The sequence below is a fragment of the Drosophila miranda genome, assembly GCF_003369915.1.
Source record: "Drosophila miranda strain MSH22 chromosome Y unlocalized genomic scaffold, D.miranda_PacBio2.1 Contig_Y2_pilon, whole genome shotgun sequence".
Lineage (NCBI taxonomy): Eukaryota > Metazoa > Arthropoda > Insecta > Diptera > Drosophilidae > Drosophila > Drosophila miranda.
The window spans coordinates 6605-78693 of record NW_022881614.1 but is presented as its reverse complement, the minus strand read 5'-3'; the positions used below and the strand labels follow the sequence as shown (position 1 = coordinate 78693).

At 45.1% G+C, this 72089-nt stretch overlaps 2 protein-coding genes across 2 annotated transcripts; both read left to right on the top strand.

Moving 5' to 3' along the window:
* Window positions 1–30096: 30096 nt before the first annotated feature.
* LOC117192847 lies at window positions 30097–30636 on the top strand (the record flags this gene model as incomplete). Its single annotated transcript, XM_033397602.1, has 3 exons — window positions 30097–30129; window positions 30193–30510; window positions 30565–30636. Coding segments are annotated over exons 1-3 (423 nt in total), but the record flags the coding sequence as incomplete, so codon positions are not given.
* Window positions 30637–38062: 7426 nt separating this feature from the next.
* LOC117192846 lies at window positions 38063–38602 on the top strand (the record flags this gene model as incomplete). The annotated part of the gene is made up of 3 exons (XM_033397601.1): window positions 38063–38095; window positions 38159–38476; window positions 38531–38602. Coding segments are annotated over exons 1-3 (423 nt in total), but the record flags the coding sequence as incomplete, so codon positions are not given.
* Window positions 38603–72089: the final 33487 nt, after the last annotated feature.

Below are 72089 nucleotides of genomic sequence, written 5' to 3'. Positions count from 1 at the left end.
TACCTGCGGCAATATATAACGAATCATTCAAAGAAATCCCTCTTTGAAAGGGGCTCTTCGACAAAAAAAGAAGCAAAGCAGAGAATCTCGGAAAAATTCCAGCTCTTCTTTTGGGTGCAGTTTTCATTAATAATTGAAAAGGACACGTAAGCGTCCACACACGTAAGTGTGTGTGTGTTTGTGTGTGATAACATAGTCCTGATTCTGGTCCTTTTCCTCCTGCTCCACCTTGTGGGTCACTTGGAAATTATGACAACCTGGAGCTGGACCTGGACTGGAAACGGAATAGAATAGAAGTGGAATGGCGTTGCACACAGTGGCGTGGCGTTGCAAGGAGTGGAGTGGAGTGAAGTGGCATGCCAGGGGCTGGCATGGCATGGCATTGCATGTGTCCTTGTGGTGTTGGTCTTCTTCTCCTTTCTGGGGAATTCATGTGCTCTTGGCAGGCAGCCCAGCAGATTCGGGCAGATGCAACTAAAATGGCAGCGGAGGAGGCAGGACCTGAGGCAGAAGCCTACGCCAATTGGCAGAAAACAAAACACGGCAGGAGGCAGTGCCGGAGGAGATAGGCTGCCACTCATTGCCAAAAATGCTTTCCACCTTTCTGCATCGAAGGGCTAGGTAGGCGTGGCACAGGTTTTGCCTCCTGGCCAAGGACTATTTCTCCCTCCTTTCCACTGCCCTTAACTGCTGGCCATTCCTTGTCCCACTCCTGGCCCCATTTTTGGCAATCAGCTTCATCTTGCTGCCACTCGGCTCGGCTCGTTCTTGCTCCTTTCCTTTCATGTTTGCCAAACGCAACTTTGCCTCGTTAACATTTTTGCACAGCGGGCGTAAAAAGGATTCCTCTCCCTGCCACTGCCACTGTTTGTTGCCACAATGAGCCTCTATGGGTGTATGCGTGGGTATGTGTGCAACATACAAACAAAATCAAAAAGTTCGAGACAAACGGCCCAAGCGATGGAAACAAGTTTTATAAATCTGCATAAACTAGAAAGAGAGGCGCCTCCAGAACGACTTGCACCACCACTCCCCCTCCTGCCAATCCCTTTGAAAATTATTTGCAATATTATTTTCCAAACAGCAAGCAGCCGGGCTTCATAAATTTTGTGACTGGGCCTTTTGTCAGTTAACAAAAAACGAATGTGGCACATGAAAAATGCATTTGACGACGCTCGAAAGTAGGCAACACAAAACAAATACACACAAAATATTAGCACGGCACGAAAAGTGTCGAGTACTGGAGATCCCCCCCAACTCAAGGGGGCTCCAAAAGGGAAAGAGGGAGAGAAAGGGAGAGAGTCAGGATTAGTATAGACTTACAAAATAAAATTGCGCATAAAATTTGAATGCATATCCAATTATTTAATTTGAGGCCACATAAAAATGGACACCGCAGCCCGGAAAAGTGCCCCGGGAAACTGTTTGAACAGCCAAGAGGCCAGGACGTGGTAACGTGGACGTGGGCGTGGTTTTCCATGCGCGTGTGGCTTGTCAGGGAGAAGGGGTTTGGGGAAAACAGCGAAAAATACAACGAAAGCAATGCCAGGCAAAAGTCCCGTAATTACTTTGATGAAAAATGGCAGTTCCAGTGATTAAGGAAAGCCAGCAAAAAGGGACTAGAAGAGTGGGGGGAAGAGAGCCATGTGCCAGTGTTTGGCATGTTGCACCATTCACTTGATTACACATACGCCACGCTGTACGAAGAGCGAGAGCAGGAAATTAAGACTGGTCTAACCGGAAGTAGCCAAAGCCAAGACCCACATGTGTAAGAGTGTATGTGTGTACATGAGCCTAATGATGTCAGAAGCAGCAGCAGCAGAGAGCAACTTCAACACGCAGTTGCCGCATTAGTTGTAATTTCCGCGGCATGTTCTTCAAGGAGGCAGCGTCCCCCCTCCACCCTCTCACTCCCTCTTATATCCGTCGGATTGCTCATAACTCAACAGGAGTCGAGTTCTCAGTGGGTTTTTAAGTAAATATCGACAAAATATGCCCGGCCACACTCATTCCCTCGTTTACTTACTGCAATCCGCGTCCTGCTGCCTGCACCCAACTCTCCCCACTCCACTCTTACACTAACTGAAAAACAAGCGAGACCAAAGATCCGTGATGACATGAAAGATTTTGCGCGAAAAACATCTTGCCATAAAGAATGCGATAGAAAAAATGAAATGACGATAGGACCATCAGAAACGGCAAGCAACAGAAGAACTGCAACAGCAAAAATGACAATAAATTGCTGGAAAAATGAGCAATGAGTAATTCATATGCTCAGACAGAAACTGAAGGCAGTCAGGGGAATAGATGGGGCAGCAGCAGCAGGGGTAGCGGCAGCGGCAGCAGGGCGAGCAATTCAACGGGCCATCAATCTTGACTGGCTCCTGCTCCTGCTCCTCCTCTGATGCTCCTTCTGTTCCTTGACTCTCGTTGGCGCCGCAGAGTCGCCGCATCAATTTGGTGGGACCAGCAGAAGCATAAGCAGCAGCAGCCACCAGAAGAGCGGAATCTGTGGACAGACAAGGAACGGACATGACGCGCTTTTATGTGGCTGCTGGGAATTGAAGATCCAGTAGCAGCAAAGAGACGAGGAGAAGGGGACAAGCTGTACGTGAGATTCGAGCGTTTGTAATATGCTTGTAAAATGCAATAAATTTTGCTAGCTATCCGGACAAAGTCGGGGCCCAAACAGCAGCCGAGGAGTGAGGCAGTGTGGCAGCAACAGCAGCAACATTGACGATGGCAAGCCATAAAACGCGTTTTTGATTTGCCCCAAAATTTATGGGGGCACATTAAAAGCGAGGCAGCCAAAGACAGAGCCAGTGGCAGGGACTGGTGCAGTGGCAGTGGCTGAGAGGAAGCTGAAAGGACCCACGGCCGCTAAGCAACAGATTGTTGAGCGCCATAATCTCGGCGTGTTATCAGTCTCTGACGCCGAGTGGCAACAACAGCCACGAGCGACAGGTGTTGTCGTTATGAGCCATAATCTGCCTGACAGCCCACTGCATATTAAAGCCATGCCGCCCCCGGCACATCTGCGTACGCTGTCTACTATCTGCTGTCCGATGCGTTGACGTAATACGCATGGAAATAGCTGACAATTATTCAGGCTCAAACATTTCCAACTCTTTGTTTATGGCCAGAGCAGGTTGGGCTCTAACTCCCAGTGGACTTGACAGGGAAGGGTACCAAGGCGAATAGTGGAGTGAAGGGGGATTGAGTGGAGCTGATCTAAGGCCTTTTGGCTTGATTAAAAGAGGGATCGAGAGGGATCGTAAACTTGACAAAAGCAGAGTTGAGCTCTGAATGAGCTAATGATTTCCTTGCTCCAGATTGACTGCTAGTCCATTCAGTTCATCCTTAGAGCATCCTTGATGTCAATTTAGTTCTTGCACTTCAACTGCACGAATTGCAATCACATTCTGTTGAAAAATCTAAAAAAATTGAACTCCACAAAAGCACCAGAAGAAGCCATGGATTGACATGGATCGCTGCCGAATGGATGGGATTGCAATGGAATTGTATATTTATTCAGTTCGCCCAAAAACTTGAACCAAAAATCATGCAAATTGTTATATATTTCAATATTTTATTAGCTCAGAGAAACGAAAGCCAAATCCGAACTTGGGGCATGGTCATAAATTGCAGCAGTTGTTCCGATTGGACCGAGGTTGGTGGAAGGAAGGACTTGTTGGCCATAAATATCGCAGCCATTACACAAAATAAAACTGCACTGAATGGCACAATAAATAAATCGGGAAGCGACTTTTTAAAATAAATAGAAAGAAAATATTTACAAATAAAACAAAAAACAGAAAAACAAAACAATGCCAAATGCATAACAGCGGGGGCAGGGGAAGGGCCACGAGTGGGAAAGCCAGAGTGCCAGAGGGGAGAGTGGAGCAGTCGCGGCCAAAGAGTGAAGTGAAATTTGCATATTTTGCGCTTAAAGTCTCGTATCAGCAAAAACAACGAAACGAATCAAATACAGTCACTACGCTCCGGAGATGTGTAGCATACAACGTACAGGTTATAGGAGCTGATGATAACTAAACGGGAGTAGGAAGTACGCGCTGGCTTCGGCTTTTGTCTCTGGTCGGCGGGGTGTGGGCATGGAGGATATTTTACTACCCATTTAGAGCTCTGGCAAATAGTCGAGATAAGAATTTATATAAAAAAAAATCGCGTACGAGTAGGGAAAGGATACTAGGAAACGGGATACAGGGGGTCAAAAGGACAGATCAGCATGGAAACGTAAACGAAGAAGATCACCGGTCAGATCTTTGTCGGCTGCGGTATCGCCCATTGGCGAGCACGCCCACCCTACCATGATCCTTCAGGGCCACCTATTAACAGTCAGGATCCCTCCAACAAAGACTGCGGTGGGTCACATCTCCGTCAGACGAGGTTGCATGGTTCCGATATAAGATATTTTGCCTTGGTTCATTTCCAAACTAACTTTATTTAAGCAATCCATAGTTCTTCATTTAAATTCATATAAAACCTAACGCTAATAGAATCTAGTCCCTAATATAAGCCTGCTATTCGATATTGTCTTACATTTATAGGGTATTATTATACAGCATATACTGGGGAAAGAATATCATAGGGGCGAGGTAGGGTATAATGATCTTAAATCTATAAAAATGATTAGTAGTAGGTATATATAAATGCACGAGCTTGGTTATGTGTTCATCATAGGAACAAGAAAACTTCAAACTTCATTACGTTAACTTGGTCAGTGCCAAAACCAGACAAAAATCGGGTATATGGAAAATCGCTTAAAGGCATGAGTAATACGTGTATAAAACCGTGATCATGGTTGAAGACCAACGAATAGTTACCGCACATTCATTCTTTTCAGATGGCTTACTTGGTTCAGGATAATCACTTACGATACGATTAATAGCTTTGACTCCCACGCAGAAAGATCTTTCGTTGTGTGTTGGATGAGGTGATTTGATGGTGGGATGAGTATGATGATGTGTGTGATTGTGATGAGTATCTGCATAGATGATGAGATGAATGCGTGGCAACCAAAATCAAAAACTGTAGAAATAATAGGTATTAATACACTACTCATTTGTTCAAGTTCGACTTAGCCCAAGGACAGGAATTCCCTTTTTGTTTATACCGGATTTAATTGGCTGTTGCAAATTTTTTCCGATGCCAATGGTCAATGACCGCGGTCCATCTGCGGCGTGAGGTTAGGTACACCCGCACACTTGATTGCTCGTGAAGCGACTGGTGTATTTGAAGAGTCAGTCTGATCATCCCCATGGGTCGAACGGGTCCAGGCGACGCTTGCAGAGCCCACCGATCGCGTTTACTGGAGGAGAAAGTCCATGCCCTCGGCTACCGCCTCATCCGAATGTCAAACGGTGGGGGTTTAAGCGGTGGTACGGGCACGTGGCCTATAGAGGTCTCCGGGAATAACCAATCCGTAACTTCTAGACCTGCGTTTCAATACGTAGATACTAGTGGTGCTAATCCTACGCGGAAAGAACAGAACATTTTTCAACGGGTCGCTGTAGCTGGGTGGATAATTACCCCAACAGAATTGCACCACTGTTTCGAAAAATTTTAGTAAACTGTGGGCGCTCGTTTTCCAAATGGTCGAACGGCTGCCTTAGTATTGGCAATATATAACTGGAGCGTCCACTCAAATTAAATGATCACTTTGAGCCGCACTTGGCACTTGAACTAGGCTTTGACTTTGGGTTGACCTTGGTTTAGAGAACTGGGTCAGCTCTACAAGACTTCTTTTTCCACTGCCGGTCACTCTGACGGTCACGAGGAGAAAAAGAAAGAGGCTGGGACTACTAAGTACAGCAACCCACGTTTTTTCCACACTTTCTATGGTCTTCTTCTGTTATACAGAATCCAGACACAGCAATATTTAATAAAATATAGTGCACGGCAGAAAAATTGCATATCAAAGCGTTGCCGCTTGGTCGCAAAACAGCTGTTGATAAACTTTATCAAAGCTCGAAAGATCTTCAACTCGAATTTTTTTACGGCCTCTTTTTAGGCTGAAATTTTGGGAGTTAGCCGAGGATAATTAAAATACAAGAAGGCACGACAAGCGTCGAATATTACAGATGTGCAAAGTCAAAGTCAGCAGAAGCTAGCAGCAGAAGCAGGCATCAGCAGGCAGCAGCATGAGAAACAGAATCTATCTACCTATATAGACAGAAGCTATAGTACGGTTATGTTATCGGCTATTGAACAAGTATCCCTCCTCTGATGGGAGGGCGGTAAGCGGATGCTGATGAAGATTCTTTTTATGTGCATATTCCGCTGTTGCTAGGCTCCGAAATCCACCGGTCCCCGGTCCCCAGGTCCCAGGTCTTATTTATAAATAAACGTCTCATCTTTATGTATTGTATTTCTGTTACCTGAAATCGGATGATGAGGATGATGATTTTAAAGGTGCGGCGCCTGTTTTGCTCTTCCTTTGATAGAGTTTCTCTATCGGCTTTTAAGTAGAGACTAGACCCATCCGAGTACAAAGAGAACTTTCATTCCCTCAAACTGACCCATCCCACTCTCTCTCTTTCCACCCAGTCTGTCGCTCTCTGTTTACAGTGTCCTCTGTCCTTTGTCATCAGGAATCACTTGAAGTCCTATTCGGACTCAAAAACTTTGGCAAATCGAAACATTTTTCAACACATTTGATTAAACCGGGTCCTAGACTGATCCTCTCTCTGTGTCTCTGCTATTACATCCTTTCCTCGCCACTGCCCCTTTTTAGTCACTCCTCATTGTTGATGATGGCCCTGCCATACAACGTTTATCTTCCACACTTTTCTCTCCGCATCTGCATCCGCTTCTCCCTATCCACCTTCTACTCTTATCACAGTATCAATATATTAATTTGAAAACTTTGTCGCTTCCATTTGATTCTGGTTCTCGGTCTCTTTATCTCTTTTTATACCCCTCCTTCTTTCGGTCTTTTTTTGCCTTTTAATTTTTTGTGTGCAAATTTTCGTCCGTTTCAAATTTAGTTTCATCGTCGGGGTAGGGGTATCTTGTAGAGCGATGCTCTCGTTTCCGTTCCGTTTGGTTCGGTTCGGTTCAGCTCTGTTCAGTCGGTGGCTGGCTTAATGTAATTTGGTTTTCTCTTCTTTAGCCCTCAGCTCCTCCCCCCACAGGCCACACATCTTTTGCCTCCCTGCCACTCTGGCACTCTCCTCCTTCCGTTGCGATACTTGTTTTTGGCCAATTCGAACTAGTACTGGAACATCAGCGGCTACAACTAGGACAACTTTTGGTTCCAGTGCGATGGCAGTTTGCTCGACAGACAGTTAACATGCTCCGGCATTGCCTTCATCTCTTACCCCATTCCCCCCAACCGTGTGTGTGTGTGTGCATGCGCGAGTTTTTTGGTTTTGGCTATTGAATTGGTTTCATGCTCATGCATTTTATATGAAATTGTCTGCACGTCTATCTGACTTTTTGCCCATCGTGTCACGCCCCCAATCGCACCGTAAATAGTCCCCCGCTCCGCCCACAGCTCCCAATACTCCCTGCCCTTTGAAGAATCGTTGCACCATTTAGAGCCCAAAAATTTACATCGCTTAATTCGTTGCCCGAGAAAATGTTTTTCGCCTGCAATTAGTGCAGAACATTTGTTAGCCAAACTCTTTGCCAACAGAGAGAGATAGAGATAGAAAGAGATTGAGAGAGAGAGGCAGTGCAGGGGAGGAGGTTGCAAATGAGGAAGAGAGGAGTAGGGGTGGAGGGGGTGGATGTCTTCTTTCCCTGGCAATAGGCAAGGCAGGTGGCTGCTCCAACTAGAGCTCTTATCTTTATTACAACAAAAACACACAAAAAAGAGACGAAACGGAAAAAAAATGCTAAAAAGAGCCGGCAAGAAGAAAAATGTGGGCACGGAACACAAAAAAAGAAAAAGAATAAAACTTAAACCGAAATAAGAAGGAATAAGAGAGGGGAAGGGGGAGGTGGAGTTGGAAGGACGGGCGGAGGAGTAGAAAAAATGGCAAAATGGATGGGAAAATTTGTTCCTCCCGTACGAGTGTATACTCGACTTTTATTTGAAGTAGAATTTTAATCCATGGTTTTTTAATGCGGGCGATAAACTTTTACGGCAATTGTCGACGGCATTAGCCAGAGGAAAGGGGAAAGTGGAAAGGGGACAATCAGTAGGGTGTCGGTTGAATGAAGTGGAGGAGCTTTTTAAAATTTCTTTAGTTATTTGGCAGCCATCTAGCTGATCGGGCGGTTCCGTTAACTCTGGCAACTGTTCAGGTGTTTATACACCTTTTAGATACCACATACACATACAAACAGACACACAGACAGAAGAGCCGTTTCATTATGTTCCCTCGTTGTCGCTTTTGATGTTTAATACTTTAATTAAATGTTTCATTAGCACGCTCATGGGAGGCTGTCCCCAGCCGCACTCACAGCCCCTCCACCCACCTCAACTATAACTGTAACTAGAATTAACGGAACACTCAAAGGAATAACAGCTGCAATGTGGCAAAGTGGCAGGGATTTGGGCTTAAGTGTAATTCTTAAGATTGAATGATATCTGGAGAAGGTGTTGCTTTGCAATTTGAAAGTTTTCTTGATAGATGCTGCAGGTTGTGGATTGAATTACAGTCGAACTACATGTCAGAATTCAACACTATATATACTTAAAATACTTAAACATCAATATCAAATGCCAAATCCGTCTGTATATGATTTCTCTCAGCTAACTTTGAACAATATTTCGGTAGATGATCGTTCAGCAATTAAGGATTACCTTCCCAATTACCGTCTCAATCGTTATGTGATGTGCTTACAGCTATTTTGGATATGGCTTACCCGATTCTCTATCTTTCAGATCTATTGAGTTTCTCTTCAATTTTTGTTTCCGAAACGAACCCCACAGATCATTCACAATTTCGGTTTCTCCTCGTTTTGTGATCTTCAGTTGCGGCTTTTGAGTGCTTTTGATTCTGTTGTTGTTTATTCGGGGCCGTAAAAAATCCATTTTGGCCAGGCCAACACGCCAAACCAGTCAGTCGGTCCACTCGGGGCGGAGGGTAGCTGAGTGGAGTCTAGCATTTTTTATAAAATTACTTCACTCTCTCGCTCTCTCTCTTTCTTTAGGTTACTTTGTGTATGCCTCACTCTGTTTCTGCTGTAGCTCGATGGGAGGGCAGGAGCGACCTTAGCCAAGGCTGAGATTCGAAGGATGACAAAGATGGCTGCTCGTGCCTGTGCCTTTGCCTCTGCTTGTGCTGGGGTCCAGAGTGTGTGCAACATCCGGTTAGCCGTGGCTGCCTCTGATTCTCTCGTCTGTGTGTGTGTGTGCATATGTGAAATACAAATTCCAGACAGCGCCAGGCGACGGCAGTGTAGCGCCGGCAGCGGCATCTGAGTCTCGGTCTGGGGCTCCCATTATGATAGCTGTAGTCTGCAGCCAGCCTCTGCCTCTGCCGTCTGCTATCTCTGCGTGTGTATGTGAGGTGAGATGTCTGGCCAGCCGGTCGTACGCACTTTGTAATTGTAGCTGTTCAACTGCATGCGTGTTTCTGGTTGTGTGGGTGAGTGTCTGCTGCGATAGCACCGCTTTTATTTCAAGATTGAGTGAATGAGCGAATGACGCATTGTCTGGCTGTGCGGCGATTTTTATACCCGATACTCAAAATGAGTATTGGGGTATATTAGATTTGTGGTAAAAGTGGATGTGTGTAACGTCCAGAAGGAATCGTTTCCGACCCCATAAAGTATATATATTCTTGATCAGCATCAATAGCCGAGTCGATTGAGCCCTGTCTGTCTGTCCGTCCGTCTGTCTGTCCGTCCCCTTCAGCGCCTAGTGCTCAAAGACTATAAGAGCTAGAGCAACGATGTTTTGGATCCAGACTTCTGTGATATGTCACTGCTACAAAAATATTTCAAAACTTCGCCCCGCCCACTTCCGCCCCCACAAAGGACGAAAGTCTGTGGCATCCACAATTTTAAAGATATAAGAAAACCAAAAACGTAGAGTTGTAGAGAATGACCATATCTTTAAGACTGCGGAATCTGAATTGGATCGTATTATTATTATAGCCAGCATCAAGAAAACAATTTCATTTTTTCTCGCCGTCTCTCTCTAACAAACAGAGTAAAACATTAGCGCCTAGATCTCAGAGACTACAAAAGCTAGAGCAACCAAATTTGGTATCCACACTCCTAATATATCGGACCGAGACGAGTTTGTTTCAAAATTTCGCCACACCCCCTTCCGCCCCCGCAAAGGACGAAAATCTGGGGATATTCAAAAATCTCAGAGACTATTAATGCTAGAGTAACCAAATTTGGTATCCGCACTCCTGTTAGATCTTACTATAAAACGTGTATCTCAATATTTCGCCCCACCCCCTTCCGCCCACACAAAAGACGAAAATCTGTTGCATCCACAATATTGCACATTCGAGAAAACTAAAAACGCAGAATCATAGATAATGACCATATCTATCAGATTGCTGAATCTGGATAAGATAAGATCATTTTTATAGCCAATAGGAACAAATCAATTTGCAGTGGCTACGCAGCGCCCGACGTCACGCTCAGACTGATTTTCTGTCTCTCTCGCACGCACTCTTTGTCGTGTCGTTTAATATTAGCGGCGTCTGCCGGAGGAGAGCCATACTGACTTAGTATCGGGTATAACCGTAGAGTTGCGGTGTCCGCAGCAACTCACAACGTTCCCCTCGTTTGTTTTCTTTTCGACTCGACGTAATGTTCACTTTTCGCACTTTTCTTTTGCACTGTTACTGTTACTGTTTTTTTTTTTTTTTCGTTTTGTGTATGGCTTTGTTTAACATTTGCACTGACTGGCGGCTGTTCCGTCTGTGTGTCCGCTATGGGTGTGTGCGAGTAGAGTAGAGAGTGGAGAAGAGCGGCAGCGGAAGTGGTAGTGGCAGTCCAGGTTGAAGATGGAGCGGCCATGAAGAGCCAACCGGCACAGACAAGAATGAATAAACGAATGAATGAAGTTGGCAGCTCTGGACAGCAGCAGAGCGTTGAAACGACAAACGCCGACTACGACTGCAGTCCGACGACACGACGGCGAAGCATACACGAAGTCAAAGCAGCGTTGCCGTTTTCGCTCTCTCTCTCTCTCGCTCTCTGCCGCTACTGCTCAGGCGTGTAGGTCGTCTAGAGGCCGTTGTCGCGCTCTTCTGTTTGGGGCCGACTCTCTTCGCTGGCTGGCACAACATTCTTTGGCCCGCTGCTTGGCTAAAAGCTGCAAATCAAAGTCGAGGTCGTTGTACGAATGAAAGAATGTCGGCATGTGATTGTTGTTTCTGCTGCTAACGACTCTGTCGGCGTCGCAGTTGCTGCTGCGGCTGCTCCTAGTTGTACTCCCTCCGCCGCCGTCGCTGCTGCTGAATGATGTTTAATGCTTGGGCCCGATCTGCCTGCTGCCGCCACCCAACTCCCACTTTGCACTCCCCTTCCCTCTCTCTGCTACTGGTGCTGCTGCTGCATTATGCTGCCATGTATCTGTCGCTCCATGCACAGTTTTGTGTGTGTGTGTGTGTTCCTCTCTCCCTGTCTATTTCTCTCTCTTTTGGTGGCATGCCTTAACTTGGCTTTCTTTTGAATAATGTTGCTTCATGCTTTCGCAGTCTTGGTCGTCATCTGTCGGCCTCTCTCCCTTCTCTCGCTCTGTCTCTCTCTCCTCTCTCTCCCTCCCTCTCTGTCATCGTCTGCCTAGTCAAAAATGCTGTTACTTTTTATGCGCAGCCCCTTGGCCACCGCTCCCTTCATGCTCATTTCTAAGAAGGAATTCAGTTAGCCCGCTCGCTTTGCCCATTTTTACTTATCTTTACTACGTATTTTTCCACTTTTTCCCCCTTTTTTTAATACATTTTCGGCAGCTTTTCGGGAGTCTCTCCGCTTTCGCGCGTTTGTAATAAAAACTCGTTATAAGTAGAAATTCTTTCTACTTTCCTGCACTACCCCCTCCGTTCCGCCATGCCATTCCTATACCTGGCCCCTATCCATCTCTAACCCCCATCGCTCCACCTTCTAAAGTTAGCACTCATCTATTTCCATTCTTTAAGCACTCTTCTCGGCCACTTTTCTTTATTATGATTTCTCTGTCTTTATCTGCTCTCCTCGGCCACTGCTCGGTGGCCTGTTGTGGCCATAACAGAGCAAACAATTATAGCACCGTTTGGAGGCTAATTTGCTTATCAGCGCGTAGAGCAGACGCAGATAGGGGCGGGATAGATGTACCAAGTGCCCGCCAAATGAAATTGTCACCTTCGAGCAGCTGATAAGAGCGGCACGGGTCCACTCCCGCTGATAACATACCCCCATAAGATAGAGTTGTTCCCCTAACCATACCGCCACGCCGCACACGTGTGGAGCTGAATCGGGGCGAAATTAGTTTCTTCTGACCTCCTCGCAAACTGCAAATTCATCTCGGCCACGGAGTATTTAACATCATTTATCGTGAGCCGTACACAAAGCACTTCTCTCGCGCAATAGGAGGTAGTGGGGTGGGGTGGGGGGATGCTGAGACGCATGATTGGGCAAAAAGCTATTGGCAGAAGGCTATTGACCGTCATCGGGCCTTTGTGCAATCGGGTTGTGGAAAGAGCGAAACGGAATTTGCATTGGGCCAAAAATATGTATTTCTATTGGCTGGGAGGAGCTGAAAGGAATCTGCTGATGAATCGGTTGGGTTGGATGGATGGATGATGACATGCCCAAAATTACTTGAGTAATGCTTTTGGGATAGGCTTAAGGCGGAATAAAGGATCCTAAGTAAGGGAGTAGTAGCATCCATAGTAACTCTTCAATCTCTAAACGGATGCAAATCGTGGGATCTCTGAGCTGCACTGCACTTCAATCTCTCCCTGAGAGATTGTTCAGTCTTTGTTCAGCACTTTTATCACTTAATTATAGGCAAATGTTGCATCTGTATTTGTTCACTCACCTGTCATTCCATGGATCGGGGAATTTTCAGCATTTGTATGTAATATTTAATTTTTCATTCTCTCTCTATCTCTCTGTCTCTTTTTAAATTCTCTCTGTCTCTCTGTTCACGGTGCAGTGTGTGTGTTTGCTTGTTGGGTGTCTCGTTGTCGTTTATTGTAGGCGACGCGACGTGAAATGTAAATGGATTACTGCGAATTGATTATGGCGTCGGTTCGAATGGAGTCGAGTTACGCGATTACCATATGAGTACTACACACACTCATACCCCACACACTGATCGCAGTATAGTTGGGGGCAGGGTCTTAGGTTGCTGCAGCAACTTTCTGCTATCATTCCGCGGACTGGCTGATCACTTAATCGACGACTTTCGTTTGGCTTTTGCTCACTAAGACTGCGGGCACAGTCAGTTTTTGTCTGGCAAACACAGCGTATGCGCAACATGCAACATGCATCCAGATGGGGCACCGCATGGGTCGACTGTCTTGCCCTAGCGTCGGAGCTCGTCTGTCGAGGCTCTTCTCGACGATGCACTGGGAACCTGTCGGAACTCCTTGACAAATCTCTGCACGAGAACGCAATGCTCTGTATGAAAATCTGGACAGTCGATAGTGAACAGTGGATCACCGCCGCTGGCCAACCTCCACTGGCGGAAGTGCCATTTCAACTGAATGCCAGCTTCACGGGGACTTACCCAACGAGAACTGCTGTGTGCAATGCCGGCGTCTCTGCTGAAACTCCGCCGCAGTCAGCACGGGCAGTGGCTTTAACGAAGGTGAAGGTGGGGGCCTCCCAATAAATGTAAGCAAGAGAGAGAGAGAGAGACAGAGAGAGATAGCCCGATGCTACCGCTTCTGCTGCTGCTGCTTCTGCTGGCGTCGGTGCACTGCTGCAGTGGCGTGAAGCGGGGGCTTCGGGGCCCGACTGCGCCAGACAACGAGTGCATTGGCATAGTAAACTCTTGCGCGAGGCGCCAACGTCGCACTGCCTCTCTCTTTCCCTCTCTCTTCCTCTCTCTCTCTCTCTCTCTCTCTCTCTGTCTCTTTGTAGCTCGCTGTGGCGTGACGTGGCCCGGCCCGAGCAGAGCGCCCATCGGCTGTCTGTCTAGTGTGGTGGCGCTTGGGTGTTCGGTTCGCATCCCTTCGGTTCGGATCGGATCGGCTCGGTTCGTTTCGCTTCGCACAAAGCAGGCACAAAGGGCGAACCGAACATGCAGCGTCGACGTCAGCGAAGTTTTCCTCTGAGAGTCGCTCGCGAAGCTTCCTTTAGAAAGTCAGTTCCATCGGAAAAGTGGAAACCAGACTGAAATGAGATAGGATATGGATTAGTCACAGATTAGGGCACAGGATAAACCACTCAAAATTGAGAGACTCCATTCGAAGAGACCACAAAACAGTGCAGTGAAGTTGCCCCTCTGTAATCCAGCCAAGTAGAGATTACAATAGAAGACTTGGTTGCGGAAGCGGAACGGGGCAGGCGGCGGGCGTGGAAAAGGGAGCAGTGGCAGAGACGCCAGCAGCGGAAGCACACGGAAAGCTTCAATTTAGCCGGCATTTTGCAGTGCATCCGCTCGGCAATCGGTGGTTGATCAGCTCGGCTTTTGTTTGAGCCTTTGACTCTGAAACTGCCGCTGCCACTGCCAGTGCCGCTGTTGCTGTCGCTGCCTCTGCTGCTCTGCCTTGTGGGGTTGATTGAGAGCCAGCGCCAAGGAAAGAGAGCGGAGGCGGAAGAGCGCAGGACTTAAGAGAAAGTGCTACCCGCTCTTCATTTGCGGCTTGGGGCAGGTCAGTCCGCAGGGAGAGAGTGAGAGAGAGAGCCAGCTGGCGGACGTAGGGAGCTCTGAATGCGGCGCTCAGAACTTGAGCCCTTTTTAGATTTATCTTGTTTATCGATTAAGCAGCTGGAGTACTCCCCTGGAGAGGGCCTGGGTCTGGGTCTGGTCCTGTGTCGGAATGTGGTTCGGGGGATTCCCCAACTGACCATAAACTCCTCTTGCCGGCTTCCATGCTTTATGGCCGCATACTCGACCTCTGCTTCCCTCCACTCGGCCACTTTGCTCATCATTATGCCACTAGGATTTTTATGCTCGGCATCTGCAACGTTTCATTAAAATGATTATTAGCACATCTTCAGCCGAAGATGGAGATGGAGCTGGTCCTGGAGTGCACTGGGAGCTGGGAGCATTCCTCTGGCTCGGAATTTTGTTGGTTTTTGTGGCAAGCTCAAGCTGAAGCCTGATTAGGCCGAGAGTCCTTCAGTTCAAGCCCATCCAATTTGCATTGTCCTACCGTTGGCCTTTAATTCAATTCAACTCCTGGCCACACGCGAGACGAAAGCAATTAAATTATCAAACAATTTCTTAACTGCAGAATTATTATTACATTTTCCACCGCTCTCGAATATCCCTCCGCCCACATTCTGTGGAGGACATTCTGCACACATGTCGCCTATTAACCGCTTACAATTTTCATATCCAAAATTGGCAAAATTCTCGATATGACCAAAAATATGCAACGAAATACTAGTCACAGTGGGCCCTGTCCCCGAGGGATTACAGGAGGAAGATATGGTGGTGATATGGAGGTGTTAAAGTACAACCATATGGCAGGTGGAAGCCTCTACTCTTGATTTCCCAAGCATTTCGGTTAAAATGATCTGTTTCGAACAGCTTTTAAAGATTATCCTGTGACACTGTGGTCCCTTAAGGACCCAATTATCTGATAGACTTGATAGACTTACTCCCTTCAGTCCCATTTTGGGGATGTCTAAGATACCACATCCATCATTAGTAACACTCACTGTATAATTGGTATCTGTATGCGGGTGTTTGTGGACATTCCGCATTCTGCCACCACAGCCTGCCCCCCCCCCCCCCACGCAATGTTTGAAACTGCATTTTAGGCTTTTTTTCGCTAAATTGAGTTCCGGTTTTAGATGGCTTTTGTGTGGGTTTTCCAACAGCCCAGCCTCTAATCCAATGCCACGGAATTCCGCTGCATGTTTCCGTAATTTTTTTTTGTTTTTGCGTGTGTTTATTTTATGGCCGTCGCTGTTTGTTTTACAAATATTTTTATCCCGGCAAAATAAATTCGAATAAAACGCCGCGCTGAGTGTCGTCGGCCGAAAATTGGGTTGCAATTAAGACCGAAATAATGCTGCCAGAAATAGCAGTTCCAGACCCCAATCCATTGCCAGTAACAAGAAGTTGGCAGCAATTAGCGATGGACACAAATAAATTATTTAAAATTGTTTTTGCATGCGCGCCACAAACAATCCATAACGAATGGCCAGGCAGATGCACTGCCACACTGCCACTGCCACTGTACGAGTATTTTTATATTCAAATGATATTTAATTGGAAAAAGAAAAGCGGAAAAGTGGAAAATTATGGCAGAGGCCACGAGAGCTTTAATTAAACATTAAAACGATGCTAATCAGGCGATCCCAGGGCAATTCCAATTCAAAACTGAAAGCCTGCATTAAAGCCGGCCTAAAGGGCTGTATCGGTGGGAGGGAAGCGGAGTGGTGTGGCACAGCCATTAGATGTTGCACAAAAAAAGAAAGCGTATATATATATGCGCAAAATATTCAAATGCATCTAAATAAATATGAATCTGAGCCACCCCCTCTGGTTCGATGATAGTGAAAAGGATTAACGTTGATCAGAAATGTTGGGCCCTGGACAGTGGCACAAATTAAGCTAATTGCGCGCCAGATATGCAAACGGGGGAGGGGAGAGGAGGAGGGAGAGACTGTACTCAGGCAGAAGTTGGTGAACCACTGGACTGGGCAGGGTGGCCCATCAGACGCACACTAATAGCCGTGTTTGCATAAAGTGCACCAGACGCACACACACTCGGACAAGCACAAACATAGACACAGCCACAGAGTCACTCTCTCTCTCTCTCTCTCTCCCTCTCTCTCTCTCTATCTATCTCTGTCTCCGCCTCTGGGGCGGCGACCCGTTGATGAAATGTCCTGTCAAACTGACAGCAGACCACCAAAGAGTAGACCAATACCCTTCCAGATCCAATGAAGCATATAGTGGCACACTTCAGGTCAGTTTTCCTCCCAAAGGATGACCGCAAACATATACTGAAAGTCAAAATACCCTCGGCAAGGGTATAAAATCCATCTCCGTCCGACTCTGAGTGAGAAGTGCCTAAAGCTCTACACCAGACTATATAATGCCTGATTGACAGGACAAGTCAGTCGTTATTGTGACACGAATTGACTTTGAATTATGCAAAAACGCCGGAAACAGAGGGAGCAATCGAATGCGCCGTGGAGTCAGCAGATATCTGATGGCTGCGGCAGACTGGATCTGGCAGTAAACTATCCCCAAATCTCCAGCGAGAATCCGCGAGGATGCAATAAACTCCCAGTTTAAAGCTGCCTGATTCCGCCTAATTGATTTGATTTTCTTGATCCACAGTCAAACTGAGAAAAACTCTTAGAAAAACTCCGCTCTTTGTGGCAGAGCTCAATTAGTTCAAGGTGGCAGCAGCAGAGTGAAAACTTTTAAGCTGCCGAATTAAATGAACTGTGGCCGTGCCTCACTCCCATAGACACTGTCAAACGCAAATTCCGCAAAAAGACTGATTCCTAGAAAGCCAACTCTCACGGAGAACAGAGGTAACTAACTGAAAAGCCAAATTCCGCGTGCAACTTGACGTATACTTAATCTTTCTGGCATACACAATGGATGCGGGGGATAAGTCTTGTGTACTCCGGTGTCAGAGGACATCTCAAATGGGTTAACAGGACCCTCTCAGAACTCTTGAGCAGAGCAGAGCAGAGCACAGCAGAGCTTGGGGAAGATTCAATGCAAATATAAACAAATCAGCGAACAACGAGAGGAGTCAGCGAAAATGACAAGCCAACGAACGGCGGACCGGCAGACCGGCGGAAAGGATAACGATAGATGGGATGGGGTTGGAAATGGGGGAGGGGGGGTGGTTAATTTAAAAACTTGCACATCATCAGAAACCTGCAGCAGCTGCCACAACCCCCTACACACACACACACGGAGACAAGGATTCATGGGCTCGTGGAAAACATATGGAAATTAAATTTCTTCTACACACACAACAAAAAGAACGAAGGAAACGGAAGCCGAACAAAAAATGTAAAATTTTTGTTGCAGCATTTTTGGCGCAGCCTGGCGCAAATATCCTCGTGTATGTATGCACAAACATATTGAAGGCAGTTTTCCATCTTGATTTTTAGAATATGAAACTTTCCATAGTGGCATCGTGATCTTCTCTTCTAAGCGGGAGAGCTCGGAGAGCACCGAGCACCGCTGAGAACTGGAGAGCTGGAAAGCGCTGCCCACACAACTGCGGCTGCAAAAGCACTTAATCATCTTAAACCGTTGTTTGCATGGCTTGCCGCAGACGTGTTTCCCTACACCCCCACCCACACCCAAGCACACACACACATGGCAATACACACTTTGCTGGTCCTACATGTGTTTTTCATATGCTACGTAGCACGCAAATCAAACACGAATATGTAAAAATAGGAAACACAGAAAAAAGCGAAGACTAGATTCCCTAACTCTCCGTTCAACACCGCGAAGTGCTGCCACAACTAATATGATACTATTCTTAATCGTTACAACCTTAATGTCCCAGGAAGGGCATTCTCAGTTGTCACCAGGTAAAAACCGAAAAACAGTCAAGCGAACAAAAAGGGGATACTATATAGCATCCAGCTTCAGCACCAGCTCCGTTCTCACTCCCTCTTCCTCTTCCAGACTTGTGCCCACATTGACCAGTTGCGCAGCAAACTAAACACGTGACAGCACCTGTCCAACCGTGCCTCTCGCCTCCCGCCTCCCCCTCCCCTACACCCCTGTGGCAACCACCAACATACAGTTTCCAAAGCTGAACCGCATTTAGCGCGCGTTTAGTGGTCGCCATTCTGTTTGCCGTGCCGTGCCGTTCCGTTCCGTGCCCCGTGTTGTAGCCCAGATTTATGGAATGGAAATATGCCGCTGTCCAAAGTTTCAAGTGCCACTCAGGCACTTCGTCTGGAACCGCCCCACCCCCCCCCCCCCTTTGGTGCTCCCCTTCAGGACAATCCTTGGATCAGCGCCCACACATGGCAGAGCAAACACAGAATGTGACCCAAAGGGGTAGAAGGTAGAACTTTGCCTGGGTTTTTGGTAATTACAAAAATATCTTACTTATATGCAAATCAATTAGTATGAACCCCGCCCAGTCCCACCCCCTCTGCACACAGCACAAGGAGGAGGGGCCGTAAGCAATATATGCCAGTGAATTTTTGTTGTGCCGCTTGCGGCCTTCGTCTAATTTGCATCTGTGGCAACATTCGTCGGTGGCTGGTGGCTTCCAGAAAAGGATGGAAATGAAAAGGAAACGATCATCCGAATTATGAGCCTGATTTGCCCTGCCTCTCCTAAAACATGAGTATAACACTCTATGCAGATCCCTGACAGGGAATCGACAGGTACTCGTAGTCGAAGTCGTAGTCGTACAGGGCTTTTTTGATGACTCGGAGGCAGCAACAGTTTGCTTTGCACTGCGGCCGTGTCCCTTGGCCAGGGTGAGGGTGTCTCTGCCAGGATGCTTTGCATATTGTCTACTTAACTTGTTTGACTGCCACCCTGCCCTGGCCTGGGTAACGATAAGAGAGGGAGAAGCAGCAACAAGCGGCAAACGACGGAAAGTTCCTCTCGCAGCGCCGCACGACACACACAACTCTTCGAAGCCAAAGGACAGAAACTTGCCATCTCTGTGGCAGTTTCTACTGCTGCTCCTGCTGCTCCTTGGGACCCGGCGTGGCATCTCGCATTTCAACAGCAAGAAAACAACTAAAAGTCAAATAAACAATTCAACTCTGCGCTGTCAAAGGGAGAATGCAGCAGCAGACGGGGCAGAGAGCAAGGCGCAAGAGTGTGGCAGGAGCAGGCAATAGGCATGACAAATGCCCGATCCTGATTAGATCAGCATTCAAAGACGACCAGTCATCATCAGCGATCCACGTATAGTGCGTACACGCTTAGATATTTGAAGATTCCGAGACTCAGAGATGACACAAATAGTGACACTTAGCACGCTGAAAAGGAGGAAAATCCGTCGGCTCTGACAGCAGGTGCGAGATGCAAAAAGATCAACAGTTGCTGCTGCGACCGCAACTCTACATTTATACCCGATACCCAATGCGTGCGGGAGAGACAGAAAACGTGTCTGAACATGTCGTCGGACGCTGCGTAGCCACTGTAAATTGATTTTTTACTTTTGGCTATAAAAATTATCCGATCTGATTCAGATTCAGCAAACTGGTAGATATGGTCATTCTTTATGATTGTGCGTTTTTAGTTTTCTCGTATCTTCAATATTGTGGATGCCACAGATTTTCGTTCTTTGTGGGGGCAGAAGGGGGTTACAGAGAGACAGAGCGAGAAAGAACGAAATTGTTTTCATCATTCTGGCTATAATAATTATACGATTTGGTTCAGATACATATAGTCATTATCTACGATTCTCCGTTTCCTGTTTTCTCGTATCTTTGAAATTATGGATGCCACAGATTTCGCTCATTTTAAGTATCGGGTATAACAATTAATAGTTTTTGTGCTTTTCGGGAGAAAGGGGAGAATGGGAAAGAACGACAGAAGAAAAAGCGAATGAATCATGAATAGACGGAGCAGGAAGGGGGGGTGGAGAGAAGAAGATAGGAGTGAAGAGAAGAGAATGCAAATTGAAGTGGCAAATTAGAAGCTGGCCAATTGAGCTCTAACTGGCTGCTGCTCGAGAAAAAACGTCTCAGCAATCGAACAGAAAGTCAGAGCCAGAACATTTGAAATTCAATGAATTTTGTACCCAGGTAAGAGGATGAATTGCTGTCAAGAGTGCCCCCCAGGGGGACGGGGACGGGGTGGCTTTGCAATGTCGATTGGTTGCCACTTGAGCAGAGGAAGAAGCTAGTGGCAGCTCTTGGAGGTGCTGCAACATTCTGCATTATGGATGACTCTGGTCAGCAAATGGCGCACTGCTGCCACTTCCCTTCTCGGATTCAATTTGCGACAACCCAACCCCGAGTTGAGGAATGTCCTCTCAAAGTGTCATAAATTGTGCAAGGACTCTGCTCCATCCCGGACAGCTGCTTGCTAATTATCAAGAGTGCTCGACGAAATGCATTAAAAATGCCTCGACTTGGCATCGTAACTCATCTACCCCTCTTGTTTATGGCCAAAAAGGGGATTATTCAGGACAATTAAAGCACTGATGATGCCTGATGCCTGCTGTCTGTTTTTCTGCTTTCTGCTTAAAATTGCAAATCCGATTTAAATTTTAACACCAATCGCATCAAAATTGCAAGATTATTAGCCCCAGTTCAGAAGCCAATAAACAAAATGGCCCCAGGGTCTCGGCCATCATGCCCAGCATGGACTACGCAATAACAATTACAAAAGAGCCGCAAAGCCAATTTGCAACAGAAGCAGCAAAGAGAAACATCAACTGAAGCTGCAACAACAAGCTCCAGTTTTGGGGCGTGGAAATTCCTTGAGGATCAGGACAACAAGCAGCAACAAATTGAATTTAATTTGATTCTCCTGTTGTCTCCTGCCAGGGACTTTTGGCCTAGCCATGCCAAGCGAAACATGATATCCCCCTAGACAGGCTGGTCAGAGCTAGTGCATTGGACAAGGAAAAGTTGTCAAGTTGCTCAATTAATAAATCAATTGGTTTCCTCTTACTTAATTTTGCATTTATTTGCTGTCATTTATCGTTGGGGCTGCAGCTCCCAGACACACTTCGACGTCAAAAGATCAACAGCTAGGGGACTCTCTCTGCCTCCTCTCCTTCCTCGAGTGGAGAAGTCAGACCAAGTCAGTCCGACCAGAGACACAGCCAATTCAATTTTGGAAAATCAAAGTGAGAAAAGCGTTCATTCTGTGGGGGAAAAAGAAACAGGCCTGTGAAGAGGGTTGTGGTAATCATGCAAGACACGCTCAGCTCGTAGGGGAGAAGCGGCGAAAATACACATAAATAACGAGGCTATTTTAAGAACACGAAAAAAGAGGCAGCTTTAAAAAGGCACACACACGTTCTATACCCTTGCAGATATTATAGATTGTTGATAAAATGCGAGATACATCTACTAAACATATACTACATATAGTAGTACAGCCAGAAGACTGGCATCTGCCAGGGTATACCCTACCAAGCAGATGATGAACAGTTAGACTAGTCCGGCTCTGACTCCGGATCCGCATGTCGTCAGGTAAATAACCTAAAAGTACGGCGCGTGCAGAGACAGCAACAGTAACAAAGTAAACGATCGGCGAGCGAAATGGGATTGCCACACTTTCGGCTCGAAACGGATCAATCCAGAACATGCGGGAACGATGGGGGGTTGGGGCAATACAGCAGAGATGTAGAAAGATAGGTAGATATACAGGTAGGTAAGTGGGGGCGGGGGGCTTATCACCACATTTGAATGAACAGCGTCGACGCTGGCGCAAGTTCATTCATACGACACTCGAATAAGCAAACAATCAAAGAAACAAACGAAAAACGACGAGGGGGAACGTTGTGAGTTGCTGCGGACACCGCAACTCTACAGTTATACCCGATACTAAGTCAGTATGGCTCTCCTGCGGCAGCCGCCGCTAATATTGAACCACACGACAAAGAGTGCGTGCGAGAGAGACAGAAAATCAGTCTGAGCGTGACGTCGGGCGCTGCGTAGCCACTGAAAATTGATTTCTTGCTTTTGGCTACAAAAATTATCTGATCTGATCCAGATTCAGCAATCTGATAGATATGGTCATTATCTATGATTCTGCGTTTTTAGTTTTCTCGAATGTGCAATATTGTGGATGCAACAGATTTTCGTCTTTTGTGGGGGCGGAAGGGGGTGGGCCGAAATTCTGATATATACGTTTTATAGTGAGATCTAACAGAAGTGCGGATACCAAATTTGGTTACTCTAGCCTTAATAGTCTCTGAGATTTGTGGATGCCCCAGATTTTCGTCCTTTGCGGGGGCGGAAGGGGGTGTGGCGAAAATTGGACACAAAACGGTCAAGGTCCGATATCACAGGAGTGTGGATACCAAATTTGGTTGCTCTTGCTCTTATAGGTTCTGAGATCCTTGAACTCATATTTTGCAATTGACAAAACCGACCATGAAACCTGTGTGTTATAGAGAGACAGAGCGAGAAAGAATGAAATTGTTTTCTTGATTCTGGCTATAATCATTATACGATCTGGTTCAGATTTTGCACTGTAGAAGATATGGTCATCCTCACCGATTCTGCGTTTTTGGTTTTATCGTATCTTTAAAAATGTGGATGCCACAGATTTTCGTTCTTTGTGGGGGCGGAAGTGGGCGGGGCGAAGTTTTGAAATATTTTTGTAGCAGTGACATATCACAGAAGTCTGGATCCAAAACATCGTTGCTCTAGCTCTTATAGTCTTTGAGCACTAGGCGCTGAAGGGGACGGACGGACGGACGGACAGACGGACAGACAGACAGGGCTCAATCGACTCGGCTATTGATGCTGATCAAGAATATATATACTTTATGGGGTCGGAAACGATTCCTTCTGGACGTTACACACATCCACTTTTACCACAAATCTAATATACCCCAATACTCATTTTGAGTATCGGGTATAAAAAAGCGTTAAACAGCTGACAGCAGTCGACGCTGCTGGCGATGCCGGCGTCTGCGGTACGCCGCTGCTGACGGCGACTGTGATTATGCAATGCTTTAAAACTGTAAACGGTAAAAATACTCTGCCCAAAGGCCAGCGGCGGCAGCAGCGGCAGAAGCCGCAGCACCAACAGCAGCAGCTAATGGCGGGCTCCTCAAGCGTGGCCTGAGTCTCGACGGGACAGGGGGGAATGGTGGCATGCCTCGGTCGCCCCAGCTGAGAACTTGCGGTAGTTTTCTACTACACTGGGAGAAAATGTTCGATCCCCTTCTCTCACCTATCTCTCCTGTCTCCGAGCCTCGGTTTGTGGCGCTGCAACCTTTGCTTCCTCAATGGCTCCGTTTTCTGGTTTGTCTAGTTTTGCCGGCAACACAGCTCTTCGCGCTTCTCCCATCCCTTTCCTCTGGTGGTGCGGTGCGGTGCTCGAGCTGCCGCGCTGGCTGCTCAACTTGGCCATCGCCGTCGGAATGTGGAGAAAGTAGGCCACGATCGTTGAGCCACAGCCAGAGCCAGAGCTTAAGTCCAGAGTCTAGGTACTGCCTCCGTCTGGCTGGTCTGGCGGGTCTCAGGCATTCTGAGAGCGCGACTCAGCTTGTCGCGTGCATGCAACATTCCATGCCACAGCAAGAGCAGAAGCAGAAGCTGATGCTGTGGCTGGGGCTGCGGGTTGGGGCACAGCGGCAGACTAACAGTTAGCCACCCGTTGCAGTTCCGTTTGCTGCAAGCGGATTTCTGAGCCACACTAATTGGTCTCAATCTGTCTGAGGCGGTGCGATGGCAGCGATAGAGAGGCTCTAGCCAGCGACTATGACGCGGCAAGGTTGTTGCACGTCTGAGTTATTAGCGCAACATTGTTGCAGCCAATCGTGTCGTATTATGATTTTAGCCAGAATCAAGAAAACAATTTCATTCTTTCTCGCTCTGTCTCTCTCTAACACACAGGTTTCATGGTCGGCTTTGCCAATTGCAAAATATGAGTTCAAGGATCTCAGAACCTATAAGATCCAGAGCAACCAAATTTGGTATCCACACTCCTGTGATATCGGACCTTGACCGTTTCGTGTCCAAATTTCGCCACACCCCCTTCCGCCCCCGCAAAGGACGAAAATCTGGGGCATCCACAAATCTCAGAGACTATTAAGGCTAGAGTAACCAAATTTGGTATCCGCACTTCTGTTAGATCTCACTATAAAACGTATATCTCAGAATTTCGCCCCACCCCCTTCCGCCCCCACAAAGAACGAAAATCTGTTGCATCCACAATATTGCGCATTCGAGAAAACTAAAAACGCAGAATCATAGATAATGACCATATCTATCAGATTGCTGAATCTGGATCAGATCGGATCATTTTTGTAGCCAAAAGCAAGAAATCAATTTTCAGTGGCTACGCAGCGCCCGACGTCACGCTCAGACTGATTTTCTGTCTCTCTCGCACGCACTCTTTGTCGTGTGGTTCAATATTAGCGGCGTCTGCCGCAGGAGAGCCATACTGACTTAGTATCGGGTATAACTGTGGAGTTGCGGTGTCCGCAGCAACTCACAACGTTCCACCTCGTTAGACTTAGTAACTTGTAGCCCTGTTTGCGGTCTCACACGAAGGCGATATACCCTTGTTTTCTGCAATTATCGGGAATAAAAGGGAGAAAGTATAGAGCAATGTCCCTCCATCACTCAGAGACACAGAGAGAGAGAGAGAGAGAGAGAGACAGATGGAGTTGATCTCGTCTATAATTTATAGTTTTTAATGACAACATTTACCACAGCCTGCCTCACTGTGATGGCACAGGGCCACACACACACACACAAAAGGAAGTGCGTGCCGTGCCAGAGTTCAGGCACTCTTGCAACTCCCTCGCTGTTGCCTGTTCCGCGGGCAGCAGTGAGCACATTGTTGTGTTAATTAAATGTCATACGTGAGAAAATTGGCGCCATATTGGATTTTATCTGTGGCTAGGACTGACCAGCAGGAGCAGCGGGAGCATGGGGGAGTGGAATCAGAGAGGAGCAACTTTTGCATGCTGCAAGTGGAACAACAGCAGTAGCGCCATCAGCAGTCCCCGTGCTTATCTGGCTTTGGCTTTTGGCAAATTAATGAGCCACCTTCTGGACGGGACACACAGTGCCCTTTGGCTGCACTTGCCTCCCCCAATCACCCATCTCCTCCCCCAAGTCTCCTCCTGCTCCTGCTGGTTCTGTTGGCTTGTTTCGTCCTGCGCCTTGTGGCCGGGCCAACCAACTTATAAGTAAAACATGTAATTTCCATTTTGTGGCTCTTGTTCTTTCCTTTTGTGGTTGTTGCCCCAGTGGTTGTTGTTGTTGTCGCTGTTGTTGCAGCACATCACGTATGCAGCGCAGGTTTTTCCGCCGCTTGTTGTTGTTGTTGTGGTTTCCACTTTTTGCGGCAGCAACCGAACAACGTACTTCGACAACAAAATTGAAGTTGATAATAATGCAGTGCGATTTCTTTTGCGGCTCCCGCTCATGATGTAAGCAAACAGCAGGAGAGGAACCAGTGGCGGCAGCGGCAGCGGGGCAGAGCACGGTCGGGCAAGGTGGGAGGCGTGGGAGCGTTGGCGGCTGCAGTTCATATGTCAAATTTTTGGCACATGTCCAACAGAGAAAAACAACAATAACGAGGGGGAACGTTGTGAGTTGCTGCGGACACCGCAACTCTACAGTTATACCCGATACTAAGTCAGTATGGCTCTCCTCCGGCAGACGCCGCTAATATTAAACGACACGACAAGGAGTGCGTGCGAGAGAGACAGAAAATCAGTCTGAGCGTGACGTCGGGGGCTGCGTAGCCAGTGCAAATTGATTTGTTCCTTTTGGCTATAAAAATGATCTGATCTGATCCAGATTCAGCAATCTGATAGATATGGTCATTATCTATGATTCTGCGTTTTTAGTTTTCTCGAATGTGCAATATTGTGGATGCAACAGATTTTCGTTCTTTGAGGGGGCGGAAAAGGGTGGGGCGAAATTTTGAGATATACGTTTTATAGTGAAATCTAACAGAAGTGCGGATACCAAATTTGGTTACTCTAGCCTTAATAGTCTCTGAGATTTGTGGATGCCCCAGATTTTCGTCCTTTGCGGGGGCGGAAGGGGGTGTGGCGAAATTTGGACACGAAACGGTCAAGGTCCGATATCACAGGAGTGTGGATACCAAATTTGGTTGCTCTGGCTCTTATAGGTTCTGAGATCCTTGAACTCATATTTTGCAACTGACAAAACCGACATTGAAACCTGTGTGTTAGAGAGAGACAGAGCGAGAAAGAATGAAATTGTTTTCTTGATTCTGGCTATAATCATTATTCGATCTGGTTCAGATTTTACACTGTAGAAGATATGGTCATCCTCACCGATTCTGCGTTTTTGGTTTTATCGTATCTTTAAAAATGTGGATGCCACAGATTTTCGTTCTTTGTGGGGGCGGAAGTGGGCGGGGCGAAGTTGTGAAATATTTTTGTAGCAGTGACATATCACAGATGTCTGGATCCAAAACATCGTTGCTCTAGCTCTTATAGTCTTTGAGCACTAGGCGCTGAAGGGGACGGACGGACGGACGGACGGACGGACGGACGGACGGACGGACAGACGGACAGACAGACAGGGCTCAATCGACTCGGCTATTGATGCTGATCAAGAATATATATACTTTATGGGGTCGGAAACGATTCCTTCTGGACGTTACACACATCCACTTTTACCACAAATCTAATATACCCCAATACTCATTTTGAGTATCGGGTATAAAAATGGAAGGAAGAAGGGTTACGGGCGGACGGGCGAGAGAGGGTAGTGCCACAAAAACTGGGTGGCAGACTCGTAAAAATCAACGAGGAGCCGTATAAAGGGCAAGGGGCGGGAATGCCTCCGAGTTCTTGGTGAGTGTTGGAAAACGGCAACACTTAGACAGAGCTAAAAGGGGTGGGCGGCATAACAGGCCAAAACAAATGGACAAAATAGTTGCCACCCGCAACATCGCCCCCCTCCTTAGTCTATCGGCACTTTCAATCTTGGTCTTTTCCCCTCTCCAGTTTGGCTTTGGCTGTGGGTCGGTCTTTGGTGATGCAACGGAAGCGGATGTTCGTATTTGCACTTTTGCATTTTCGCTAAATGCGCAATTTTGTTATGCGCCACTGGCTAACGGGCCAGACCAGGCCACGCCCACCTGAACGGCCACAGCCTTTCTTTCCCACCAGTAGCTCTCTTATTTTTTTTGGGACTGCTCAGCATAAGGCGTAAGTATAATATATTTTTGGTCGCTTTCCCCGTCGCTTTCTTGTGGATTTCAAATATTTTTCTAATTAGTTAAAAGCCGAACACAAGACCGACTGACTGACGAACTGACTGACTGATTGACAAACGAGTGTTGTCGGATTGTCATAAGTTTTTATCGCTCGAAGAGAAGACTACGACGCTGGAGATGAGGAAAGTCTTTAGGCTAATGAACGGGTTTGATGAATAGAGCAGAATGGCAGAGCAGAGAAACGAAGGGAGAAAGAAACATAGAGATGGAGATGGAAAAAATTAAACTTAGACAAACGGCAAAAGTTTTCCCTTCTCCCATAATCAAATTGCATTTTGTGCAATCAACGCATAGATATATATATATATAGTTAAATATGCGACACTTCAGTTTAAGTTTTAAAAAAGGTTTTATTCTTTCACTTAAGCTTAGCGTACATTGGTTAGTTATTTCCCCGACGATGACTGAGGTCTGATGTCGTGAACGGAATTAACTTTGGTTGAATTCTCCGACGGTGTCGCGATTGACGTTTGTCTTGAACAGAACTGAGCTGGCTTCTTAGATGTAGACTATTTATATTATGATGCTCGGTTTGGAATTCGGATTTGGATTCGGAGGCGTTGGCTTCGACTTTGGCTTCGGAGATGGAGTACGTGACTCGATCGATATGTGGGAAAGGCGGCTTTTGATGAAAGGCTTCCGCTGCGTATGAGCGGTGTTGCATTACTTGGTGGTGGCTGAGAATAGGGCCTCTGATTGGTCAGCTAGGATGGTGTGATTCTTGAGAATCGATTAGTAATTGATCTCTGAAGAGTGGCGTGATTCTGGTGCGGCTGGATTCTAGTGCGGCATCTATTGTTTTATGTTCAACTTCCAGTTTAGGGTGTTTGTTTACATTGCCTGCAATCGGCTACGCGTGGTCCATTTCGAGCGTGAGATTGTTTATGAGGGTTCGAAGCTGAGGGTGTCGTATTGTTTATAGTATTGTGGGTGCAGGGTAATAGACATAGACAAGGGTATGCGGAGCATGGACTATAGATATGTCACTCCCCCATTGTTAGATTTAAGCCTGTCCTCAGGCGATTATCCTTGGATATAGTTCAGGTGCGTCTAAAACTGTGCCTGCTGGGGATTCCTCGTCTTCGTCTAAGGGTGTTTCTATGTGCGGGTCGGTTTTAGGCTTATTGCTTTTACTTTGATTAAACAATTTGTAGCTTAATCCTATTATGATTATGACAAATAGTAGTATTAAGCTTACATGTAATACATTATTTAATCGCGTATTTTCTATTACGATTTCTTTGGTTTGCAAAGAAGACAATGGTTTAATTTTTTGTTACGTTATTGTTGATGTAGATGCTTTGTGCAAATTCTGGTATGGAGTTGGATATTAAGAATTCGTTTAACTGTACACTGCAATTATGTATTTTTATACCCGATACTCAAAATGAGTATTGGGGTATATTAGATTTGTGGTAAAAGTGGATGTGTGTAACGTCCAGAAGGAATCGTTTCCGACCCCATAAAGTATATATATTCTTGATCAGCATCAATAGCCGAGTCGATTGGGCCCTGTCTGTCTGTCTGTCTGTCCGTCTGTCCGTCTGTCCGTCCGTCTATTTCAAAACTTCGCCCCGCCCACTTCCGCCCCCACAAAGGACGAAAATCTGTGGCATCCACAATTTTAAAGATATGAGAAAACCAAAAACGTAGAATTGTAGAGAATAACCATATCTTTAAGACTGCGGAATCTGAATTGGATCGTATTATTATTATAGCCAGCATCAAGAAAACAATTTCATTTTTTCTCGCCCTGTCTCTTTCTAACACACACGTAGCATAGGCGGCTTTGCTTAGAGTAAAACATTAGCGCCTAGATCTCAGAGACTATAAAAGCTAGAGCAACCAAATTTGGTATCCACACTCCTAATATATCGGACCGAGACGAGTTTGTTTCAAAATTTCGCCATACCCCCTTCCGCCCCAACAAAGTTTAATTGGCCAGGTTAATTAGGTAGCAGATCGATTACCATATAACAGATAGTTTCGCTCGATTTCCTCTTATAATTTTTTGCATATTAATCTGTATCCAACCATCAACATCGAAGTTCTTCTATCGGTAGTCGTAAGCAGCAGCTCGGACCGGAAGCAATGAACTATAAACTGCTCAAGTTGCTGAACTCTCTTTTGGAATGGTTTTTTTTGCCATCTTTCTCATTGGCAGTGTAAGGTTCTATACTCGTATCTAATCGGAAATAATCTTCAAGCTAATAAGCAACGTGTTTCAGGAAGCACCCTTCGTTAAAATGACTAATGCCAAGTGTCCGTCGTACAACAAATCGTGGGTGGAGGTCCACTATTGTCGCCTGAAGGCCTACTCCCGGAACAAGACCAGTTTGAATGTGAATGCCACCTTCCTACACCCCGCAAACAATATCTTTCTCCGATTTAAAGTGATGAAGAGGGCCAATGGCTATATGCCATTTCTTTGGGACTTCACCTTTGACGCCTGCGAATTCATGAGGAAACGGAATCAGCCGGTGGCCAAGATTGTCTGGAATCTAATCAAGGATGTTTCCACAGTGAATCACACCTGTCCTTATGTTGTATGTGTTGAGTGTTTGTTCTTAATCTTCAGTCTCTGATGCATTAATCTAAAGGGTTTGCAGACCGTTAGTGATTTCCACCGAATTGAAGTACCCCTCCCAATGCCAACTGGGGTTTTAGGCTTATTGCTTTTACTTAGATTAAACAATTTGTAGCTTAATCCTATTATGATTATGACAAATAGTAGTATTAAGCTTACATGTAATACATTATTTAATCGCGTATTTTTTATTACGATTTCTTTGGTTTGCAAATAAGACAATGGTTTAATTTTTGTTACGTTATTGTTGATGTAGATTCTTTGTGCAAATTCTGGTATGGAGTTGGATATTAAGAATTCATTTAACTGTATACTGCAATTATGTATTTTTATTAATGCGTTACCTTCTACTTTTATTTCATGGTTTAGGCAATCTTGGTTTAATATGGTTTTTGGTCATTTCCAAGTTAACAATATATTGGGTTCTATGAAACTTATTTGAAAGTTTTGGTGTGCTTTGGTGTATGGACATTTTGTTTCTACTTGTTTGACTATTCCTGAAATACATTCGTCATTTATTTTTCGTTTTGATTCTTTTTCATATACCTCGTTTTCTAGAACGTAATAATTGTTTTGCGTTAGGTCAGTGAGGATGTTATTATCTTCATCTGGATATGGGACAATTTTAAGTATAGGAATATTTCTGATCTCTCGTGGGATGTTGGAAATTATTAGTATTTCGTTAGTGTCTGATTTCAACCAGGTAGATGTTTTGATATTTAATAATTTCTCTGAATCGATGTGTTTCAGGTAATCCTGCCTCAATAATTTTGGATTAAAGATCCCTAATCTTGTTAGCTGCATGCCTAATTCAATATCCTCTATGTACTCTGTAAAATGTTGAAGGTTAAATATTAATATCTCTAGTTGCTTATTTCTATCATTATCCTTGTTTAATTTATTGACAACTTCTATGCCAGAATTTACTGCTTGAATTACTAAGTTTAATTCGTTAGCTTAAACACTGTGGCTAGCCAGATTGTTTATTTTCCCTTCTAATTCGACTTTATCATCTTGATCTAATGTTCCAAATAGATATTTATATACTGTGCCTACTGCATTTATAAGGCCTCTTTTGTTTCTTTTGGCTATTTTGATGCCGTTGAATTCACGTTGCAATTTCTCGATTAAATATTGAACTTGGATTACGTTATTAAATTGGGTTGCCTGTTCTAGTAAACTCTGATATGTTTCATCTGTTCTTGTTATATTAATTGTTAGATAATGGTATTCATAATTAATGGGTATGTTTTGAATATGAGATATCCATTCCTTGAGTTGATGGGATCTATCTCTATATTCTGTCCGGAAGACTGTAGGACGGTGAACATTAGTAAGATTATAATCTTAATCATGTTGTAGCTCCGGATTCCCAGTACTCTCTTCGGGTACTCTGGAATTATCGTATTTACTTTTATTAGATTTTTTCTTTCTTTTGAATTTCGTTTTATAGTGGGTGATTTTCCTCCCTCTATTTTCTCTTCAATGTGCTTTTCGTCTACCTGCCTAATTTCCCCTGTTCTTTTGAACGGGTTGGTTGTTTTTGTTTTAACTAGGGGTGCATTCTTGTAGCGTGTGTCTACTTCAAAGTCGATTCTATCGTTATTCAAATGATTGATCTTCCTAACTTTATTCAGTTGGGTGTTATAATCTGGTAGTCCGGATTATACAGAAAATTATCAGCTGGGGATCTTTTTGTAGTATTATGAACCGTTTTATGGTTATAAGTGTATAGAATTAACTCGAATTTTGTGAGCTTGTTTTCTATGTTATCCTCACTTGAAATGATTCTTAATTTTTCATTGATCGTTTTATGTAGTCGTTCTACATCAGAAACTCCGTTTTTACTGGTAGTGATTTCGATTTTCACATTTTCCGCATTCAACCATGCTTGCAATGCTGCGCACATAAAGGCTGAATCTTTGTCGGCTTTAATTCCCTGTGGCTTGCCCATTTCGTTAAAGACTTTTATGATGGCTCTCTTGGTTTCTAACCAGTCACGACTCTTAACTTCTATAAGGGTAGCGAATTTAGAATATACATCAATGCATGTTAGGAATTGTTGATTGCCTACCAAATAGAAATCCATGACATACTTTTCTCTGATATTTTGTATTTCAGGGGTGATTTCGAAGGTTAAATTGGTGCTCCGATGCTCTGTTTTAGCAACGTTGTACGTAGGACATTCATTGATAATATTTTGGATTAACTTTTGATAATCGGGGTAGTAGAATTTTCCTTTAAACCAATTAGTGGTCTTTTCGATACCTGGGTGAAGTAGCTCTTTATGATTCTTCAATATTTGTTCTTTGAATTCGGAGTAGCTCGGAATATTTATGAGTTTGGTACTGGATTTAATCAGTTTAGTGAAGTGATTTGGACTGATTATCTCCTGGAATGCCCTTTGGAACAGTGGGAAGTCTACTTCGTTATGGAAATATAGTGCACTCTTTTTGGTACACACATATTCCTTTATTATATCTTTTGCTAATGATTCTGTCATTTCGGTATATGTGATTTTTATCAGTATCTTGTGGAAATAGTGGGATGTTTCTAACTTATCCTTATTACCTTTAATCAGTTATATTTGCCTATTATAGTAATTGATTGGTCTCTCTGTAAGTGGAATATAATTTGTATTATCTTCTTGCGCGCTATGGACCGTTGCACAATCACTATTAATGGTTTCCCCGAGTAGGTTTTCGTTAATGTTTACTCTTGATAGCGCATCGGCTACATGGTTCTCCTTTCCGGGTAAATATTTTATTTTGAAGTCAAATTCGTTTAATTTGATCTTCCATCGTTGTAGCTTCATATTTGGTTCCTTGAGGTTATTCAACCAAATCAAGGGCTTGTGATCACTTAATATCTCAAACGTTCTACCAAACAGGTATGATCTGAAATACTTAGTTGCCCAAACTATAGCTAGTAACTCCTTTTCTATTGCTGAATAATTGATTTCGTGTTCGTTTAAGGTTCTACTTGCATAGCAGATTGGTTTGTGGTCTTGCGACAACACTGCTCCTAATGCAATGTTACTTGCATCGGTTGTTACCGTGAACATTCTGTTGAAATCTGGGAATGCGAGGATGGGGTCTGAGGTGATAAGTACTTTCAATTTTTCGAAGGCCTCGACGTATTTTTCCTCTGTTGGGTCTATGACTGCTCGTTTCTTTAATTTAAGTGTCATAGATTTCGCTATATTAGCGAAGATGGGAATGAATTTCCTTTAGAATCCACATAAACCTATGAATGATTTTATTTTTGTGGTTGTATTGGGTATTGGGAAGTTTATTATGGCAGATATTTTCTTTGGATTAGGAACTATGCCGTTAGTTGTTACTACATGGCCTAGGAATTCCGTTTCTTTCTTCAGGAATTCACACTTATCCATTTGTAGCTTTAAGTTGGCGTCTCTCAACTTTCCAAATACTCTCCTTAGTGACAACAGGTGTTCTTCCAATGAAGTGGAAAATATAATGATGTCGTCTAAGTATACGAGGCAATCTTTGAAGATTAACTCTTCTAGCAGATTGTTCATACATCTTTGGAAGGTAGCGGGGGCAGTGGTTAGCCCAAAGGGCATACGAGTGAACTCGTAGTGACCATGCTTCGTGGAGAAAGCTGTTTTTGGGATTGAGCTAGGTTCCTCTTAGAATCTCTTAGCTAAATCGATTGTTGTGAAATATTGGCACCTACCTAGTTTATCTAGTATTTCGTCCATTCTGGGTGTAGGAAATTTATCCTTGATTGTCACCTCGTTTAGACTTCTATAATCTACTACCATACGAACTTTCTGCTTTCCTGAAGCATCTATTTTCTTTGGTATCATAGCGAAGGGTGCACAATAGGGAGAATTCGACTTACGAATGATTCCCTGTCTAATCATATCTTTGATTTGTTGAGTCACTTCTTGATCGTGTATTTGAGCATATTTATATGGTCGACGATATACAGGATCTTCGTGATGGGTTTTAATTTCGTGCTTTATAGTACTAGTGAAGGTCAAAATGTCACCTTCTTGATACTGCACGTCCTTAAATTCATAGAGAACTTTCTTTAGTTTCTCCTTTTTTTCGTCATTTAATTGTTCCAACCTTAGCTGGTTGCATTCCCTTAATTCATTCTCTAATGCGGAAGCGAAGTATTGCTCTCCTTCAGGAGATGGGTCAAGGCACTTAGGTGTAGTTATATCTTCCTTTGAAGATGGCTTATCACCTTTGTGTGCGGTCTTGCCGACGGCAATTGCTTCTCCACTTTGGATGATTGGGTATGACCTTTCTCCTAACGTTACCGTTTCCTTTCGGTAATCGATGACGGCTTTGCTGGCCATCAAATATTCTCTGCCTAAGAGTATGTCATAATTTTCAGAAAAATTATGAATATAAAATTTTTGTTTTGTCGGACAGTTTTTGGTTGCATTACGTGTAATGCTCTGAGTCAGACGGACGGGTCCATTGATGGTATGGACGGTGAGGTTGTCGCTATCGACTTTGGAATCTGTATAGTTTTCTTTTATTATATTTATTGACGATCCCGAGTCCGCGATACCTCTTAATTTTTTATTACTTACGATTATTTCTATATATGGTCTTCCTCGATTTCTTCCGAGGCACTCTGCTGAAAATTTACATCCATTTTCATTTGTCCGCTTTGGCTACTGCTACCTGCCTGAGTCTGATTGATTTGATAGTTGGTGGGATTCTGTACTCTGCCCTGGTTTAAGCAATTTCTAAATTCGTTAAATAATCCTTTATTATTTACGGCATTATTTCCTGAATTATTTCGATTCGATCCATGATTATTTCTGGAAGTACTTGGGTTTTGATTGTTATAATCGTTACTACTATAGCGAGGGTAATAAGTTCCAACATTCCTACGATTGTTATTTCCGTTTCTTGAGTGTTCGTGATTCTTGTTATCAGTTACGAAATTTTCGTAGATTCTTAACTCTTGAGCTGATTTTTCTAGATTAGCCATAGTAGAAATGTCTTTCTTTGCTAAAATGATGAACAGTTTATTGGGTAGAGCATCTTCTATGGTATGTCTGGTGGCATTTGCCAGAGCGTTTTTAAAGATTATCTTATTTTCTGGGCTAGTCTCCAGATTTAGTTTACTTACTATAACATTTGACTTAATTTCTAGTTCCTCTACGAACTTACGAATATTCCCATTGAATTTGGTGTCGTGTAATTGTTGTAGCAGCGTTTCGTATGGAGTTGTTGAATTTGCTGATTACGGCTGCTTTTAGATCGGTCCAGGTGTTGGGTTGAAGGCTTTGTGATAAAAGTTGTGCTCGTCCGCACAGTTGACCCTCAGTGGCTCCGTACATGATGCTTTGTTGCCGGATGTCTTCTGTTGGGTACAATTCGGAGATGTACTCAATCCTGCTTATGAACGAGCTTAGGCGTTCTTGGCATCCGTCGTATGGTGGAATTTGCCTGATTGACTTCAAGGCTTGGTTCAGGTGTATTTCTGTTAGCGGCATGTTGATTTCTTTTTATTTATTTATTTTTTCTAATATTAATTGAGTTTCAATCGTGTGTAGATTCTTTGGCGGATCTCTTTAGTATTAGCGTTACTTTTTCTCTGATCACTGTAGGTTATTACGCACTGTAACTGTCACTTCGCCAATTGATCGTCTTAAAAAAAGGATTCACTTTTAACTGAGATCCTACCGGCTGCGCCAGTTAAATATGCGACACTTCAGTTTAAGTTTAAAAAAAGGTTTTATTTTTTCACTTAAACTTAGCGTACATTGGTTAGTTATTTCCCCGACGATGACTGAGGTCTGATGTCTTGAACGGAATTAACTTTGGTTGAATTCTCCGACGGTGTCGCGATTGACGTTTGTCTTGAACAGAACTGAGCTGGCTTCTTAGATGTAGACTATTTATATTATGATGCTCGGTTTGGAATTCGGATTTGGATTCGGAGGCGTTGGCTTCGACTTTGGCTTCGGAGATGGAGTACGTGACTCGATCGATATGTGGGAAAGGCGGCTTTTGATGAAAGGCTTCCGCTGCGTATGAGCGGTGTTGCATTACTTGGTGGTGGCTGAGAATAGGGCCTCTGATTGGTCAGCTAGGATGGTGTGATTCTTGAGAATCGATTAGTAATTGATCTCTGAAGAGTGGCGTGATTCTGGTGCGGCTGGATTCTAGTGCGGCATCTATTGTTTTATGTTCAACTTCCAGTTTAGGGTGTTTGTTTACATTGCCTGCAATCGGCTACGCGTGGTCCATTTCGAGCGTGAGATTGTTTATGAGGGTTCGAAGCTGAGGGTGTCGTATTGTTTATAGTATTGTGGGTGCAGGGTAATAGACATAGACAAGGGTATGCGGAGCATGGACTATAGATATGTCACTCCCCCATTGTTAGATTTAAGCCTGTCCTCAGGCGATTATCCTTGGATATAGTTCAGGTGCGTCTAAAACTGTGCCTGCTGGGGATTCCTCGTCTTCGTCTAAGGGTGTTTCTATGTGCGGGTCGGTTTTAGGCTTATTGCTTTTACTTTGATTAAACAATTTGTAGCTTAATCCTATTATGATTATGACAAATAGTAGTATTAAGCTTACATGTAATACATTATTTAATCGCGTATTTTCTATTACGATTTCTTTGGTTTGCAAAGAAGACAATGGTTTAATTTTTTGTTACGTTATTGTTGATGTAGATGCTTTGTGCAAATTCTGGTATGGAGTTGGATATTAAGAATTCGTTTAACTGTACACTGCAATTATGTATTTTTATACCCGATACTCAAAATGAGTATTGGGGTATATTAGATTTGTGGTAAAAGTGGATGTGTGTAACGTCCAGAAGGAATCGTTTCCGACCCCATAAAGTATATATATTCTTGATCAGCATCAATAGCCGAGTCGATTGGGCCCTGTCTGTCTGTCTGTCTGTCCGTCTGTCCGTCTGTCCGTCCGTCTATTTCAAAACTTCGCCCCGCCCACTTCCGCCCCCACAAAGGACGAAAATCTGTGGCATCCACAATTTTAAAGATATGAGAAAACCAAAAACGTAGAATTGTAGAGAATGACCATATCTTTAAGACTGCGGAATCTGAATTGGATCGTATTATTATTATAGCCAGCATCAAGAAAACAATTTCATTTTTTCTCGCCCTGTCTCTTTCTAACACACACGTAGCATAGGCGGCTTTGCTTAGAGTAAAACATTAGCGCCTAGATCTCAGAGACTATAAAAGCTAGAGCAACCAAATTTGGTATCCACACTCCTAATATATCGGACCGAGACGAGTTTGTTTCAAAATTTCGCCATACCCCTTCCGCCCCAACAAAGTTTAATTGGCCAGGTTAATTAGGTAGCAGATCGATTACCATATAACAGATAGTTTCGCTCGATTTCCTCTTATAATTTTTTGCATATTAATCTGTATCCAACCATCAACATCGAAGTTCTTCTATCGGTAGTCGTAAGCAGCAGCTCGGACCGGAAGCAATGAACTATAAACTGCTCAAGTTGCTGAACTCTCTTTTGGAATGGTTTTTTTTGCCATCTTTCTCATTGGCAGTGTAAGGTTCTATACTCGTATCTAATCGGAAATAATCTTCAAGCTAATAAGCAGCGTGTTTCAGGAAGCACCCTTCGTTAAAATGACTAATGCCAAGTGTCCGTCGTACAACAAATCGTGGGTGGAGGTCCACTATTGTCGCCTGAAGGCCTACTCCCGGAACAAGACCAGTTTGAATGTGAATGCCACCTTCCTACCCCCCGCAAACAATATCTTTCTCCGATTTAAAGTGATGAAGAGGGCCAATGGCTATATGCCATTTCTTTGGGACTTCACCTTTGACGCCTGCGAATTCATGAGGAAACGGAATCAGCCGGTGGCCAAGATTGTCTGGAATCTAATCAAGGATGTTTCCACAGTGAATCACACCTGTCCTTATGTTGTATGTGTTGAGTGTTTGTTCTTAATCTTCAGTCTCTGATGCATTAATCTAAAGGGTTTGCAGACCGTTAGTGATTTCCACCGAATTGAAGTACCCCTCCCAATGCCAACTGGGGTTTTAGGCTTATTGCTTTTACTTAGATTAAACAATTTGTAGCTTAATCCTATTATGATTATGACAAATAGTAGTATTAAGCTTACATGTAATGCATTATTTAATCGCGTATTTTTTATTACGATTTCTTTGGTTTGCAAATAAGACAATGGTTTAATTTTTGTTACGTTATTGTTGATGTAGATTCTTTGTGCAAATTCTGGTATGGAGTTGGATATTAAGAATTCATTTAACTGTATACTGCAATTATGTATTTTTATTAATGCGTTACCTTCTACTTTTATTTCATGGTTTAGGCAATCTTGGTTTAATATGGTTTTTGGTCATTTCCAAGTTAACAATATATTGGGTTCTATGAAACTTATTTGAAAGTTTTGGTGTGCTTTGGTGTATGGACATTTTGTTTCTACATGTTTGACTATTCCTGAAATACATTCGTCATTTATTTTTCGTTTTGATTCTTTTTCATATACCTCGTTTTCTAGAACGTAATAATTGTTTTGCGTTAGGTCAGTGAGGATGTTATTATCTTCATCTGGATATGGGACAATTTTAAGTATAGGAATATTTCTGATCTCTCGTGGGATGTTGGAAATTATTAGTATTTCGTTAGTGTCTGATTTCAACCAGGTAGATGTTTTGATATTTAATAATTTCTCTGAATCGATGTGTTTCAGGTAATCCTGCCTCAATAATTTTGGATTAAAGATCCCTAATCTTGTTAGCTGCATGCCTAATTCAATATCCTCTATGTACTCTGTAAAATGTTGAAGGTTAAATATTAATATCTCTAGTTGCTTATTTCTATCATTATCCTTGTTTAATTTATTGACAACTTCTATGCCAGAATTTACTGCTTGAATTACTAAGTTTAATTCGTTAGCTTAAACACTGTGGCTAGCCAGATTGTTTATTTTCCCTTCTAATTCGACTTTATCATCTTGATCTAATGTTCCAAATAGATATTTATATACTGTGCCTACTGCATTTATAAGGCCTCTTTTGTTTCTTTTGGCTATTTTGATGCCGTTGAATTCACGTTGCAATTTCTCGATTAAATATTGAACTTGGATTACGTTATTAAATTGGGTTGCCTGTTCTAGTAAACTCTGATATGTTTCATCTGTTCTTGTTATATTAATTGTTAGATAATGGTATTCATAATTAATGGGTATGTTTTGAATATGAGATATCCATTCCTTGAGTTGATGGGATCTATCTCTATATTCTGTCCGGAAGACTGTAGGACGGTGAACATTAGTAAGATTATAATCTTAATCATGTTGTAGCTCCGGATTCCCAGTACTCTCTTCGGGTACTCTGGAATTATCGTATTTACTTTTATTAGATTTTTTCTTTCTTTTGAATTTCGTTTTATAGTGGGTGATTTTCCTCCCTCTATTTTCTCTTCAAAGTGCTTTTCGTCTACCTGCCTAATTTCCCCTGTTCTTTTGAACGGGTTGGTTGTTTTTGTTTTAACTAGGGGTGCATTCTTGTAGCGTGTGTCTACTTCAAAGTCGATTCTATCGTTATTCAAATGATTGATCTTCCTAACTTTATTCAGTTGGGTGTTATAATCTGGTAGTCCGGATTATACAGAAAATTATCAGCTGGGGATCTTTTTGTAGTATTATGAACCGTTTTATGGTTATAAGTGTATAGAATTAACTCGAATTTTGTGAGCTTGTTTTCTATGTTATCCTCACTTGAAATGATTCTTAATTTTTCATTGATCGTTTTATGTAGTCGTTCTACATCAGAAACTCCGTTTTTACTGGTAGTGATTTCGATTTTCACATTTTCCGCATTCAACCATGCTTGCAATGCTGCGCACATAAAGGCTGAATCTTTGTCGGCTTTAATTCCCTGTGGCTTGCCCATTTCGTTAAAGACTTTTATGATGGCTCTCTTGGTTTCTAACCAGTCACGACTCTTAACTTCTATAAGGGTAGCGAATTTAGAATATACATCAATGCATGTTAGGAATTGTTGATTGCCTACCAAATAGAAATCCATGACATACTTTTCTCTGATATTTTGTATTTCAGGGGTGATTTCGAAGGTTAAATTGGTGCTACGATGCTCTGTTTTAGCAACGTTGTACGTAGGACATTCATTGATAATATTTTGGATTAACTTTTGATAATCGGGGTAGTAGAATTTTCCTTTAAACCAATTAGTGGTCTTTTCGATACCTGGGTGAAGTAGCTCTTTATGATTCTTCAATATTTGTTCTTTGAATTCGGAGTAGCTCGGAATATTTATGAGTTTGGTACTGGATTTAATCAGTTTAGTGAAGTGATTTGGACTGATTATCTCCTGGAATGCCCTTTGGAACAGTGGGAAGTCTACTTCGTTATGGAAATATAGTGCACTCTTTTTGGTACACACATATTCCTTTATTATATCTTTTGCTAATGATTCTGTCATTTCGGTATATGTGATTTTTATCAGTATCTTGTGGAAATAGTGGGATGTTTCTAACTTATCCTTATTACCTTTAATCAGTTATATTTGCCTATTATAGTAATTGATTGGTCTCTCTGTAAGTGGAATATAATTTGTATTATCTTCTTGCGCGCTATGGACCGTTGCACAATCACTATTAATGGTTTCCCCGAGTAGGTTTTCGTTAATGTTTACTCTTGATAGCGCATCGGCTACATGGTTCTCCTTTCCGGGTAAATATTTTATTTTGAAGTCAAATTCGTTTAATTTGATCTTCCATCGTTGTAGCTTCATATTTGGTTCCTTGAGGTTATTCAACCAAATCAAGGGCTTGTGATCACTTAATATCTCAAACGTTCTACCAAACAGGTATGATCTGAAATACTTAGTTGCCCAAACTATAGCTAGTAACTCCTTTTCTATTGCTGAATAATTGATTTCGTGTTCGTTTAAGGTTCTACTTGCATAGCAGATTGGTTTGTGGTCTTGCGACAACACTGCTCCTAATGCAATGTTACTTGCATCGGTTGTTACCGTGAACATTCTGTTGAAATCTGGGAATGCGAGGATGGGGTCTGAGGTGATAAGTACTTTCAATTTTTCGAAGGCCTCGACGTATTTTTCCTCTGTTGGGTCTATGACTGCTCGTTTCTTTAATTTAAGTGTCATAGATTTCGCTATATTAGCGAAGATGGGAATGAATTTCCTTTAGAATCCACATAAACCTATGAATGATTTTATTTTTGTGGTTGTATTGGGTATTGGGAAGTTTATTATGGCAGATATTTTCTTTGGATTAGGAACTATGCCGTTAGTTGTTACTACATGGCCTAGGAATTCCGTTTCTTTCTTCAGGAATTCACACTTATCCATTTGTAGCTTTAAGTTGGCGTCTCTCAACTTTCCAAATACTCTCCTTAGTGACAACAGGTGTTCTTCCAATGAAGTGGAAAATATAATGATGTCGTCTAAGTATACGAGGCAATCTTTGAAGATTAACTCTTCTAGCAGATTGTTCATACATCTTTGGAAGGTAGCGGGGGCAGTGGTTAGCCCAAAGGGCATACGAGTGAGCTCGTAGTGACCATGCTTCGTGGAGAAAGCTGTTTTTGGGATTGAGCTAGGTTCCTCTTAGAATCTCTTAGCTAAATCGATTGTTGTGAAATATTGGCACCTACCTAGTTTATCTAGTATTTCGTCCATTCTGGGTGTAGGAAATTTATCCTTGATTGTCACCTCGTTTAGACTTCTATAATCTACTACCATACGAACTTTCTGCTTTCCTGAAGCATCTATTTTCTTTGGTATCATAGCGAAGGGTGCACAATAGGGAGAATTCGACTTACGAATGATTCCCTGTCTAATCATATCTTTGATTTGTTGAGTCACTTCTTGATCGTGTATTTGAGCATATTTATATGGTCGACGATATACAGGATCTTCGTGATGGGTTTTAATTTCGTGCTTTATAGTACTAGTGAAGGTCAAAATGTCACCTTCTTTATACTGCACGTCCTTAAATTCATAGAGAACTTTCTTTAGTTTCTCCTTTTTTTCGTCATTTAATTGTTCCAACCTTAGCTGGTTGCATTCCCTTAATTCATTCTCTAATGCGGAAGCGAAGTATTGCTCTCCTTCAGGAGATGGGTCAAGGCACTTAGGTGTAGTTATATCTTCCTTTGAAGATGGCTTATCACCTTTGTGTGCGGTCTTGCCGACGGCAATTGCTTCTCCACTTTGGATGATTGGGTATGACCTTTCTCCTAACGTTACCGTTTCCTTTCGGTAATCGATGACGGCTTTGCTGGCCATCAAATATTCTCTGCCTAAGAGTATGTCATAATTTTCAGAAAAATTATGAATATAAAATTTTTGTTTTGTCGGACAGTTTTTGGTTGCATTACGTGTAATGCTCTGAGTCAGACGGACGGGTCCATTGATGGTATGGACGGTGAGGTTGTCGCTATCGACTTTGGAATCTGTATAGTTTTCTTTTATTATATTTATTGACGATCCCGAGTCCGCGATACCTCTTAATTTTTTATTATTTACGATTATTTCTATATATGGTCTTCCTCGATTTCTTCCGAGGCACTCTGCTGAAAATTTACATCCATTTTCATTTGTCCGCTTTGGCTACTGCTACCTGCCTGAGTCTGATTGATTTGATAGTTGGTGGGATTCTGTACTCTGCCCTGGTTTAAGGAATTTCTAAATTCGTTAAATAATCCTTTATTATTTACGGCATTATTTCCTGAATTATTTCGATTCGATCCATGATTATTTCTGGAAGTACTTGGGTTTTGATTGTTATAATCGTTACTACTATAGCGAGGGTAATAAGTTCCAACATTCCTACGATTGTTATTTCCGTTTCTTGAGTGTTCGTGATTCTTGTTATCAGTTACGAAATTTTCGTAGATTCTTAACTCTTGAGCTGATTTTTCTAGATTAGCCATAGTAGAAATGTCTTTCTTTGCTAAAATGATGAACAGTTTATTGGGTAGAGCATCTTCTATGGTATGTCTGGTGGCATTTGCCAGAGCGTTTTTAAAGATTATCTTATTTTCTGGGCTAGTCTCCAGATTTAGTTTACTTACTATAACATTTGACTTAATTTCTAGTTCCTCTACGAACTTACGAATATTCCCATTGAATTTGGTGTCGTGTAATTGTTGTAGCAGCGTTTCGTATGGAGTGTGGTTGTTGAATTTGCTGATTACGGCTGCTTTTAGATCGGTCCAGGTGTTGGGTTGAAGGCTTTGTGATAAAAGTTGTGCTCGTCCGCACAGTTGACCCTCAGTGGCTCCGTACATGATGCTTTGTTGCCGGATGTCTTCTGTTGGGTACAATTCGGAGATGTACTCAATCCTGCTTATGAACGAGCTTAGGCGTTCTTGGCATCCGTCGTATGGTGGAATTTGCCTGATTGACTTCAAGGCTTGGTTCAGGTGTATTTCTGTTAGCGGCATGTTGATTTCTTTTTATTTATTTATTTTTTCTAATATTAATTGAGTTTCAATCGTGTGTAGATTCTTTGGCGGATCTCTTTAGTATTAGCGTTACTTTTTCTCTGATCACTGTAGGTTATTACGCACTGTAACTGTCACTTCGCCAATTGATCGTCTTAAAAAAAGGATTCACTTTTAACTGAGATCCTACCGGCTGCGCCAGTTAAATATGCGACACTTCAGTTTAAGTTTAAAAAAAGGTTTTATTTTTTCACTTAAACTTAGCGTACATTGGTTAGTTATTTCCCCGACGATGACTGAGGTCTGATGTCTTGAACGGAATTAACTTTGGTTGAATTCTCCGACGGTGTCGCGATTGACGTTTGTCTTGAACAGAACTGAGATGGCTTCTTAGATGTAGACTATTTATATTATGATGCTCGGTTTGGGATTCGGATTTGGATTCGGAGGCGTTGGCTTCGACTTCGGCTTCGGAGATGGAGTACGTGACTCGATCGATATGTGGGATTCTAGTGCGGCTGGATTCTAGTGCGGCATCTATTGTTTTATGTTCAACTTCCAGTTTAGGGTGTTTGTTTACATTGCCTGCAATCGGCTACGCGAGGTCCATTTCGAGCGTGAGATTGTTTATGAGGGTTCGAAGCTGAGGGTGTCGTATTGTTTATAGTATTGTGGGTGCAGGGTAATAGACATATGCGGAGCATGGACTATAGATATGTCACTATATATATATATATATATATATATATATGTATGTATGGATAGAAAAGTCTAGAGAGATATAGAGAGAAGGCGCGACAGAGAACCAAGACAATATGACAAAAATTTAAAATGAAATACAAACGTTCTGGGTGAACGGTTCGGATACGGACTTAAACCGGAAGCGGAAACGTAAACATTACTTTCAATATTTGGAGCCCAAAGTGGCTGGCAGTGCCATCCAGTCGACCGGGAGGGACGAGAGGCAAGGACGAGAGGCGGGGTCTTGTGCAACGAGCGTATGAAAGCTGAGCCTGGTCCTGTACTGCCATGGCATGTTCTGTCAGGCCACAAACGCAAACTGCATACCAAATGCGTGTGTCGCAAAAAAAAGGCAAAGAGAAAGGGTAGCAAATAGCAAATGGAGAGGCACCAGGACAGAGCGGTGGAGCAGGGAAGGGGGTAGAAGGGTAGGCCAGTTGGGCAATCTTTTTGCAGGACATTACAATAAATCTAAAATAAATATACAACCAACGAAGGAACTCAAGGATAGGACACGACAGCCCCAAAAAAACAGGAACAAAAAGAAAGGAGAATACGTTCGGACACGGAAAATAACTTTTTGGAAGTTCCTTACTTTTCATTTTTGTTCCTTTTGCAACTCATTTCCTCGGGGGCCTCCTTCGAAATTAGGTGCAAAATGAGCACACAAAATAAATTTTCAATTGCAGCTCCCCCCTCCGTCTCTATCTCACCATGCACATGGCGCCATTACCCAGCAAAAGGCGAAACAACAGGGCCATAAAAATGGACAATAGAGTGGGGAGCAGAGTGAGAGTGGGGAGCCTCAACGATTTGTCCGCACTTAAATCGAACGAAAGGCCACCTTAAAAAGCATCCACTGGATCGAAGAATTTTGGGAAGAGGTAAGGCAGAGCCTAGCAGCCACACATTATAGCTACTATATCTTGAATGAAGAATACCTTAAATGAAGTTCTGGCATAATTGTTTATCGAAATATGAATCCCAAATACACGACGCCCGCATCTGCTCATCCTCCCTTTTCGTGGCATGCAACGCACACGACTGAGAACAGACATGGAAATGCACAAACCAGAATCTGAATCCAGAATATTCCCCTATCCATGTGTGTCGTGTGTGTATGTGTCGTGTGCGTCGTGTGATTGTGGGAGTAGAGGAGTACCAGAAGCAGAAGAGGAGCCTGGGACCTGCCTGGCAGCCAGGAACCACACGCCAGAAGCCCAGGACTTGCAGTGTAAATGCGTTAATCTGCAGTTTTGGCAGCAAGCGAACTGCAACCTGAAACCTGAAACCTGGTAACCAAACAATCAAAACAATATGCAATTTTGATGTGTTTATTTGTTGCAGGTTGTCTGCCTCTCAGGGGAAGCTGGAGGCAGGTATCGAGCAGCGAGCGGGGAAGGGCGGGTCACAGGCAACTACATTTAGATCACATAAGAGGCTTCAGGCTTCGGGATTTTGTAATTGCATTCAGTTTTGGGCTCCGGCTTTCGGTGCAGTTCTCATTCTCTAATGAAAAACGAAAGCACGAGGATGAGAAAAGACGAATGGGGAATGAGGACACTCTGCTTGTTGGATGGTTATTTGACGTACAGTTAGCTCAGTTTTCGAAAATATCGTTCGGCCTGGTGCAGCAGCTGCAGAGCATTCTTTGGCAAAAGATGTTGTCACAGTGGGACAAAAGCAACCTCTGCGAGTATCTGTCAGGCCAGGGAGAAAGCCTGTGTTCATAGTACCTGTGGAGATAATGTTTTTTATCCCCAATCGGCCGACTAATTATTTCGAATTAAATAAAACTCGGCGCAGAAATAAAATTACGATATGTTCTTTAATGCGTGACATCCAAATTGCAAGTGTGGCTTGCCTGCCCTTTAAGCTAATCGGCTGGGTTCTGCTCCGAACATTCACCCCCCGTTGGAAGGCAAAGTCTTTCAACAGATCCATCCTAAAGGGGCAGAACCGCTATTTTTCCAACGGCCCTCTTGAAGATGCTTGCTTGGGCGCAGCTGGCGGCTACGCTGGGATGATCGTCGAACGCAGCAATCGGCGCTTCTTTACGAAGGCGGCTTGTCGTGATTACGTCTTGATCATCGGGAACCTCTGTAATTGCATAGAATGGAAGGAAATTTGGCAATGTAGAAACTGTTGAAAGTTGAATTTCATTTGGCGTGAATATGTAGGTTTTTAATATATGGAAAAGTTCGCGCTGCAGTTCCTGATTCTCCGATCGCAGTTTTTCCACTTGCACCTGGCACTCGAGCAGCTGCTTCCTGCATTGCTGCTCTAAGTTTTGGTACTCCAGCGTTGTGGGTCGAAAATCGTCAATAGAGATGCACGAGGAATTTTCAAAAGCGGTTAAAGCTGCACGCTTATTCTCCGAGCTATCAATGCTTCCTGATACTATCCAACCAAGATTTGTCTCCTGCAATGTTGGCAATTGGGCTGATAGTCGAATCTGTCCGACGCACATTAAATCGAATAACCTATCAGCAGATCGATACGTTGGGGCTTGGAGAAATTAGGATCAGCTAGTTTTAGATTATTCGGCATTGGCCAATCCTTTGCGTTTACGCCGAAGTTAGGCTGTATTTCCGTAATTGAGTTGGTGACAATTGCAGCGAAGGAAGCTCGATAGCTTGCGTCCTGGGATTGTACAACTATATGTACAGACTTGCTCGAAGGTAGAATGGAATCTCCGATTCCAGAGATGTGAACATAAGACGAGCGATGATCCAACTGCAACTGATCAGCAAGTCTAGATGTTACAAAGTTTGCCTGTGATGCAGAATCCAAAATGGCACGACATGGGATAAGTTCTCCATAACGATCTGTTACATGGACGAGGGCAGTAGGTAGCAACACGTTCTGGCTAGGCTGAGATTTCTGGATCGAGGGGGGAGGGCTAGAACACCCGCTTGCTAGAAGCACAGTCGCGGCCTCTTGCTGGATCGATTCCTCGGCCGGTGAAGAGGAAGATGAAGCACCAGTTCCCGATGGAATGTGGAGTAGCGTGTGATGTTTGGCCTGGCAATGCCTGCAAAGTCCTGACCTGCACCTCTGCAATTTATGGCCTTTGTTGAGGCAGTTCAAACACAAGCGGCTCTTCTTTGCTTCTTTGTATCGTTCAAACGCAGAGAGATTCAGGAATGCCTGACATCTAGATATGTAATGCTCGGAGGAATTGCAATGGTTACATATGGGGCTAGGATGGTCGTTACTGGAGGTGATAAGGGTGACAGGATTGTCTTCTCCCACCTGTTGACTAGGACTTGTTGCCATGGCTGATCCCAAATTCTCCAGCATCCGACATCTCGTTTCCAAAAATGAGGCCATGCTTGACCACCGAGGCAATCCTGACGTCGGCAAGTTCTCTTCCCATTTCTCCTTTGTTTTGTGGTCCAGTTTCGTGCCTATGATGAAGATCAGCAACCCATCCGAAATCTCCTGCGGGGTCGCCAAGGTCTGAAGTGCACGCAAGTGCGAATTGATTTTGTCGCTGAGCGCGCGCAAGCCGATAGCTGAGCCCTTCTCCACCCCTTGCAGCCCGAAAATAGCCTTGACGTGTGCCTGAAAATGTAACAGTTTATTATCGAATCGCAACATTAGCAAATTCAACGCCTTGTCGTAATTCTCCTCAGAAAGTTCCAAGGAACGAATCGTATCCAGCGCAGCACCATCTAGACATCCACGAAGATATTGGAATTTTTCGATGATTGGTATACGATGGTCTTTGTGCACCATTGTCGAGAACATCGAGTGGAATTCTGGCCAATCCATGTAGTTCCCCCGAATCGCGGAAGCTGCAACTCGGGCATTCGAGAACGGCCTATACTATTATAGGCGAACAACGACGAATTCCCCTCGAGAGTATGCCGAGCCGTTGAATTGGCAACATTTACCGTGCGAGCAGCCATCAACTCCCGCGACAGCCTGGACCTAACCTTGACATAAACATTCGAAAAGTCCAGCCGGGCATCATGGGCTAACTGCAGGAAATCCAGCCTTTCAAGGCTCGTTTGAGCGGCATCTAAATCCGCATTCATTCGCTCGATTTGCTCTAAGCGAGCTTAAAGTTCTGCGTCATCTAACTCGGCAAGCTCTTCCTTGGTGAGAAAGCGATCCATGGCCTTTAGTTGGCGCGCGATGGCCTCGGCCTTGTGCTTGTAGAAATCTACATCACTCGGCATTGCTGCGTTCGCGACATTGGTAGGCTCAGGTGCTGCCATGTTGAGGTTTTAAAAGAGTCACTCAGCACGACCGAAAAAGACACCCTGTATACGTATAAACGTGGGAACCGAAAGCAAAGGGATTACAGCTAACGCCTTTAGCTGTGCGAGCTGTCCGATTCCGCTTTGTACTCCGCTTGTGTGTATTAGTGAGTTCGCTGCACTGCCTACCGCACTCCACTGACCGAATTGTCGCGACAGAGAAATTAATAGCCAGCAATGCGTGTATGTAGGTGTATGTAAGTGTGTTTTAGCACCGAATTGTGCTTAACCGCCGAAAATTTGCTAGGGCTAACAAATGTCGATCGCGAATGATTATTAATTGACACTGCAACTCAGAGATCACGTCGGGGTCACCAAATTTTATGTGGAGATAATGTTTTTTATCCCCAATCGGCCGACTAATTATTTCTAATTAAATAAAACTCGGCGCAGAAATAAAATTACGATATGTTCTTTAATGCGTGACATCCAAATTGCAAGTCAGGCTTGCCTGCCCTTTACATTGCCGCTCCGATCGCTAAGCGCAGCTTCGCTCGGCCGACGTCGGTAGGCAGACGCAAAGCGGAGATAGCGAAGAGCGAGCTGGCAGAGAGCGTTTAGCAGGGCAAGCAAGCGCAGAGCTTTAACAAACAAATGAGTGACATAGACATAAGTAACAAAACAAAATAAGCGGCTGAGGGCCAAGAATTAGGTGCTATTTGGCAAGCTGGGTTCGGCTGGGTTCTGCTCCGAACAGTACCTTTTGGGCAAATGGAATTAAATTAGGAAACCGCTGACCGAATGCAGCAGAATAGCTTTTTAATGCCCCTCTTAATCCTTGAGGCCACATGAATTGTCAACAAATTATCTGCTCCTTTGTCCATTCTGCTAATTGCAACTGCAGCAATTTGCAGATTTTCAAACTATTTTCCACATCATTTTTGTGGTTTGCTGCAAAGACCTTTTTGCATCCATCCGTTAATTCCAGCCCCAGCCACGCCTACTCATCAGCCGGGATTATTGACCGATAAATGTGATTAACTTTCGAACATTTGATGCACCACTAACATTGACGGCATCGGCAACGGCAGCGTCGACTGCGGTCGGGTGGTGCGCTGGTTAATTGTGGTTTGGACTGCTGCCGCCGCCGCTGTCTCATCTTTGCGGCTCCTGCGGCATAGGTTGTTGGCATTTTAGACTTGTACGGCTTGATTACAGCGCAAAGCATGCAGCACCACGCGGCACTCGGTTGTATAACCGATAACTCTTCTCCGATCCAACTTGACAGTGGCAAAAAAGTTATTTCGGCTACGCCCAGAATTATGCTACAAATTCATCTTTCCTTGTGGCAAGCTGTTGTGCGTGGTGTCACTTATACCCCAAGCCACCGAAATCCTTGGATCCCCACTCTTGTGGGCAATTTAACAAACATACCCGCATTAAGGCTAAAAAATTTTAATTGTATGCTTGTTGCGAGACACTCTGCTACACACAAACACACACAAATAGTGGCAGGGACATAGTTCAAGGGTCGCAGCTGCCACTTGCCATCTTCCAGAGGGAGAGGTGCAAAGGCAGTGGCTGGGTCGTGGGCAGGGTCAGGGCAAAGCTCCGCACTAATTAAAATTCGCGCGCATTCCGCGTTGGTCAAGCGAAAGGCCGAAAAAGCAACAAGAACAACTTTTGGCCAACATGGTGTTTCTTTTTGGGCTTTTTCAGAAGAGGGAGACGTGAGGGGGTTGGGTAAGGGATAGGCGCTGCAAATTCCCAACAGCATTTTAACCTTTTTTTCCTTACTTTTTATCCTGCTTTTTTGGCCCGTTTTTTGTGTTTTGTTTTGCTTTGGGATTGTTATTAATTTTACTCTTCTTTTTTTAGAGTTTCTGTTTGTTCTTGGGGGAACTTGGACTCCCAGGCTCCCCTGCTCTATCCCCTGCTCCACTGGCTGTGCTCCATCCTTTTCCATGCGACTTGTATGTCACTCTCGTGCGATTGTTGGTGTTGTTGCAGCCACATTCTAATGAAGTTTACCCACCAGCAATTGTGTTTAGGAAACGTGCCTTGGCCTACGTTTAAACGATTTTTTTGTCAACGCGCGCACAAAAATGGCCAAGACCAAAAGGCTGGACGGGGACAGGGAGAGGGAGAGAGGGATAGGGAGATCATTGTTTGTCTTTTGTTGCTGCTGTTGTAGTTGTTGTTTGTAGTTGTCCTGCTGCTATTTCCGCCTTATTGGGTGAATGTTTGGACTTTTCCGAGCAGAAAGTTGCTTTTTATACCCGATACTCAAAATGAGTATAGGGGTATATTAGATTTATGGTGAAATTGGATGTGTGTAACGTCCAGAAGGAAGCGTTTCGTATAAAGTATATATTCCTGATCAGCATGAATAGCCGAGTCGATTGAGCCATGTCTGTTTGTCCGTCCCTATGAGCGCCTAGTGCTCAAAACCTATAAGAGCTAGCACAACGACATTTTGTATCCAGACTTCTGTAATATGTCACTGTTACAAGTATATTTCAAAACATCGCCTCGCGCACTTCCGCCCCCACAAAGGACGAAAATCTGTGGCATCCACAATTTTAAAGATACGAGAAAATCAAAAACGCAGAATCGTAGAGAAATACTATAGATCTCAGAGACTATAAAAGCTAGAGCAACCAAATTAACTCCTGTTAAATCGGACCTTGACAAGTTTAGTTCAAAATTTCGCGCCACCCCTTTCTGCCCCCGCAAAAGGACGAAGATCTGGGGCATCTACAAATCGCAGAGACTATTAAGGCTAGAGTAACCAAGTTTAGTACCTACACTCCTGTTAGATCTCACTATAAAACGTGTATTTCAAAATTTCGCCCCACCTTCCACCCCCACAAAGAACGAAAATCTGTTGCAGCCACAATATAGAAGATACGAGAAAACTAAAAACGCACAATCATAGAGATCTATCAGATTGCCGAACATGGATCAAATCGGATCATTTTTATAGCCAAAGGGAAGAAATCAATTTTCAGTGGCTACGCAGCGCCCGACGACATGTTCAGACACGTTTTCTGTCTCTCACGCACGCACTCTGTCGCTCAATGTAGCCATAAGGACTATGTATGTATCGGGTATAAATGTAGAGTTGCGGTCGCAGCAGCAATTCAAAACTTTCCCCCTCGTTGAGTTTTTTTCTTGTTGTCGTAAGTGAAATTCTTTTTGCTGCGGAGCCTTCTTTCTTGACCTCCTCGGCCTCTTCTGCAAGATTTAATAGAATTTAAAGCTGCCAAGCAGCGACACATTTGCCAACTGGCCGTAAAAAAGCCACAATCCGTGGCCAGACGGGGAAGGAGCGTGTTCTTTGGCTGCTTTATGTGCCACAATAAACATGAAGAGCGCCATAAATGCTTTTTCTCTCCTTTTTTAGCCAATTCCCCGAAAAAGAGCTTCAATCAAATAAAACAAGCAGCAAAGACTAGTCCCGAGAAGAAAAGCCGACCATATGGACACCCTATTGCAGGCTGAAAAAAGGCCTCTCGATAGTTTTAGGTATATCTTTCTTTCTTCAGTTTATTTAGACTCGATATCTTTCTCTCTCTCAACCTTTAAAAAAGTGGGTCCGATTCGATCGGCACTCTCTCTTCTCTCTTATCGATATTTCTTATACGTTATATATTATTGGTAACTGCCACAGAGTGTTCCGATGGTGTGATAGATAAAAACTCGCGCTGTGTATTATTTACATGCTTATTGTTACAATTGTTACTATCGCTACAATAGCTATCTTATATCTTTTCTAGTCGTACCGAAGGAGATACTTACAGCCCTGCCACGCACTGTACCAAGAGGCAAAAAAGTAGAAACATGACAGAAACCCAATAAAGTGTAAGTAACGGCAATGGGAAAACGAAAATGGTTCAAAAGGGAATGGGAGTAGGATGGGGGAACGCGGAAATAGACACCAAAATATTGGCAGCTTGTTTAAGCTTTTGGCATTTGCCATTGTGTGTGTGGCTTTTGTTTTTGGTAAGAGGATAGGGCAAGGCAGGCCAGGGCACAAAAATATTGCGGTTAACAACACAGTGGTCAACCGCAAGTGTGGTGTGGCAGATTGTGTGTTGCAGGGGCGGGAGTAGGAAGAGAAAAAAGATATGGCAAAAAGTTTCATTTATTAAAAAGTTTGTCACGCGTGTGTCTGATGCTGGCCTTCTGTTGTTTTCGTTTGCTGGTCAACATTTTTGTAATGAGTGGCAATTGTTCACGTGTTTGCCATGACAATTGCCCTGCTCTCTCTCTCTCGCTCCCTCTCCCTCTCGCTCTCTCTCTCTCTCTCTTCCTCTCTCCCTTTCCCTCTTTTAGTGGCTCTGTCTCTTTCCAATTAGTAAGCAGTTGGCCTGCAACTCATTTGCTGTTTACACTGCCAAAGACAATTTATCTTGCCATAACTCGAAATTGTCGCGCCATTTTGCGCGGGACAGGAAACGGGAAATGTGAGGCGGGAGGCAACATTCAATGGAAACATGCCGCAAGTTCATAAATTCACTGACGCAATCTTCTCAGTCCTCAGCTTTCAGCCCTTGCCCCACCCTTTGCGATGGCAACGCAGCTGTAAATTTGGTGGCGCGCATGTGATTTATAAAAATGTTGATTGGAATTTTCGAGCATTGCATACTGGCATGGTGGGGCATTTCAAGTGAATATCGATTGCACAGCTTTTGTGGCGCCCCCGATGAAGCACGACTTTTCATAATTTGTTATGCCTTTTAATGTGTGTTGCCGCATCCGGAGGAATCAGCAGCAACAGCCGTAGACCAGCAGCTGAGTCCTTGCACTGCGGCGTATGAGTAATATTTGTTATCTATGCAAATGAAGTTTTTGGAAGTGCCCCCCGGGAGAATGGGCTTTAAATGGTTGAAAGTCGAAGTGGCAGAGGCAGCACTTAAAGACTTCCGTTCGTAGCATTTGTGTAGCTCAAACGCCAAACGTCCTGTCAAACACCGAAACATCAAAAGCCGAACAGCAATAAATTGCACAAGTGACAAAATGCATTTGCTGCAAACGCCGACAATCGACTTGCAACATAGGAATAAACACAACCAGCAACAACTGACCACTTTATGGGGAGAGAGCAGGGGAACTGCTTCTGTGTCTGAGGCAAACAGTTGGCAACTTTTTCTTGACTGCCTCCGCTGCAAGTTCTTGTTCCTGTGCCTCTTGAGGCACCGGCTAAGGAACTGGCACTTGCACTGGCCCTGGCTTGTTGCTTTGTTTTTTGCGCCTTTAGTTATGTGCTGCAGATGCACTAAAAAATGGCAAAGTAAACACGAAACGAAACTAAACGAAACGAAAGTAAAGCAAAGAAAAGGGTTGCCCCCAGCCACCACCCACCAACTCCGTCTCCATCCCCATACCCTTTACCCACCCACTGGCTCCTGCGACTTTGCTACGAGCAACATGCGCCACGCAAATGGAGAAACTGCAACTCCTTGCTGCATGCGAAATTGGCGGCGTATCTGCAGCGTTAAGTGGGTCGTCGCCCAACAGGACAGCACTCCACTACACTCCACTCCACTCGACTCCAGTACACTTCTCTCGTCCCAGCACCAGCCCCAGTCCCTGACACGACTCGTGTCCTGAGGCACACAGCAAACCCAGTCAGGCGTTAAGGATACACGCAGCCAGTAAGAGAGGGTGAGGGGTGCACTGAAGGCCAACTTCCGGACTGATGTTGTCCATTACCAAAAAAAAACTAGTCCCCGCTGAGCCGCTGCCCGCGCTGCTGCGTCGCCACCAAAGACTTTCCGCAACGATTTATCAAGCGAGACGCAGACGAAGGCAGCCAACAAATTGATTATGCTAATTACAGTCCCATCCGAAGGCTATATCCGACCTATCATTGGGTTTGTGCAGTACCAAAGGCTGTAGATATAGATAACAGAGCTCTCCTGTTTGCTGGTAGGGTATGCCGCTATACTACTTTATAGAAAGGCATCTATTAGGGACAGTTAAGTTAATGATTCTCATTATGTAATGACAACTTTGAGGGGATACCCGGCTTTTGCAATAACTTCAACTGCTTCCGACTGCTCCTTCGGCCAAGATAGAAAACAAAGCGAAACCGAAAATTGTGCAGAACATTCAATTTACATATAACCAACAAATTGGGAATCTTTGTCGTGGCTGTTGCCGAATGTTGGATGGTGGGGTGGTTGGCTGTTGGCTGTCAGAAAATGAGCTGACAGTTCAGCGAAGGCGACACCAGAACGGATCCTGAACGGGTGAGAGTGGAGATGGGAATGGGCACGGGGACCGTCAATTGTTTACTTGTCAGAAGATGATGACAGCAGTTTTGTTTAATTTCAGTTTTAGTTTACCCATCGCTCTCCCTTTGCTTTCCTGTCCCGCCCACCCTTCACCCTCTGGCAAATAAAACAATTTATACGCTGGTTGCAGGGACAGGATGGGACAGAGGGGCAGGCAGGCAGGAGCATGGGCAATTAAAAATTTTCCCACAAATATAAAAATCGACAAAAGTTTTTTTTCGCTGCCGCCGCTGCTGCTGCTCTGCTGCATGGCACCAAAAAATGTTGTCAACTTTTATTATAACTTTTTATTTGTTGGTGCCACTCCCACCTACTGCTGTTGCCGTAGCTGTTGTCGTTGCTGTTGCAACTCTGACACTTAATTGATGGTGGCAAGCCGTGATTGGTGCCAGCGGGCGCTTAGTGGTGGGAGAGCGGGAGGTTGAGAGCATGGCAGCTATCAAATGAAATTGGCGCGAAAATCGTTTTAGCAATTGCAGTTTAAGTCAGTTTTCCCCGCCATTAAATCAGTTAGCAGCCAGCAGCAGAAAAAGCACGAAAATTTTGCGGAATGCGCTTATGCTACTTTTCCTTTTATGTTTGTTCGGAGCAGAACCCAGCCGATTAGCTGCTTGCCAAATAGCCCCTAATTCTTGGCCCTCAGCCGCTTATTTTGTTTGTTACTTATGTCTATGTCACTCATTTGTTTGTTAAAGCTTTGCGCGTGCTTGCCCTGCTAAACGCTCTCTGCCAGCTCGCTCTTCGCTATCTCCGCTTTGCATCTGCCTACCGACGTCAGCCGAGCGAAGCTGCGCTTAGCGATCGGAGCGGCAATGTAAAGGGCAGGCAAGCCACACTTGCAATTTGGATGTCCCGCATTAAAGAACATATCGTAATTTTATTTCTGCGCCGAGTTTTATTTAATTCGAAATAATTAGTCAGCCGATTGGGGATAAAAAACATTATCTCCACATAAAATTTGGTGACCCCGACGTGATCTCTGAGTTGCAGTGTCAATTAATAATCATTCGCGATCGACATTCGTTAGCCCTAGCAAATTTTCGGCGGTTAAGCACAATTCGGTGCTAAAACACACTTACATACACCTACATACACGCATTGCTGGCTATTAATTTCTCTGTCGCTACAATTCGGTCAGTGCAGTGCGGTATGCAGTGCAGCGAACTCACTAATACACACAAGCGGAGTACAAAGCGTAATCGGACAGCTCGCACAGCCGCACAGCTAAAGGCATTAGCTGTAATCCCTTTGCTTTCGGTTCCCACGTTTATACGTATACAGGGTGTCTTTTTCGGTCGTGCTGAGTGACTCTTTTAAAACCTCAACATGGCAGCACCTGAGCCTACCAATGTCGCGAACGCAGCAATGCCGAGTGATATAGATTTCTATAAGCACAAGGCCGAGTCCATCGCGCGCCAACTAAAGGCCATGGATCGCTTTCTCACCAAGGAAGATCTTGCCGAGTTAGATGAGGCAGAACTTCAAGCTCGCTTAGAGCAAATCGAGCGAATGAATGCGGATTTCGATGCCGCTCAAACGAGCCTTGAAAGGCTGGATTTCCTGCAGTTAGCCCATGCTGCCCGGCTGGACTTTTCGAATGTTTATGTCAAGGTTAGGTCCAGGCTGTCGCGGGAGTTGATGGTTGCTCGCACGGTAAATGTTGCCAATTCAACGGCTCGGCATACTCTCGAGGGGAATTCGTCGTTGTTCGCCTATAATAGTATAGGCCGTTCTCGAATGCCCGGGTTGCAGCTTCCGCGATTCGGTGGGAACTACATGGATTGGCCAGAATTCCACTCGATGTTCTCGACAATGGTGCACAAAGACCATCGTATAACAATCATCGAAAAATTCCAATATCTTCGTGGATGTCTAGATGGTGCTGCGCTGGATACGATTCGTTCCTTGGAACTTTCTGAGGAGTATTACGACAAGGCGTTGAATTTACTAATGTTGCGATTCGATAATAAACTGTTACATTTTCAGGCACACGTCAAGGCTATTTTCGGGCTGCAAGGGGTGGAGAAGGGCTCGGCTATCGGCTTGTGCGCGCTCAGCGATAAAATCAATTCGCACTTGCGTGCACTTCAGACCTTGGCGACCCCGCAGGATATTTCCGATGGGTTGCTGATCTTCATCATAGGCACGAAATTGGACCACAAGACCAATGAGAAATGGGAAGAGAACTTGCCGACGTCAGGATTGCCTCGGTGGTCAAGCATGGCCTTATTCTTGGAAGCAAGATGTCGGATGCTGGAAAATTTGGGATCGGCTATGGTAACAATTCCTAGCCAGCAGGTGGGAGAAAGTAAACCTAGCACCCTAATCACCTCCATTAACGATCATAATAGCTCAACATGCAAGTATTGCAAATCCTCCGATCACTACATATCCCGATGCCAGGCATTTCTAGATCTCCCTGTTTTTTCTCGATACAAGGAGGTGAAGAAGCGCCATTTATGTATAAACTGCCTCAACAAAGGCCATTCATTGCAACGCTGCAAGTCAGGGGCATGTAGAAATTGCCAAGCCAAGCATCACACACTGCTCCACATGCATTCGGGCGCTGACGCCTGATCCTGCAAGTGCCCTAGTAGCAAGCAAATATACTAGCCCTCCCCCTCGAGTCAAAAATTTCTGCCTAGCCAAAACGTGCTGCTACCGCAATCGTATATGTCAGGGGCCGTTTTGGATCGCTTATTCCATTTTAGATTCCGCTTCTCAGGTTAACTTTATAACATCGAGACTCGCCAATCAGCTGCAGTTAGATCATCACCCGTCTCACGTTCAAATCGCCGGTATTGGAGAGTCAATTCTACCATCCAGCAAGGCTGTAGACATCGTCCTGCAATCTCAAGACGAAAGCTATCACGGTTTCCTCTCTGCAATTATCACTGCCTCAATCACAGGAATGCAGCCTAACTTCGGCCTAGACGCAAAGGATTGGCCAATGCCAAATAATCTAAAACTGGCTGATCCTAATTTCGCCAAGCCCCAGCGTGTCGATCTGTTGATAGGTGCTGGTTTGTTCTTCGAATTAATGTGCGTTGGACAGATTCGACTGTCAGACCAATTGCCAACATTGCAGAAGACGAAACTTGGCTGGATAGTGTCAGGAAGTATTAAAAACTCTGAGCTGCTGCGCTCTCCCGCTAAAGGGGCTCTCTGCCGCCGCCACTTCGGCAACTACTTTGATCTGCTGCCGCCACTTCGGCAATCACTTTGATCTAACGCCGTCGTCTATAGTTTAGTTCTATGCTAACCCCTCTGCGCATTGGTTGCATATCGATCTCGCATGAGGTTTATCTGGCAATAGCAAGCAATCGGCTTCCGCTAAGCCACCAAGATTAAATACGAATTATAAAGTTTAGCCCGAAATCTCTTTTCATTTTTGAAACACATAGGTGCCAAAAAAGCTTGGCATCTCAAACATTGGTGACCCCCCGACGTGATATAAAACCATTGCTTAATCGCGTTCCGTTAAAACACTTATTATTTATACAATATTTTGTTGTTGGGTAGTTTAACTACCAACAAATACATTTGGGTGCACGTTGAAAAACAGTTTAAAGTGCAAATTCAGTGAGAGTGCGGCTGGAATATTTATAGACAAATTCCGGTACTTTAAGCGTCGAATCTCTCATTCTCTGCGCAGCTGCAGCCGCGGTTCTTGACTTTTCGTGTCTTGCATTCTCGCTCTCGCGTCTATACATCGTCGCTTAAGCGGTATTTCATTTTCCGTTGTTGTGTCGAATTGCACAACGGTTAACATGGACAACGACCCGAATACAGGCGCGGGCGGAAATATTGTGGTGGCTGATTCCAGACTGAGTCTGTATAAGCGTAAAAGTCAGTCATTATATGATCGATTGCACAGGCTTGGCGAATCCTTCACGGGGAATAAAATCGATAAGCTGACCGCCGCGGAAGTCGAGGTGCGCCTTGATATGTTGGCAGAAATTCGAGAGGAATTTAATAAGGCCCATAATGAGTTGGAGGCTCTCGATCAAAACGAGATTGGGAGTGAGCTGCGCGAAATCTTCGATACTCTTTTCATATCGTTGAAAGCTGAGTTGCTGGCTGCTGTTAAAGTAAGCCAATCACACGCCGCTGCCCATTCTACGCCTCTGCCAAGCCATTCCGGACATAGAACCATCATCATGGCTCACAAGCAGCGAGTTCTCGGATTTTATGACAATGTTCAAATCGGTGATTGAAGCGGATGCGGATCTCAGTGACATCGAGAAATTCCAGCACCTTCGCTCTTGCCTCGCTGATGCGGCTTTGGATTCGGTTCGATCGTTAGAGCTCTCCAGTGCCAATTATCGTGCGGCTCTGGATATACTTAATAAACGCTTTAATAACAAAAGACTTGTTTTCCAGGCACACATCAAGAAGATTCTTGGGCTAAAGAGGGTAGACTCGCCTTCTGCTAAAAGGCTTCGGGAGTTTTCGGATGCAGTCAATTTACACATGCGAGCGTTGCAGACATTGGGAACTGCTGAGGAGATTTCAGGATTCATGGTCATCAACATGCTGCTGCAGAAGTTGGATTCGAAGACGCAAACCAAATGGGAGGAACACACATCGTCGGATGCTATACCTACCGCAGAGGAATTCTTCGAATTCTTGCAGCAACGCTGCCAGAAAATGGAGCGGTTGGAATATGCTACAGCGACACACGCTAGTAGCGATCAGGTGGGAAAAAACCATTCCTATACGCAGGTTAAGAAAACGTTTGTAGCTTCCAACTCTTCCGCCGACCCGTCTGTATGCGTCTTTTGCCACTCAGCGGGCCATGGAATATACTCGTGCAAGATATTCGGAAATCTCTCACCGTTGCTGCGCCACAAAGAAGTGAAGAAGCTGTGTCCCTATGCTTCAATTGCCTAAAGCCGGGGCACCGGACCCGCGCATGCAATAGTGGAAAATGTCGAGTATGCGGCGGTAGGCATCATAGTTTGTTGCACTTCGATAGTATACAGCCCACAACACAAGGCTGCCCAGGTATTACTCCTCCCGATCTGGCCGTTCAACCGGACACTCTTTCCGTTGCTCAAAATTCTGCTAGCAGCTCGTCTCTACCTTCGTCTACCTCTCTTGCTGCCCAAGGTCTTCACTCTGATGTCGTGCTTCTGGCTACAGCCGTGGTTCTCGTAAAGAATCGGTCTGGCGTTTTAGTTCATTGTCGTGCCATCTTAGATTCAGGATCGCAGCTGCATCTCGTCACATCCAGGTTCGCCCAGCAGCTTCAGCTTAGGAGAACTCAAACGTCTGCACTTGTGTCTGGCCTAGGCGATACCAGCGTTTCTACTGAGGGATCCACCATAAGCATTTGTATGCATTCTCGCACCTCTGCTTACACAACTACACTTACTGCTCTCATCGCCCCCACGATTATCGATTCTCAACCAAGTATGACAGTAAATGTATCCGATTGGCGTATTCCATCTAACATTCAGCTCGCTGATCCTGCATTTTTCAATCCTCAACGGGTTGATCTTCTCATTGGTGCGAGCGTTTTTTATGATCTCCTCTGCGTAGGGCAAATCAAACTCACCGATGGACCGCCTCTTCTGCAGAAGACCCGGCTTGGGTGGATCGTATCCGGCGGTGGACAGAAGGTATCATGCTCGGCGCTTTTGGCTACGCACAATTGTCCAGATGCGATAGCTGAGATGGAAGCAAAGTTGGATAAGACTCTTCGTATGTTTTGGGAAGTCGAGAATTGTGTGGAGGCTGGGTTGAATACCAAAGAAGAAGACGATTATGAAGCACGGTTCGTAAGCCACCTTTCACGGTTGCCATCCGGGGAGTATGCAGTTCGTCTGCCGCTAAATAACAATACTGATCGTTTAGGAGAATCTTATGCTCAAGCTTATCGACGGTTGACGGCAGCCATGGAATGGCGCTATGTTCCCACATCTTTAAATCCTGCTGATATTCTCTCGAGAGGCTCGCTTCCCAACCATCTTATCCAGTCAGAGCTATGGTTTCACGGCCCATCCTTTTTGCTAGGCTCCAAGGATAAGTGGCCTGTATCTCCATCTAACAACATAGCAACTTTGGAGCTTCGCAAGAGAGGATTCCTAATCACGTCTCCACATGCCGATCTCACGTCCGGATGCAAATTTGCGAATTCATTCTTTCGCATGCAGCGCACATTCGCCTACATGCATAAATTTATACATCGTCTTAGGCATCCAGGACTCACCGTTTCTGATATTCGGCAAGGAACGCATCTTCTAATTCGACACATTCAGCTGGCAAATTTGTGGATGGACATAAAGGAGATTCGGCGCAATGGTCAAGTCATGAAATCCAGTTCTATTAGTTCGCTCAACCCGTTCATCGATCATTCTGGACTACTTAGAGTTGGAGGTCGTCTTGGCAACTCATCGCTAGGATTTGACGCTCAGCACTCGCTCATTCTGCCAAAGGGACATTCCATTACCTTTGCGCTGATAAGATATTATCATGAAAGAAACCTCCATGCCGGACCCCGCGCCTTGCTATCCAAAATTCGGCTGGAATATTGGCCCATTGGAGGTGTTAAGGCAGTGTCAAGGATCGTCAGCAGATGTGTGAGATGCTTCAGGACTAGGCCGCGCATGGTCGAACACATCATGGGAGACCTACCTAAGGAACGTTTGGAAGCATCTCGAGCTTTTGAAGTCACTGGAGTAGATTACTGTGGACCTTTTTTCTACCGATCAGAAATCCGCACGAGGCCTCCGATCAAGTGCTACATTAGCGTATTCATCTGTTTCACTTCTAAGGCTATACACATGGAGCTCGTAAAGGATTTGACCACCGCATCATTTCTAGGCGCACTAAAGCGTTTTACTTCCACTCGAGGAAGGCCAAGTCAAATTTGGTCGGACAATGCGACAAACTTCGTTGGGGCCAAGAACGAGCTTCTGGAGCTAAAGAAGCTTTGTCTGAGCGAACCGCATATGAAGGAGGTCCACGAATCCTGCTTGGCTGACTCGATCGACTGGCGTTTCATCCCACACTCGCTCTCCGCATTTTGGCGGGTTGTGGGAAGCGGCCGTGAAGACCGCAAAATATCACCTGTACCGCTCAGTTGGTCCATCTGTGCTTACCTTCGCTTTCAGAAAATCCTGATGATTTAGACGTTTTGACTCCTGCTCATCTGCTTTTAGGCGGCCCCCATGAGCAAATCCTCGAGCCTGACCTAACGAAGCTGAACTACAATCGTCTGGATGGCTGGCAGCGGGTCACCCAACTACAGCAAATATTTTGGAGCCGTTGGCGCGAAGAGTATCTCACTCTTTTGCAAGAGCGCGCGAAGTGGCGTACCCCCGCGCAAAACATCTGCAAGAACGACCTCGTTCTGGTGAAGGACGAAAATCTTCCTCCAATGCGTTGGCCACTGGCTAGAGCGGTCGATGTCGTTTTGGGCAAGGACGGAGTGTGTCGCGTCGCTGACCTGAAGACATCCTAAGGAAACATCAGGAGGGCCGTCACTCGGCTATGTTTGCTGCCCCTTAAGGAATCTGTTGAGAGACTAGCTCCCAACGGGGGGAGTATGTTCGGGCCAGCCGCTGAAGAATAACCGTAACTTTAACATTATGATTGTATGAGCAGAGAGAGCCGCCTATGTTGTAAAACGTTGACGTTCTGCAGAGCTGCTGCGCTCTCCCGCTAAAGGGGATCTCTGCCGCCGCCACTTCGGCAACTACTTTGATCTGCTGCCGCCACTTCGGCAATCACTTTGATCTAACGCCGTCGTCTATAGTTTAGTTCTCTGCTAACCCCTCTGCGCATTGGTTGCATATCGATCACGCATAAGGTTTATCTGGCAATAGCAAGCAATCGGCTTCCGCTAAGCCACAGAGATTAAATACGAATTTTAAAGTTTAACCCGAAATCTCTTTTCATTTTTGAAACACATAGGTGCCAAAAAAGCTTGGCATCTCAAACAATGTTCATTGCGAACAGCATTTCGTCACAAACTGCATTCGCCTAGATTCCGGAGCTTACTCCGTGCGTTTGCCAACCAAATTCAGTCTAGAGGAATTAGGAGAATCGTATCAACAGGCGCTACGTAGATTTCTCAATTTGGAGAGGAAGCTAGCAAAAAATGCACAGCTTAAGGCAAAATATATGGAGTTTCTCCAGGAGTATCGTGATTTAGGACACATGTCGGCAGCTTCGCGGCAGTCAGACCTCCCGCAGTTCTTCTTGCCTCACCATTGCGTCCACAAGCAGGATAGTACAACCACCAAATTACGCGTAGTGTTCGATGGATCTGCCAAAACAGCGCCTGGCTGCTGCGTGGCGGCTGCCGTTGCTGGGGCCGGGTTGTCTTCTGGAGGGGCGTCCTGGGTTATTTTCCCTTCGTTGGTGGAACCGCGTCGGTGCCCTCGGGAGACCGGCTCGCTTTCTTCGTGGCTTTGCTTAGTTTTGGTTTTCTCGGAGTGGGCCTGAGGCTAGTGTGCTTCGTCGTGGCCGTTGGTTCTGTGTTCCTTGTTCCTTGTGCTCTTGTCTCGTGTCGTGGCGGGGAATTCATTGGCGGCGGAGGTCTCGAGTTCGTGGGTCCGGGGGCGTGTACTTGGCTGGCGGTGATAATCGGCGTGTTTGGGATGGGGCGTTGGGAGCCTTTGAGATGGAGGCGTGTGGCGCCACATTGTATTGTGGTTTCAATGGTGCACAGGAAATCCATCCCTATGATGGCTTGCGCTACCATATTAGGTAGTACCAAGAGTGGCATCTGTATCTCTTGTTCGTGTAGTTTGACGCGCGCTAGCAAGATCTGAGTTATCTCGCGGGCCGAGCCGTCTGCTAAGCGTATCGGGACGCATGCGGGTCGCAGGTCGTTGTCGCGGCCGAGTTTGTGGGCGAGGTCGGCGTTGATGAAGCTTCGGGACGCCCCGGTGTCGACCGTGGCTTCCGCGCGCCGTCCTCCGATGGTCACTCTCGCCATTATCCGGCCGTCGTGTACTTGTAGCGGGTTTCTTAGTTGGTGGTCTGAGGAAGCGTCGTGCCCGGCTGTTCCCGTGTCAGCTGGGGACGCGAGTCCCCCCGCACCTGCCGCATTCCCAACAGAAGAGGATCGATGGGTTGGTGCAGTCGCGAGAAACATGTCCATCTTCTCCGCAGCGTCGACAGGCTGCGCGTGGGTTGGCGATGGGGAGGGTGATCATTCGATGTGCCGTTTCCTGTGCTGGAGCGCCGGCCTGGTGCGGCTTCCTTGCGGGTTCCGAGGCGTTCCAGTGAGGCTTTCGGAACTGGGCCCGATTCGTTCCGGCTTCGTTTTGTTGTGCCATTGGCCGCGTGTACCTGGGTGGTTGTCGAGAGGGGATGAGGGTCGCTGGTACGTTTCGTTCCTGGATACTCTCGAACTCTGTGGCCAACATTGTTAATTGCGTCAGACTTCTCAGTTCGTGCCTTCGCACGTACAGCTGGTACGCCGGGAGGGTGTTGTCATAGATCCGGCTAAGTTCCTTGGCTTCGTCGTACCCGGCGTGGTGCATGAGCAACCGGAGCTCGATGACGAAGTCCTTGAACGGTTCGCCCACCGCTTGTTTGCGGTCCCTGATCTGGTCTTCCAATTGCTCGAAGTACCGCGGAGGCAGGAAAAAGGCTAGGAATTCCTGGCGGAAATCAGCCCAAGAGGCGCTCCGGAGTCGGCTGGACCGGAACCAACGGTTGGCTCGGTCGGTGAGGAGCTCTGCCATGGCTCGCGGCACGTAGTTCATGTCTACCCCGTACGAGAGGGCACGCTCTTCCAGTAGTTCGACGAACGACAGTGGGTCGTCCTGCCCGTCGAACTGGATTCCCCACTTTCGGATCCGTTCCGCCATCTGTGCGGCGTGACTGTAGTAATGACCGTCTGTGGGGACATTTCCTCCCGCTGTCGGCAAGATCCTTCTCATGGGCGAAGGCCTTGGCTCCGGGGGCGGGGGCTTCGGTAGGTCTTCGACGGTTATCGATGTCGGTGAGGTGCTGGCTTTGCACTCCATGACTCCTGGAACTTGTAGGCTGAGTTTGGGGTCCGTCTTTCGCTTCTCTTTTAATGCAAATCTTCCACGTTACCCTCGCGGCTGAATCCGAATTCCTCCGCGAAGGACTCCAGCTCCTCTCGGCGGCGTTTGTGTATCCAGCCGGTACTCACCCCTGGGTTGGCGACGAATTCTCCAGGGTAATACCCACTGGACTGTTCCTCTGCATGGGATTCCATCGCTTCGATTATTACTCGAGTTGGCTGTTTCGCTGGGCTTGCGCATTTCCTTCACTAGGGCACTGTGTAGAGCTTCGCGGCTGACGCTTCGAATTTCTTCTCGGGGTGACGGCACTGTTCGCGTTTCTCTGTCGCTGTGTCGCGCTTTCGTCTGCTCGTTGGGCAACTCTTGCCGTTGGTATTGTGCGAGGTCGGGGTTTTCTTTGAGTCGTTTTCTTTTGTTCTTCGCTAGTGGCCGTGGGGTTTTATTCCACAAACCCTCGCTGACGTTCCCTTGGGTCCCTGCTCGGGCGCCACTTGTGATGTACCTATTTCAGGCTGAGGTAAGCTCAGTCCCGTCCAGGGGTCAATCCACAAGAAATTTGTAGAAATGTGATGGAACCTTAAGGGCGGCGTCAGGGGGCGGCCTGTCGTAGAGAGGTGGATCGGGGCTAGAATGATAATTTGACACTTTATTGTATTTATTAGCGGTTTAAATGAACTTATTTTTAATTGGGCGCCGATGTCTTCTGGTGAGTTCCGGGTACCGCGTCTGTACTCCGGGCCGGGTCTCTGCGTAAGTTGTTCTTTGGTTCTCGTCGCCGTCTTTTTATAGGCACGTATTGCTGACTCCGCGAGTTCGAAAGTGCACTTCCGCGTCGGGGTGGACTTCGCCGTTTTTGGTGACCGTCGCAGACTTTCGCGGTGTCATCTTTCCGCAGTCGATGAACCCGGAAGACTGCACTTGGCCGATGGCTTGGCCTGGAGTGGGGGGAAAGCACGTGTGACCTCATGTCTTTGGTCATCGTTCTAGAGTTGGCGCGTGTTGATCGTTGGTTGGGTTCGTTACAGGGTATAAAAACGAAAGAGAAAAAAGATGGCATTACTCATACGCAGAGTGGGCCACTTGGAAGAGCCTCGCTCCCGAAGAGCAGAGCCGTAAATCAAGCCGGGCAATCGGAGCACCGGAGCACCTGGCGGCTCGTTGCCGTATCCGCTTTCCCTTTAAATTATGTTATCATGGGGCAGATTGCAATTAAGGACGATGGGCCTTCGGTGTGTCAATCAACGGCAAATAAAGCCAGGGAGAAGGCAGGCAGGCAGGCAGAAGGTAGGAAGGGGGTCAATCTCAATGTTTAAGCAGATAATAAAGTAGACAAGAGAAGCGAGAAGCCGAGTGTCAGCAGCAAAAGGAGGGTACACAAAGCTCGGAGCGACCTGCCGCACGCAGGAGCCGGAGCACAAGCACGGACATGGGGCATGAGCAGGGTTATCATTCCTGCGACGACCCTCATACTGAGGCACATTTTGCATATTGCCTCGCCTCACAGACATGAACCGAGAGGGAGAGACAAGCAGAGAGGTAGGGAGTGCACGAAATTGACTTTTGCCATACTGCAATGCATTTATAGTTGCAGCTCCGGCTTTGGCTGCAGCTACTGCTTCCGCCTCAGCCTCAGACTCCGATTCAGATCCAACTGCCGTTGCAATTGCCACGAACACGACGCAAGCCGACAACTTGCAAGACAGCAGCCACGGCAGGAGGAGTGGGCAAGTGAAATGAGAGGCAGAGAAGAGAGGATGATAGTTGCCCGCTTCACGCACTCGAGTGTAACGTGATAATTTCTCTGACGTTACGTTGATGCCACCGCCACCGCCTCGTCTCCGAGGAGACAGAGATTTTCAGGCGAGGCCACGGCAGCGCAAGGCAGGGCAGGCTTGACTCGGCTCGGAATCCAACAACGAGCGGCATTTATCAATTGGTTTTATTGCGAGACTTGGGTCCAGGATGAGGCTGAGGATGAAGCTAAAACCGAAGCCAGGACGCGTTTTCGATCATAAATTTTTAGCTGGAAGGGATCCGAGGAAGGGAGGCAGGATGTATGCTTCTGCTTTTGGTCACAAGGATCATACACGAAACTCTGAGCCAGCGACAACCATGACGACAAATTCCCGCTGCCCAAAAACCTAATTAAGCCAGGAGCCAGGATAGTCCAATCCAGAGCAGCCGCAACCTGGAAGTGAGAAGACGACAGGCCATCCATTCCCCTTGCCATGACTGTTCCTGTTCCAGCTACAGCTCCTGTCGTTGTTTGGGTTGGTGTTTGCATGGCGCCAACGCCGCTCAAGTGTTGCTTTCGTGGTTAATGCTTAAGTAAATACAATGCCTGGCTAATTAACTATGCACAGGAGGGACCCAGGGCCAGCCCGGGGCCAGAGAGGCGTTGTGTGGGTTACTGGCCCAAAGGCTAAAGCTATTCCCATGATTCTCCCCGATGCTGATGCCGATGCTGTGGCCAGCTAGTGAAGCCTCCTCATATTAACAACAACAACGACAACCTCTGGACATGGGATGTTGCAGCAACAATGGGAGGGCACAAGGCACAGAACGGAACGGAACAGAGAACACTGATGTGGCACAGCTAATTATCACACTTGAACGTGCTTCCTGGCATACTCCGATTCAGAGCCTAACAAATGAGCCACAACCAAAGCCAGACCCAGTCACAGACCCAGCTTTTTATAGAAATTTATGGATGGATTGTCCATTCACGGATTGTGGAATGCCAACGGAGTTGTTCTGACCAACGAGGATGCCACAGGTTACAGGATATATCTGCTCTAGAACGTATAGAGAGTATAGTATTCATTGCCTTCGATCTGTCGCCCAATTTGCCAAAGCGGTTTTTTATGGAAATTGATGTTATGAACCCGTCGACAGGCGACGGGGGACGGGCGACGTGGAGCCAAAGCCAGAGCCTGCATCGATCTCGGCTGCCGCCTTTGATTGATTGACACTTGGCGTGAGCTTCATGCCGAAGCTCTCCGGCGTTCTCTTCCCTTCCCTAGGCTCCCCGACGAAGCTGCGGCCAAAGACTTGGCCGCAGACTTACTGACGCTGCGAGTATGGTGCCCATGATTATTTTTCATGCTCAGCTATACCCTCTCGAGGGGCAGCCCTCCTCCACAGGGAGCCCTCCACTCATCCTGTACAGAGGACTGTCGTGTCCCTTCTCGTGGCTTAAGCCCACAAAATTCTAAATACTAAACCAAATTGGAAAGGCAAACAGTTTGCGGCACACATCATCGAAGTTTTTCCGCATATCCGCTTGCTCGGCCGCTGCCGCCTCCTTTCTACTGTTTGCCGTTTGCCCCGTTACTTGGTCAAGGGTATTCAGGTTTCGTCCTTCAGGCCCTAGCCCCGGTCTCGGTTCATTCTTTATGTTACCAAGAACACGCGCCTCGGCCGCAATTTAGCGCCAAGTTATTTTTCAGGGCATCATCGATTCCAAGGCGTCTGCCAAACGCATTTACCAGAGGAGGGGAGTGATAGAGGGAAGGGGGAAGGGCAACGCTGCATACTTTAAGGAAGTTCTGGCAAGACAGACATGGCCCATAAATTGTTGGGCGCTGCAAAAGCGGCTTAAACGAATTGCCGCAGCCCGCAACAACTTGGCTTGGACCGCGTTTCGGTACCACTGCATCTTCCTACGCGGCGCTGTCCAGCCCCATCCTCTCTTCATTTCCAGGCGCGCGCCACTTCAGTTGCTTCCACCACGATTGTGGCAAGTTTAAGTTGGTCTCGATTTTAGCGCAATTTATAAATAGTTTGTTTAGTTTTAAAGTTTCTCCCCTGCCCTGTCCTGCCCTCTCCTGCCCTCCCTGCCCTCGTCCTACCCTTCTCTGCTGTCAGCTTAGGCGTTATCTGCCTTAAAGTTTTGGATACTTTGCCTGTAATATATGTAGTAGTTTAAGTTGCTTGATGGCAACGAGTAACATTTATTTAATAAGTATGTTGGACTTAAAATTATAACAGCTCCAAGTTTTACAAGTATGTTTGTGACTAATTATATGCGTGTACGTCTGATGCGTGGCTGAACTGACAACTGACTGATCTCTCTCTCTCTTGCTATCGGCTCTCTCAGAGCCGATTACTGCTCTATCCCGACGACACGACGAAAACACGACCGCTTCGTGTCTCTCTCTTTCCTTCGTTTCCTACATTCGGCTGTCCTGACGGACCATTCGCCTCGGATGGGTCTAGCCAAGGTTTCATATATTCTGAAACTGTAGAGGTCTTATAGGGACCCTCAGTATCCCCAATCTTCTCGACTTCGTACCTTCCATGATTCTTTACCCTAACCACCTTATACGGCCCTAGATACTTTCCTTTTAGCTTTAATCCATTACCATACTGAGTACTAGCTACTAGCTCGTTAACCTCATACTGTCTATCTAGTTTCCTTTTTAAGTCAAAACTCTTCTTGTTTTCTTGCTGTAACCGTGCAATGTTTTCAACTACTTCCTTTCTAATTTTTTCGCGGTCCTTATTCAACTCTTCGATAAGTGATTCTTCCAATATTTCTTTTATTTTTGGATCCATTCCTATACGCATGTCTAGCCCAGTCAATATCTTGAAAGGTGTTACCTTGGTACTTCGCGGCTCAACACTGTTGATCATTTGCTGTACTTTTCCTTGATGCTTATACCAACTACCGGAATTACCCTGACACAATTTCGACAACATAGGCACCACTATCTTGTGCATCCTTTCGACTTGACCATTCCCACGTGGAAAGCCTGTGGCAATCATTAAATGCTGTATTTTCTCTCTCTTACAATATTCACGAAACAAATTGGACATAAACGCTGCACCCCGTCACTATTCTGTTCGGATTACCAAAACTAGTCCCCTGAATTTCCAAACACTTAACGACCTCTTCAACGCCTGTACTACGTGTAGAATATAACCAAACAAACTTAGAAAATCCATCAACGACAACCAGTATATAATTGTACTGTTTTTTAGTAATTTCCATTGGTTCAACGTGATCAATGTGATACGTTTGTAACGGCCTATCACCCTTGTCTATTGGTTGCAAATAACCGTCACGTTTTCCTGTCTTTTCATTGACAATGACACAACTATTTATTACGCGCCATACTTTGTCTTTTAACTTCGGAATATAATACGACTTTTCAAGGATATCTTGTGTCTTTTTAACTGAAAAATGTCCTTGCTTATGTGCTATTGATATAATCTCATTTTCCAACTGAGCTGGTACTACGAAAGGCTCCTTATCCGGATCCTTAAACAAAATCTGATTCTGAATATAATAATCCTCATATTCCTTGTCCTCCACAATACTTTTAACGGCCTTAACCCAATCGTCGGTTAGCTGAGCTTCTTTCAAACGATGAGCTATACTTTCGGTCACCATAAAACAAGATACACGACTCAACGCGTCAACGTGCCTCATCTTCGTTCCTGAGCGAACTATTTATTACGCGCCATACTTTGTCTTTTAACTTCGGAATATAATACGACTTTTCAAGGATATCTTGTGTCTTTTTAACTGAAAAATGTCCTTGCTTATGTGCTATTGATATAATCTCATTTTCCAACTGAGCTGGTACTACGAAAGGCTCCTTATCCGGATCCTTAAACAAAATCTGATTCTGAATATAATAATCCTCATATTCCTTGTCCTCCACAATACTTTTAACGGCCTTAACCCAATCGTCGGTTAGCTGAGCTTCTTTCAAACGATGAGCTATACTTTCGGTCACCATAAAACAAGATACACGACTCAACGCGTCAACGTGCCTCATCTTCGTTCCTGAGCGATGTTTTATAACATAATTAAAATCTTGTAGGTACATGGCCCAACGTGCTACTCTCAAAGGAACGTCTTTCTTTTTGATCGTCATTGTAAATGCATTACAATCTGTGACAATTTTGAACTTTATACCCAAAACGTATACACGCCATTTCGCTAAAGCTTCGATATTTGCCAGAACCTCAAGGTCATAAGCAGGATATTTCTCTTCACATGGCTTAGTCCTACGGCTCATATACTGGATGGAATTGGCTGTCTTCCAAACTCTTTTGCAGTAACACGGCTCCATACCCCCATTTTGATGCATCAGTATGGATTTCTGTCTCCAACTTCGGGTTGTACATTTCTAAAACAGGTCTACTAATCAATGCTACCTTTAGTTGTTCAAACGCAACCTGATGTATCTCCTAAAATTCAAATTTAACATCCTTCCGCAGCAGATCTGTCAATGGTTTTGCAATAACAGCATAACCCTCAATAAACTTTCGGAAATAAGAAGTCAATCCTATGAAACACTGCACTGCTTTTTTATCAACTGGCACTGGGAACTTTTCGACTGCCCTCGTCTTCTCATCACTTGGTCTTATCGTATTCTTTTCTATTATATACCCCAGAAAATTACCCTTTTGTCGTAACAGCTGACACTTTCTCTAATTTATACGTAGCCCATTCATTTCCGCTATCTTCAGTACTTTTCTCAACTTTAACAAACTCTCTTCTACATCTTGACTGCAAATAATAACGTCATCCATATAGACTGCTGCTTCATTATTCTTTACCAAATCTCTCAACACAGCCATTATAAATCTGGTAAACACCGCTGGAGAATTTGAAATTCCAAATGGTACATATAAAAATTTGAACTGACCATTCTGAGTCACAAAAGACGTATATTTTTGAGACTCGACTTCTACAGGCACATGGAAAAAACCATTCGTTAAATACAACCTGGTGAAATACTTTGCACCCTGCAGTTTCTCCAACACTGTATCCATAGGTGACATTGGAAAGTTATCGCGAA